The sequence below is a fragment of the Myzus persicae genome, unplaced genomic scaffold (assembly GCF_001856785.1).
Source record: "Myzus persicae strain clone G006 unplaced genomic scaffold, MPER_G0061.0, whole genome shotgun sequence".
Taxonomy (NCBI): domain Eukaryota; kingdom Metazoa; phylum Arthropoda; class Insecta; order Hemiptera; family Aphididae; genus Myzus; species Myzus persicae.
This window is the reverse complement of record NW_019103918.1, coordinates 4,816-76,904: the sequence shown is the minus strand read 5'-3', so window position 1 is coordinate 76,904 and position 72,089 is coordinate 4,816. Positions and strand designations below refer to the sequence as shown.

Sequence of the window (72,089 nt, the reverse complement as noted above, 5' to 3'; positions counted from 1 at the left end):
AAAATACCGAGTATTGAGATTTGAGACCTATAGAACGATATCTCGCTGAAATCGCTTTCAGAGAAATTGTATATGAGTTCTCAAAATCCAAGGTTCGAGTAATTTTGTTGACATTTGGAATTAGATGTAGTAGGCATTGTAAATAACGCGTAGTGAAAAACCATTTGGTGGTCTATGTGTTTATATTACTAAAACCTTCGACGACGAAGGAAATTCGGAAAATGGTTATCAATTAAAGCCAGTCGTAGTGTGACTTTTCTAATTTTTTAATGCTAAAATTCACAAGATATTATTCTCTGAATATTATTGAAATTGTATGTAATTAATTAAAATTGTATGTAATTAATTAAAATTATAGTGTTAACTGCAATGCAAATAAAAACGAAGTAATAGTGTGCCTTAAGCTGACCAGCCGTTAGACAATCGGTAACAATAAACTATAAATTATAATATATTAATATATAGTATTAAACGGTTGAATGATATAGTATGGTATTATAGCGACTGAAAACAACATGACTATTACTGCGAGTCACTATGATATTAATAATGTGCGATGTGGCCATGTGGGATAATAATATGATAAATCAATTTATTATTATGTTCTCTACGAAAGGATTTACAACATAATATAATAATTCTGGTTTACGAAATTGTTTTACAACGTCTTAACACGTCATTATTGCTGTGGCGCGTGTTGTAAAAACTTTTTATTTGTTCAATATACGAATACTATATACAACAAGTCATATTTTATGTACCTATATGTATTATTCGACACCGCACACATAATATAATATTATAATGGCATTTGGGATTAATAATTTTATATTTTATATTCGATGCATCGACCATATTAATATTATAACAAAAACTTGTAGGTACCGCACTGTGTCCGTCGCACAGAGTATTACACGCCGCCGTGGTTGTAATCTATGTTTCGATATCAGAATGTCATCTGAACAATGACCATAACATAATATATATTTTGCAAACGTCTCAATCGATATATTTATATATTATATTCGATCTCTAAACCGCGCAACATCCACTCAATCGCACGTTACACGCACTTAGAGGTACCTATATTATATGTAGGCATGGTATTTTAATTTTTTCTTCGTTCTTTTTTTCGCATTGCATATTGCGATAGGCGGAGTTATGTCGTAGCAGTAGTACCTGCGAGTATACTTTTCCAGCATTGACGGCGAAAGGACTAATAAAAGGATCATCAATCATTTCGCGATAGTCAATTCAGCGTCGTTCCGTATGGCAGAAGAAGTCTAGAGGAACGGCCGGCCGACAATGTGCCGTCGTATGTACGACGGTTATAATATGAAGTGCATTTGAATGGAACAGGTGATGCAGATGGCAGCAGTATATTATAAAAATTGTGATGCGGAAAAAAGAAAGATTACCTCGTCATCGTTCCTCTGACAAGGTGTACGCGTATGTACTATATGTATAATGTATATGGTATACCGACGGCAATATAGACATAAATTATTAGACGACTGGAGTGTTTGCGGGTTTAATGATATATTTATTATTATTTATATGTATATTCAATATACCTATATTATTTCCCGCGTGTGGGTACACCGTGTGGACTTTCGGTAACACGATTACGGTATGTGTGTTTACTTGGGAGCCGGTATCTGATAATATAACGACTTAATTATATAAATAATAATATTGGGCCCCTGCCGGCACGCCGGGACCTTTAATAATTACAATATGATTGTTTCAACACGACTCAGCATGTTTTATGGGTTTCCAAAACAGCTCACGCAACACAGAGCTGACATAAAAAAAAACAAACAGTAATACCACGCAGACTGTAAGAGCCCAGATTGATTAATTGATTTGGTATTTTATGTTGTGTTCGGTATTAACTACTTCACGTTTGAGACATATTTATTATTGTTATTATTATAATATGTTTATTTAATCTAAACCCAAAGGAAAGTAATTTTCTCTCAAATACAGGATTGCCCTAATGGTCTATTAATGTAGTTTAAACAATGATTTATGACTATAAAAGTCGATAAAAATGTTCTATTCAACCATTTAGAACTTCATTTTTCATTGTTTTCGTTTTTTTTTTAAATACATTTTTTCTGAAATTTAAAAAAAAAATAAAACGGTTTATAATTGAAAATGAGTTTTTTATTTATGAAATATTTGTAGTTATACTAATTACTCATTATATAGTAATTATAGTAATAACATAATGTAGTCTAATAATATTATAGGGATACAATTAGTGTGGAATTTTTATCAAAACGTTAAATTAAAATTTAATTAAGAACTGTTAGATATAATTCATGTGATTAAATATAGCTCATTAAAAACTTAGACATCTATGCTATCTGCATCTATTTAGAATGTTTAAATAATGATTATTTTTTATTAAATTTTGTGAAAGTATACAAGGAAAGCTTAATAATTATTATTAAACATACCTATTACCTACCTACTCTATAAGGACTATAAGTTACTGACTAAAACAGTGTGTGTGTCCCAACACAATGTATAGATATATAGTGTATTGAAAACCAAAGTGCATGAAGAACTCTGAATTCCATATATGTGTGATTAAATTTAGATAAAAACCTTTCAGCTATTAGTTATCACAATTTTTTTAATTTAGTGTCGAAACATAGTCACTAATTTACTTTTTAGATTATGGACAAAAAAATGATTTTATACCCAAGTCAAAACATATTTGTTATAAAATTTTTTTCTAATTTAAACTCACATGTATATTCAATGAACATTATATGCATATTATTATGTTCCTTTGTCCTCTATAGTTAATAATATAAGATATACCTTATTATAGATAGTATTTTAGTAAATTTAATTCTTAATTAACCTGCTTTTTGTTTTTAAACAAAAGTATGCTTACTTTTTAAAGTTAATTTTGTTCTTACATCATTATTTTCTTACGTCGCTTTAATATACTTTCGAAAATTCTATACGTGTATATATTTTATACATAGCTGTAAGTACCTACACGGCTACACTGTTTATAAGTATTATGATCTGTACATTTTGATATTGTTAAGACATAATTATACAAAACGTACATATTACAAATTAGTGTAATAGTTAATAAATAATAGTAATTAATACTTTTTGATGTAATGAAGTGTCATGGTAGTTTCGTTGTGTTATATTATTTATGACTACTGACTGCCGTCTTGTGTCAACTAGTAAAATTTGAGGTATGCCGAAAATTCCGAGTTCAAATAGCTCTTCAGCTCCCGTACAAATGCGAGAGGGGGCGAAGCAAGACGCTGCAGCTCGGTAGTATTATTATTATTATTTTTTTTTCATATCCCCGACCCGGACGGGTTATATACCTACGTATACTTTTTTATTACACATTACCCCATGGGGTGCACAATTAATAAAAACGTATTATTATTATTATTATTATTATTATTATTATTATTATTGATATAATTTGACTACATAAACGGCATATCGTATGACTTACCTGTGTGTGGGAACCCGCCGACTCCTTTTGTCGCCGCTATAATGCGCTTGTCGGCCCGTGAAATTCGTTCTCAGCGGTTCACAAAAGGACGAAGGAGTGTCACATTTTTTATTTTTATTTTTATTGACCGATTCCCTATGGCTTCTACAGAGGAATGGGTAAGAAAAGACGGTGTGGGTACCTATAGACGTTGGCAAGACGTCGTACAAGAAAAGCGAATTATTATTTATGACCGGGCAATCTTGTTGCACCTGCTGCGGTGTTGGTCGAAAGGAGGCGAACTGAGTAAAATATGGTCAGCACAGTAAATCAATTTGGTTTTTTTTATTGGTTGACAATCATGTGAAACACGGTTTTTTAATCGATTGACGGCGGTGTGCTTTAATTTTATTTCACTGGTGTACCTGCTACCTATATATACATATTATCATAACAGCAGAGATGCTAGAGACATTATTCATATTTACGAATATAATATTTAAATTGCAAATTGACAATAACATTTCCATACCACGCAACATAATATTACATTATACGATAATATCGTATAATTTTACTACATTGGTCTATTTCATTGAGATAATTTTATTGAATATTTATATAGTAATAAAATATTTTGCCAATAATAAATATTATTTTATATATGATATTATTTTAATATCCAAATTATATGTAACAATAACTTTATTGTTCATCATTTGATTCGACATCAATATTTTGAATAGAATATGCATTACATTATATTAAACTATTTTAATATAACTACTTTATAATTTAATAAAAACAGAGAGGTATTTACATTACAGACATTTAAATAATAATTATTGTTATGTAGTATTTATAATGTATTCTGTTCGTGGCATAGTATTATTATAATTTATAATCATAATTATTAACTTAGTTTTTTAATTGATTTTATAATATGATAAACATAATAGATACTTTCTAAATATACTTACCTATATAATTTATCTTGATCTATATTATTTGAAAAAAACCTTATTTTTTCAATCATTAAGAATTTCGATTATTGATTGTAAATTGATTAATATCAAACAAAAGTCTGAGTTAGTCTGAGTACACTACAATTATTATTCCAAAATTAGTCTTCGGAATGACGGTTTTCATTTTTAGCTTCTCGAGGGTCCTATATGCCACCTCTCGTTTTAGAACAACTGAACCGAAGGATAATATTTTTACACGACACCGGTGATTTATAATAATATATATTTAAATACACAATGTAATAATTTCGGTATCATATACGACAGTGATAATGTCAAATCTTCGACCTATGAGAGTTTTTAAAATCGGACGACCACACATGCTTCGTAGTTCGTGTAAACGGTTAATTCAAACGTCACACTGTGTATTTTTAAGGTGCAGTCGGCCACTTGTTATATTGTATACAGTATATATAAGTTGGAATAATATTAGATGCGCTTGTCTTTAATGGTCTTGGTATATTCCACATAATATTATGAACTTGGCACTCCACCTAATCTCCACTCGGACACATCGCATTATACGCGCACGCGTGCATACCTTTAACACGCTGAATTCAATTAAATTAAAAACCTACAAACGTTTTTCAAATTAGTTGAACATTATAATAGATATGCTGTATTAATAAAATAATAATTTTCAATATTAATAAAATGTGAAACATCACGAATTTACATATTTTAGTATAGCAACGAATTCCGTTGAGTAAAATCAAACAGTTAATAATAAATTGTCTGAGAGAAAGAATAAAATATTAATACATCATTAATATTTTATTCAAAAGTAACAAAACTGTACATGAATGGTATATTTATATAACACGTGTTAGTGAAAACAGGGTATACAAAAAAAAGTTAAGTTGTTGTGTATGTGCAAAATATGAGAGTTAAAAAATTGTAAGTTATAGGAATTTATTATCCAGCCGTCTATAGTTGCATGTCCCGCAAACAGAATTCAAAAATATTTATAGGGTACTAAGTAACAAACATAATATTATGAACTAAGTTACCAAGTTAGACTCTAGTGTACAATATTTTAGAGGGCACATGGTACCTATATGTATAATACAATATATATTTGTTTTCCACTTTTCTATAATAGTCATATAAAATATTAATAATATTTGCACAAATCAACAAAATTAACTTCATAAAAATCTACACACTTAAAATAATTGTTATACATTTATTCGATAGCTGAGTGCGAGGAATTCTTGTAGTATAAACTGGTACAGGTTTATTTATGTAATTGTGGTTAACCTAATAATAATATAACAATTATACGGGAATATTAATCAAAAAACATTTACATTTTATTACACTGCAATTTATTATAATTTAACAATAAAACTATTGATGTTACGTATAGTGTCATTGATTCGGTAACAATAAATTAGTACTAGTTTTAATTCGTATGTGTACAATTATTATGATTATATAAAAGTATATAGTGTAAAATATAATAACGCTATTGTTAAAATTACTTTACTAGGTATCTTAAGATAAAATATTATGATTGTTTTGTTTGTGTGTGTGATTATTTTTATACTTTCCAGTTAAAAATTAACAACGTTTAAATAATAAAATGTTTAATTGAGTTTCTAATTGGTCCTTACATATTACACATAATACACCTACCTACTGTATTATAAACGTTGTTATAAAAAATCATGAAATCGATGTTTGGTTTTTTAATTTTTTAAACCCGCTTTTAAAAGGACAAAATATATATACTTGTCAAATAACAAACGACATTCCTACATTATAGTTTTAATATTGGACGTTATAACATAAGACGGTAGTAATGTGTTATACCTACTCGCTGTACAAACACCCGATATTTTCAAAAGAACATTTTGAAATTCGAATGATTTATTTCACATTTTGTTGTATGTAATATATTATTATGTGTCTCGTACAATGTGTATATTATTAAAATATTAATGCACAGGCCGCGTATGTATGTATGTGTCGTGTGTTTTGTTGTACTCTGTTTAAAGAGTATTAAGTCCACAAATAAAGTAATGAATAATGATTAATTTTTCACAGCACGTTAGCACAGACAACGTGCAATATGTATATGTTATTAAAATGTATATAGCCATACATATATTATACTTATTTATTTATGATGAATAAACAATAATAATATTATAGTCTTGGTGGACTGATTATTTATAGGTAGTTAAATCGGAAGGCTACGCACCGTTTTGATTGGCTAAGCTGTATCCGCATTTAAGTAAAACCACAATAAAATGTTAACGCCCTTATTGCAATCGGTTTTTTATTTTTTTTTAAATTTATGTTACAGCTTTTAACAATCCTAATAATAACAAAAATTAATAATACAAAACCCGTGTTTTTATATATTAAGTCGTATAATATTCTTTACATCCACCACCCATGAAGTTTTTATTTATCACCAAGTTAAACAGTAATTGATTTATCATCCTATATTTTTCTGTTATTTGGATAGAAAAATCTTTTACATTTGAAAATAGTTTTAACAATATTGTTGAGTGACGGAGTCAACCCCAACGATCACCCCGTATAAGTTTTAATATTACCCAGCAGATGGTTATGACTAATGAATGAAAAGTTGTAGGTGCCTATATATTATTATGATATTAGGATTCCGATTTTAAAAAGTTTATTTTTTACCTTTCATAATACAAAAAAAAAAAATAGAATAATTTTTAAAAAAACAGGTGAAGTGATTTGAGAAAAAAGAGATGAAATAATGAAAATAGTTTTGAAAATTCAATAGAAAAAATCAGAACTAAAAGTTTTGTGACGTGGTAACGTTTAGTATTAACTAGTAACAACTATAGTAAAATTTTAACAGTTGTCTGGAGTACTGAGTAATGTAGCGTTTATTATAATACAATAACCTACTGCATAACGTTAAAATGATACAATAAGTTTTAATTAACGTACTCCAAGAGTTGTGATTTAAATAAACAATCGAATAATATTATGATTAGTTAACAACAAATTCTCGTATACCTTATTACGTGAGCTATGTGCCTAATACTGTTCATGTACTATTAACCTATTACCAACTACCAAGTACCTACTTACTTTCCTACGTATTATTATATTTCTAATTTTCCTAATACCTTTTAAACTGCAGTGCAATTTTAAACACAACAACAATGAATATTTTCTTTCTTAAAGACTTTCGTGACATTCTAAAACGTGTCATTACTTATTAATTCCAACTACGAACTAATGATGAACTAATGTTATTAATTAATAATTATTATTTAATGGTATACATACAAAATATTGCTGTATAGGCATCTGATTTTAATTTTGCCCTTCGGATATTTGACACCTTGGTGAACACATTGCAATAATATTTACTAATAGCTGTTTAATTTATTAATTATATAGTTATTACAATAGTATTATACAGGAACGATAATGATAATTTCAATTTGAAATATTAAGAAAAGTCCAAACTGTTTCCAATATGCAAAAGAAAACACGAAAATATGAAATATTTAAGGCATTCACAGGTATATGCCTAAATAATATAAAATTTATTAAAAAGCTGTTTTATTTAAATTTGTATTAAGTCGCCAACATCGTCAAAAAATAAATATCCAGTCATCGAATTCATTACAGGCGTATTGTATATTTATATAGATAGATATAACTATAATATAAGTGTACTTTAATTGGATAATTAAACCTACTGCCAAAAATATTTAAAATGGCCATATGATTTGGAGCACAACAACATAAACATGTCAAACGAGTTTAACTAATTTAATTTAATACATTGCACAGTATATTTCCTTGAAAAACTATGCACAAGCACAATATTCAAATAACACAACATCAATTAAAATGTCCACAACGCATAAGTGAAACAAGAATAAGACAATGTTCAGCTGACTGTATATTATATTGAACGTGAAATAAAACAGTTATTAGCTGAAGTATATCATTTTTTTCTATTCTGAATATTCACCGCGTCGATGTAATAATAATAATATGACCTTATCACTACAAAAACTAATTGAATAATTACACCGTGCATTATAATAAATTAAAAACAGGTAAGAAATCCTCACGAATGGCAATTTTATTTATCTCGCAGAGTTCAATAATATTACTATGTGAAAACTCATTCTATAAAAATCTGCCAACATTGATTTATCAACCAGATTATGTAGAGATTTGCAATAATTAAAATTGAAATAGGTAGAGGAACCTCCTGAACCCGATGAGGACGATGTTAATGATAATAATAATAATAATAAAATGAAAAAGACCATCAGCGTCATCAATGAGACGACTAGCCGGAGCCTATAGAATACAGATACGTATATAATATATATAGGCACATAATAGTATCGTAATAGGTCAAATTCCCATCGAGATGGTATCTGCCAGAGTTGGAAACGATTAAAACGGCCATAAAAGATATTACAAATAACCCGGGCCCCGAATTCACGTGTGTAGTATTAAATACGAAAAGCCGTTTCCCTTGGATCGTCCCCGCGTATACAGATCCGCCTGAGCGATAAACATAAATAAAATACAGATATAATAAAAACCCAGAGGAAGACGAACGCCCATAAAACATAAATGACACGAACGCGCTCCGTCGGGAGGAGACTACAATATAATAAAGACAATAGTAGTAACATCATATATACATATATATATATATATTATATAAGTATGAAGGTACCTGCAGCAGCACAAGCGACGGGACTGATCTCAATTTGTACAGCCGGTCCTAAGTATTTATATAATATATTGTATGTATGTATGTATATATATTATATTGTTGGCTGGCAGTTTATTTTTTAATTGGCCGCGCTCAGGGGGTGGCGGTAGGCACAGCACGGTTTTTCAAAAATATTTTAATCGTCTCGGGTACGTCATATTTTTACGTATAGTCACTACTACTCGTATGTGAGCACTACATTATTACCTATCTGAAAATGAAAGAGGGTCAAGCTTTTATTGCGTAGGTACTATTGTATTATATGTAATTACAGATGACCCGATTGCTGATAATATTATATTATATCGACTAACGAGCTGCGGATGTCCCTCAAAACAATTGGGAGACCTGCAGTCGAATTATGTAATATACTATTGTAACAACCGTCGATTGAAACAAAGTTTATGCCGTGGTCAAACACCGAAAAGTACCGATTTTGAGTGCGCCGTGACGTGTAGGACTATAGGAGGGTATATTTCTTTGATGTTTCACATATAGTAATCATATTCATTGCACCTGCATATTATGTAGGTACCTAAATTAATAATACAAAACGATCATAATAAATTATGATGTACACGCCGTCTATAGCATTGGGTGTCGATTTTGACAAATCAATCGTAATCATATAATATATAATATGATGGTGGATCAATCCAATTAACAATCCACCTTGATCGCATAATATTACTAATACACGCTGTTAAGCTTTTATATGGACGAATTAGGCTTACAAACTTAGTTACGTAGCTCTAGCACAATTAATATATATAATATTATATGGTAACAAGCGGAAGGGCTCTCGATTTCGAACCAATTATACAAGCCCTGCTGCAGCAGTCGAGCGATATAATATATTGTAACAACCGACGTGTTCATCCCGCCAAATACCGAAAAGTATTTTAAGTGCGTCGTGAAGCGTAGAGGGATGAGAGTACCTCTTTGATGTTTCACATAGTAATCACACTATTCGTTGCGCCTGCATAGTATGTATATACACCTGTTAAGGTACTCACATTAATCGTATAAAATGATTATTATAAATTATGATAATATACACACATGGCACACCATCGTCTCGCCGATGTCAATTTTGACTAATCAACCATAATATGATTATGGATTAATCCAATTATTATCAATTCACTTCGATCGCAATAATATATTGATACGTTGTTAGACTTTTTGTAGGGAAATTAGATTTCCAATATAAACCTGCGTAGCTCACACATAAAATATGTATGTATACAAGTTAGATGTGCACTCCATAAAATATGGCCAAATTTGTAGTAAAACAAAAATAATTATTTGATCTAATTATTTGTATTTATTATTCATTTGTGAAATAAAATTTGGATTTGAATTCTATTGTGCATCCCAAATGGGAATTTTATTTGACCATGTCATTTATGTTTATTGAACTATAAAAAAAAGTACTAAAATTCCTAGAAAACATTAAGCTTAGTTTAAATATTTATTTATTAATTTTTTATGCAATTAAGTTGTGATATTTTTAGGTCAGTTCACGCTGCAGTCGTTCGGGTAAAACAAAAATATTTTAAAACTACCTTCTATACCCAACCAGACTAAAATAGGGACTTTTGTGATTTAATTTTGGACATAGTTTTTCACTTCTATACTCTAAGAACGTCGATTAATCCGTTCGATTGGCGCACAATACGTCATAAAATCATTATTGTATTATTTCTATCGTGTAATTTAATAGAATAAAACGATCCGCGTGCCTACCTACTGCATGTTTTGCGTCCATGTACGGTGCAACGTATTTCGTATACCAACAACAACAAACGTATACCTGGCTATATTATGCGTACAATTATATTATCCGACACACGATTTGACGGTGGTTTCGTTTAAAATAATACACATAATACTATACTAAACGGTCGTGTATAAAACAGTTGTACGCTTTACATAAACTAAACATAAAGACAATTGCTGACATTTAATTAAAACGTAATCGACGAACACGCTGTTCAAGTTCTCTGGTTATATTATTATTGTCGCACTGCAGTGCATTTAATTAAACGAAGGTAGGTACACGTAAATACGACACCTGGATAAACTACGATTTCCTGCGCTGCAGTGTTGGAGGCCCGACCAATATCTTTTTATACAACAGGACGGACGCGTATTGCCACATTATGCTATTATTATTAATATTATCGTGATAATAAAATAACAATAATTTTTTTTAAATTACTGTGGGCAGCAGGCGCTGCACACGTGGTATTGAATTTCGCACACACTGCTGCAACAGACGCGTTCAATAAGTATAACGCGATTGCAGTAATGACACTTTTTTTTTACCGTCACAGTTTAAGCAGTACCCATTAATAACTATTAATCGATTTCAATATAAAATGTACATACCTACATAGGTACGTGAATATTTTATTTCTGTAATTCGAGTTTTTTTTTTCAGGCGTTATTCCGCTATGTAATAAAATTTGTTAAAATATTAATCGAGCAATAACTAATAAACGTCTGCGCATTAACTTAAATATACTTTATGCTAATTGCCAACAATAAAATATAAATACGATCAGTAACTCCGCGACGACGATAGTCGTTGGAGATAATAATATTATGGTGTACACCGATGGTTGTACATTACATTATTCGGAGAAACGTACTAGCTACTAATATAATAAGCAATAACTTACAGTCGAAATGTCCAAGATGTTAAATTATAATTCAAATAAAATAAAAATTTGACTTTAAAAAAACGCAGTAAATATTAATTTACAAAATATTTGAATAAACGCGTATTATATTATCATATCATGTCTGCAGTTTTTCTATTGACCAACGATTCCAGTGACAGCCGTAGTAAATATGCGCTGTATAATATTACAAACAAAACCGTTATAATATCGCAGGTTCAGAGCTCTGCGCAGTACCTACCTATACAGTGGTTGAGAATAAGCCACTCGGGTCGAATGAAAAACCGAAATTAACTGAACCGTTGTATGTATATAGTATATATGCGACCCTAATGGAGCTGTTACAATGTAGCACTATAATATACTACGTCTATACAATAAACAATTACCCGTAGTTACGCGTATCATATATGGGAAACAACAATATTATATATGGCACACCAGCTAAATATACAATTTACTGTGTGTAAGTACCTACTGTAGTTATAAGGGATAAGATTAATCGGTATTTAACGTCGACGTTTCGCGGGACCCCTGCCGGAGTGTTCTTTGTAAAAATAAACTTTTTTGGCTGGAAAAAAAATAATATACACAAATAAAAAACACGGGATTTCAATAAACTGTTTAAAACACGGAAGTAGCGAGTTCGAATAAATGACGTCGATTTATTTCAAAGTTTTTACAGTAACACTGCAGTAAACATGTATAGTGTTTCGGCGGTAAACAGAGTACATTATTATATTGGGGTGCGGCTTCTGTATATATCCTTCCCCCGCCACCGCCACCCGCCCAGCCTTTCCTCAACAGTCGAACGCCGAAAAACACAGAAGGATTTATGTACTACGCCACCGCCACCGCCGAACAACGGTTTACATAATATTTTAAAAATCCGAAAACACACGCGGTGCAATGCGCTTGGGGGTGCGACGAGGGAGAGGGATGAGAACGAGTTTCATTGCGAACTGCAGTTCCTCCCTCGACGGTCGACGACGACGACGTTGAATAATGAAAGAAAATGCACTTAAACAGATAACGCACTATATGCAGATACAATTACCTCGGGGCGGCTCGGACTACCTATTCAACGCGTATTAATATTATACGATTATATAGTGTTGTAATAAATGTAATACATTTATTTGTTATTATGCATCTATAGTTCTCGTAAGTGTTCGGATTCATAAAATTGCAGTGTTATCCATCATTCGCGGTGCGAAGTACAATTTTAGATTTGCTTAAAGGTACTTAAGGCATAATGCCATAATGCATATAATATGAATAACAAAACCAAATTAACTTCAGTAATAACTACAATATTGTTAAATAATGTAAGGCGATTTAAAGTATTTCAAGTATTGATAAATTGATTTAAACTAAAGACGTGCACAGGCCTTGATCGCAGGGCATGTGACTATTAAAATGTACTCCGCAAAAATATAAATGCACCTAAATAAATGTTCATATATCTATATTATGCTGCCTTATTAATATTATTTATGATAACCATTTTAATTTTATCTGCTCAGTGATGGTTCGAAATCGGTACACATTTGAATCACGTGATTTACAAAAATATTAATGGCTGATGGGTGGCAATATGGTTGGAAAAGGTAGTTTGAAAATTGTTTAAAAGTTATTTAACCACTAACAGCCTATATGAACTCATCATTTGCGGGGAACGGTGAAAAAATGTTTATGGTGAAAAAATATTAACTGTGAGTGAAGGGAAATAATTTCAAGCCGCCACTGCTTCTCTGCTTGTCGTGATTACAATACGCATACTGCTACCTATGTACAACTCGTTTTATTACTAATGGATAGGCTATACCATGCACGCAGTGTCGGGTATAATATACCTGTATAGCTGCTATACATACTCAGTAATTTTTATTTTTTATTATTATTATTAATGCGCGTAACCCGGACGGCGCGTATTTTACTCGCCGCCTACGAAGAATCGGTCAACACTGTATATAATATAATAGTATTACGTTCCTCTGCAGCGTGCCATGTGGAGCGGGTAAAAAAAAAAAAATTAAAATCTAATCGAAATACTCATAATACGCGTGTAAACGAGTACACAAGAAAGACTGTGGCCGGCGTTGATGATGGTCGGTCGTATATACCTATAATCTATATGTATATATGAATATTATATACGTCATATGTACCAGTACATACAATATATATATATATATGCGTGTGCCGAGCATATTGTACGGCAAGTAATGTATACGGTCGTCGTCGGCCGAGAGGCTAGAAAGTTTGACGGTGATAAATTCCGTCGGCTCGGTCGGTTATTAATTCGTAATAATTTAATTCCCAAACGTATACACAGCTGCAGTATAATGACGCCGTGTATTACCCCTCCGCCTATAATATTTTAATATGTTAAGCCCGCTACGAGGTATATATTATACGGAACACGACGACGCATAATGATAATAATAATAATAATAATAATAATAATATTAATAACATTATCGTATTATCATATTATTGTGACGGGCGAACTCCGCCGCCGCCGACCGAGATGTACGGTCACTGCAGCACCAGTAACCGGACCGTACTGGACATGCCTGCACACACGCACAGACGCACAAACACGCTCACAAACGCACAAACACGCGCACACAATTCATTAGGCACCGGGTCGCGCCCAGCGGGACGCCGTCCGCACGGTTTTGTCGTTTTATATTATCCGTATTAAATTATCGTTATTACCGCTTGTACACTGTCGCCGCCGCCGCTACCCACCCCTCGCTACTCCAACGTGTGGGCGCCACTTACTAAATAATAATAATATCATCCGTCGCCGCTGCCACTGCTGCGGTTGCAGCACTCCCCGCGCCGCTGCAGCCGTCCGTTCATATCCTGATATCCCTGATTCGGGTCACGGAAGCTGAGACGTTTCCAGCGAATTCAATGCACCTTGGAAATATTAGAAAAAATACGTTTTGAGCGCCATGTTTGAGTTTTTGTAGTTTTTTCCAATGTATACGCCGCCGTGACCTAGACAAGATCTGTGTGTAACAATAGCATTACCAGCGGCGTAACAACATCTCGCAGTGATGTAAGTTATACCTTTACGAAAAAATACAATTATTTATACATCTTACTCATATCTTATGTATGTTACGCTTTCCATACACTCACGGCTTGTCTAGTGGCACTTAGGTCTGTGACAGTGAGACCCAAATTCGGTTCTCGGTGAATTATTTTAAATCGTCATGACCACCACGTTTGGGTGTCACGAATATGATACTTTTATTAAATGACACCCAATATAGGTCCTCATTTATTGGTTTCTTACCATTGAATTTATTATTTTCAGATTCTGCACAGTATATTTTGATATAAATAGCGAAAACCTATAAAATGATTATTGTTTCCAAGGCATATTTAAATATAACCACAAAATATCAAAACTGATATTAAATACAGATATTTATATAAGTTGAGCTATACTATAAAGCATTAAAGCCACCTAAATATATATGAAACCATTAATATAATATATATGGCATTAAATTTTTATATAATTTCGTTCCGAGGGTTTCCTACCCTCGTTCAAATTCTCTAATGAGGTAACGTACCTTTAGTCGGCGGCCAAATGTATAACCGATTGTTAATCACTTTCTACTTTTTTCCATTACGCACACTGATCCTTCAATCATTCATCTACTGTGCTGGAACTCGTTCATACGACCCTTGAGGCAAAATAAACCACTGAACTCTAATCGCGAACGACTACTGCTGCAGCGTGAAAAAAAGATTCAATAGAGAAATTTTAATAAGCCAAATTCATATATTTATGAAAATAAATTGTATTTGAGTTGCATATACAAATATGTTTAATACAAAATGCTTAATTTTCTTAATTATAAGCTATTTTGTGAACCAATGTGTGTTTGGACGGGCCGGAACTTATATTTGGGATAAAATACGACTACCTGTATTTGGGCCGCAATCGGGCAACTCCGGGAGTCTTCACTCACACGCTCAAATCTGTCCAATAGACATTTAAATTTAAAAAAACAAATGTCATAACTTTGGTGGCTAATTATTCGTCCCAGATAACGTCAACTACTTGTGTCGTATATTTCCACAGTCCCAGTTATCTATTAATTATTAAAAGTGCATGAATGAATAATATATTTATATTATTCAGTCCGCAGTGAGTCCCTATGTATATAAATGTATAATAATGTATATAAATGTGTGTTCGATAATATTATAAGTTATAAATTATGATTTGACTACAAAATTTATAAAAATGTAAAATATATTGTCTTAGAAACCAAAAAGATTTCGAATGAAGCTAATGGAAATATTGTAACTGCAATTTCGGCCAATTAAATCGAATCGTGTTCTTTCAAAAAACAAAGGCTGCAGGGAACAATTACAAAACATTAACAACATACTGTGTAGCGATTCATCTAATATTGATTTTCATGGGTTTTATTTAAACGAATAACCAATTGCAAAATGCATCGATTACTTCAGTGAACTTAGAGCGTTCGTTTTCTGTGTATAAGGACACTTCGTCTGAAAATAGAGTCAGTTTCACAACTGAAAATCTATTTTCCTATTTTATACCTAGCTTAAGTTAATTGTTGGTCTTTTTTTTTTTGCTTTTTCCAAACAATTTCATGCTTTTTTCGTTATTGGTTGTGATTTAAAATCTGAGCCCTATTTATACGTTATAACTTATAACCGTGTTGAAGTCGAGTTTTACGCTCTACACACACTGTCGGGTGATCTAGGCCTATACATATTACATAATATATATATATATATATATTATATATTCGTTTGTACTGTTTGGGGTTTACGTGAACGACCTGAATAATAAGTTACATCATATCATAACGTCTCGACGTCCTGCACTGTGTAGTATAATATATAGGTAACAGCGGTTCTCGACCTACACGATTTGAAAACGTCCATGTGTACCACTTGACCAAATAAATAATTAGATACACAAAAAAAAATTAAACATGTACAATTATTTTTTATACTATAATAATTATCAAATAAACCAACTGATATTTAACGTGACCAATGATCCATTCCGTTTTATTAAAGGAGATTTTCTTAGAGTACCGCAGGTTGGGAAACGCTGTGTAATATCAATATAAAATAATATATTAAACACAGAAACTCTGCGACGTAAAAAAAACTCGTGGCTATAAAATCTGCAGCAGCCATCATTTTGTGGCATAATATAACGCGGGGCACGCACTTGCACATTAATATTATTATTGTAATAATAAGATGGTTGGCGCTCGTCGTATTGCGTTTAAGTCACTATGTAAGCTCGTATTCGACGGCCATTCAATTTTTATTTTACTGGCGCGTGCACGCATATAATATACGTATATTATATAGGTAGATAGGTACCTAATATTCAGGGCATCATCATCATCGCTGCGGGTACGCCGGCCGTATACGATAACTAATAATAATAATATTAATATATACGTATACACACCGCACGCCGTCCGATATAAATTATTATTTTTATATATCATCGCCGCGAAAAAAAAAAATCCTCGTGACAGATTTATGTTCAGTAATAGAATATCGCGAGCTTATCGAATAATCCGTTTAACCGCCCGCTGCCCCTGCGATCGTCGCATTATTATGTATAACACTGCGCGTAATCGGCGGCACGTGTATATAATATAATCGTGTGACGTACGCAGCCGAAACGGTAAAAAATGAGAGAGAAAAAACCGAGATCCGTAATTACATCGGTTTCGGTATATAGCAATATTTCACGTTTTTAACGACCCGATGTTGACATCGGAATTATCCCGTGAATACGAGATTAATTAAAATTGCCTTGCGCCGCAGCACCCCGCAGCAGCGCCGTACAAAGAGTTATTGAAAAAAATAAAGTCACTATATCAATATATATATGATTAAAGAGTCCAAAAACCGTCATCAATAATAATACCGTCCGATAAAAATAATAATTTTTTTTTTATCGGTTACTGATACTTACTATGTACAATGTACATGGGAACCTACAATATATACATGTTTAAGCCAGCAATGTTTATTGTTTATAGTTTATATACCTATATAGTTGCAAAAGTTTAAATTGAAAAAAAAATGACACCTATTTATCATAATTTATAATAAGTGCACATTATATAGCGTTGATTTTAAAAACCAGTATATTTTATATCATAATAGTCTAGGGTATTCATATTCGGGAAAAATCGAATTTTTTATGTTTTTAATACCAAATACATTTTTTAGGTTTCTAAACATGAGTTTAGAGCACCGCATATCCACGTTGTGCTTGACGGTCCGTTATTTACCAGTCGGTACACAGTTATAGTTGTCTGGTTATTAAAGTATTTATTTTTTTATTAGTAGTCTGTAGTTACTGTACCTCTACGCGTATAGTTACATAATTGTTTTTATTAAGATTTTACAACGATTTTATTCTAAATAAAATTATACTAGACAGTATTGAAAAATATCAATTTAAATATTTAAAATGGATTTATTACTAGCCAATATAAAAAAATAGGCACCAAAATATAATTAGGTTACCAAATTATATTTAAATTGTTTATACAATAAAATTGCAATTGACAAATTCATCAAGTATAAAAATTAAAAATAAGTTTAGAAACCGGGTATGTAGCACCTTCGCAGAGTATGAGCTTTCCTAACAATTTTATATCTTTTCATAGGAGCAAAATATTTTTAAACAAAAATCGAAATGTATACTAATTGAATAATTAGTCTTTTTTTATAATAAACTTGGATATTTATTTTTGTGGTAACGGACAAGCATAGGAAACAAGAATATAAGTAAGTACCTACAACACAATATAACAATATGGGCTATAAACTTATACCTAACTTACAATGCCCATTATTTATAATATTAAGTATTGTATAAGTATATTTTGTTTATATATTTTATGCTTTTATTATACTAATGATCAGTGCCGCAGCTATATGGAAGGCCGTCTAGGCCTTCCCCCCCCCTCCCCGAAAAAAATCCTAGCTACGCACTGCTGATAATTGATATATGTATAGAAAATCACCCATTTTGATTTGAAATTGAAAAAATCGAAATACCTTAAAAATCGCCATGGTTGAAAAAAAACGCATTTGATCTATTGCAATTCGGTGTTGTAAAACATTCCAAACTGTAGAAATGTATTTTATTTTCAGGTAATCATATTCCTATACTTGTAGAAGTCTTAAACATAGTGATCGTACCTAGTGCGGTGGAAAAACAATATTATTTTCGGCGCATATATTAACCTGAATATGTATAGGTTATAATAGGGTTTGAAAAAAGAAAATGCGTAATCGTCGGTCATTAAAAAATATTTACACGCGGTACACAAAATAAAAATAGTAATTATTATTAATGATACACGACGCAGTGGAGATACCGATTATACACTCAGAATATTATATCATAGAAACAGACGAATCGCTGGTTGTTTCTCGAGAGATATTTCGTCCAATTAGAGCGACACGCGCGATAGCAACATATTATTATCGTAATATATATAAATTGAGTAGCCGGGAAAATATAATCGTGCAATTAAGTTGATGGCGTATAATATATTATATCCGACGCCGGTACGACACGAGTAAAATGTGAATTCTCTCAGTCTCACAATGCACTTATACGATTATGTGTTTTTTTTTTATTTATACAATATGGGCTGCTGCAGTATTCTGCAGTAATTAGCTATACTGATGCGTGTTTTATTGTATATTTATATGATATCCACACAACACAATACTAAAAAATATGTACTTGCGTTTATGTTCCGTGTGACCATATCATTATAATTATCATTACATATTATATACAGAGTGATTCGTCGAGAGTATTTTAAGATTGAGGGACAATATTTCGGCAATATGCAATTTTGTTTCTGCCACCCGTCGCATTGGTTTTAGTCGTCAATGATAATTAGTATGATTGTGATTGTACGCGGATACCTGGCTATCTACGCATGCGCTCCACCCACACACATGCAATCAACGGCAACGGCACCAGCGATCAAAAATAAAAAGCATTATTTTTTGCTCAAAACAAGCTTTACGGGAAAAACTCTCACCCATCGTAGAGTGGTCAGATTTGACTATATTTTTTTTTGTTAGTTGGCGGATAATTGTCTACAGGGCTCATTGAACTTCGGTTTTCAATTTTGTTGCTTAAATCAAACATAATAAAAACAACAAAAGTTGGTCGAATTCAAAATCCTATAATATTGTTTTGAAATAAGATTTCAAAAATCCGAGGTTAATCCATCCTGTATGAGAAGAAGTGTTTCTTTTTCAAAAAAAAAACAATTATCGAAATCGTATCGTTCTACGATGAGTGATAGTTTTACTGTAAGGCGTGTTTTTAAGCAAAAAAAACAGATCACGTGTAGGCCCTTTAATTAATCAATTTTATTATTTTAGAACCTCAAATGTCTGATCTATGTTTTCTGAAAGATATTAGAAGAACATAAATGTATGTACTTTGTATTAAGTTTTCAAGCTTTTTGATTTTTTTTAAAACAATTTTAACATATTATATAAATCGAAAAAAAGTTGAAAATAGAAAATTATACGGTGTTAAGAAAATGCTATTTTAAATATTTGGTGAGATTTTCCAGTCCTATTATTTTGTTTTGGTAATGAAATGGAACAAAAAATAATATAAAATATAACTATAAATACCTTTGAGTAAATATTCCTTTTTTGTATGTTTTTTACCTTTGATGTAAATTTGCTACCCAACACCACCCTCAAAGTTGAAGACCGATACATTTTTACCGAACCAAAAGGTGATGACTGATGATGACAAAAATAAATAAATAAGTAAAAAACAACAAACCTTTATCATCGTAAAATTAACACAATCGCCGCTCGGTCAAAATCTAAAAGAATTATAATTTGAAAAAAAAGATTTTACTACTAGTATTATTTTTATTCTATTTTGTACTCCTTAAATAAAGTAAAAAAATAATTGTTTTAGGTTTCTAAACTTAGGTAAAGGACACCTTAAATTCCCGTTGTGTCCGTCCGTTAGTTACCTGCAAATTCATATATAGTTGCGATCGTTGATTTTAAAATATTTATTCATTTTCCGCAGTTACTGTACATATTAAAGATTGTTTGTGTTAACTAAGATATCTAATTACAATTGCTGGATATTAAGATATTAATTCGTATTGTATTAGTAATTAATATAATCAATATACATTCACACTATAATTACTAGCCAAACTATACTACCAAAATATTAAGGTTACCAAAAATTTTGTTAAAATTGTGTTAAACTACGTTTAGAAACCGGGAATTCATCATGCTCGCAGGGTGAGCTTTCTTAATTTGTCTACATTTTAATAGTTAAAAATGCCAAAAATCAAAATGTATGTATAATAATGCCTACTAGTACAGGACAAAAGGGGGTGGGTGAGACATTCCGCGTCAATTGGGACAGTAATCTTGTGAGTTTTTAAGAGGTGACAGGCGGTTTTGTATATTGGCCGAGGTTATAGGTATATAATTACCAATGGATAATAATTTGACGATAACTATAACTAGTATTCTAGTATTTACTACAACAAGTAAATGGAAATATGAAAATAAATGTCTCTATCGGGTTTCGAGTGGATGGAATGTTAGGCGACTATAGTCTCTAGACATTTCGAGTTGAGACAACGTATGACTGTGGGAGAGTGCTGTGTTCGGTGATTCACCCTGTATAAACATACATTCGTACCCGAGTCAAAACAATGCACGCGCATCGGAATATACATCAGCGCAATAAATAATAATAAGTCATATCGTTATAACGCCGTTAATCTACATTTTTTTTCCCGTACGAAAAACGATTCTCGGTCGTCTGCGCGCTCACGCGTCGTTTTATATAATATTTTTATTATCCCATTAGTCATCGCGTTTTATTACCGACAGATATCCGGTTGTCTCGTGTGTAATATATATATATTATATATATATAGCTACATAAGCACACACGCGTATATATTAAGTAAGTATTTGGCTGGCGTGCGTATACGCAATATTGTCAGCAAAGGAGTAGTATAAACGCCAAACTAATTGTTTGATGTCTGACGCCGTAAAATAATAACACTTATTTTATTTGCGCAGATTCCTCGAACTCTGAATATTCTGTTATTCTGTTACTGCAATACTATCATAGCCCAGGAGTATGTGTACGTATAATAATACATAATAATAGGTACACTAAGTTTTTTCGGTCCGTCGATGATGCACGAGAAGAGAGAGAGAGAAGAGAGAAATAGAGAGTGAAATAGAGAACAACATTATTACTGTCAGTTTTGTATTTTAACAATTATTTAACTTTATATTCGATCCTAAAAATGAACTAGTTGGGAAAGCTCACCTGCGAGCGTGCTGAATTCCCGTTTTAAAAACGTATTTTGATGCAACGCAATAAACTATAATTCTAAATACAATTTAAACAGAATTTTATAACCCTAATTTTTGGTAATTTATATCTATTTTAAATACTTATCAACAATCGTAGTTAAATACCTTAATAAAGACAATCGTAACTTAAACTAACTATTATATGGACAGTAAATTATTATCTCATAATATCAACAATCACATGTTTCATCATTACTATTTACTTGTTACTAACAGACCGACGAACGCAAAGAGATTAAACTTATGTTTATGAACCTAAAACGGATTTCTTAAATTTGATTATTAAATGACCATGTGACACTATATTAACACAAATTATACACCAAAAAACGCTCATTAATATAATTCCCTTATTATAATATTGTATAAAAAAAAAACTATTTTGAGTGTTGACTATCTATGTGGCGCTCGGGTAAGAGCGAGAAAACAAAATATAGAGCGCTTTAACAACATGTTTATTAGTTTATTATAATAATCTTACGACCGTTTTTTTTGTCTGGTAAAAAGAAATCACAATATTAAATTTAAAAAAAAAACAACTCCTCTCTTCAACAACAAACAACAATAACCTACGGTAACCACTATTATGTTACCTACCTCATGATATTATTAAAGGAACAATAAACACGAAACCTATACCAGAGCTCGTCAAAATAAAATTATAATATATGCATAAAAGAACATACTGCAGTCGTGAACTGCAGCAATCTCGGTGGTACCGAAATGCACTTGTGGTCAGGCAGAAGTTTTCACGGTGGACCAGTTTTCGATTTCATTATTATAGAACGCCTCATCAGCTGCAACTATACCTATATAATAGAACCGACAAGATGTGAACTCACTCGGCACAGTGGATCTCAATTGTGTGTACCGTACATGATTATGGCATGACATTAATAATAATATAAATACGGTATTATAATTATGTATTCGGAGAGATGAAGATGACACCCGTGCTCCGCAGACTGTGAACACCTTAGTGAACAGTTGTCGAACAGACTCATCGGGTTACTACAATATTATTGTTAATTACCGCAAGTAGGTATAACCTCGCATACCAGGTATACGTCCGGTCGTAGATCGTCCCGAAACCAGTTCACGTGTACGCGTCCGACACTCGGTCGATCGGTGGCCAGTAGCGCGCTCGTCTACACAAAATATTAATTGTTTTCAAGCCGGAAAAGCGGTGTAGGCATTCAATGATATTTTGGGGCCCCAAGGGCGCCAATGGTCTTCGGGGGTCAATTTCGTATCAGGGACCCCCCTCCCCCCCATCTGAACGGACCTGGGTGTAGGTGCGGGAAACGATTGTCTGACGGGAAAAAAGAAAACACCCGAGGTCGAGCTGCTGCAGTATAGTTCTGCATACGTTATTTATACACGCGTGTACGTTATATTATTATACATTATAAAAGCACATAATATTAAACCCACACGTACCCGCCGTGTATAATTGACGTGCGGCCGACCGCGCGGTTGACAATGCGGTTGACAATGCGGTGACGACTTCGACGTCGGCCCGACCGTTTCGAGATTGCCGGACGTAACAGGTAGTCGTCGCTCTCGGCACCGGAGGAGAATGATATTTTTACCCGCGGAATGTGCCGACACGTCGCGTCGTTTTCTCCAATTAACCTTGTTGCCGACTTCGTGATGGGTGTTGGTTCCGCCTGTGGGTATAAGACTCCGATATTCCGACCGCGGCCACTGCGCGATTGTGTCCGGTATAATCCTGTATACCTATAGGCACTAACCACCGAGTACATATAATATGTCAGTGGCCAATCTACGACGTGCGTGAAGTTGCCCCCCCCCCCCCACTTCAAACCACTTTGGAAAAATTGCTACTAATTTGCTATGGAGTTTTTAGAATTTGCATGGTTTTGGTTTCCCTGGAAAACAATTTGAAAAAAAATTAACTAAATCCCGACGACTTCGGACACAATCGCATTAGAGTTTAATTTTAATGACGAAATTCAAAATTATTATACAAAACGAGGTTTTCGAGGGCTGCGTTTATGTTACCCGCATTGTTTGTACACACAGAGAGCACATTGCTCTTATTGCACTGCAGCAGTAAACACGTCAAAACGGTCCCAAAAATCACAGTTCAAAATATGCATACTTTTTGTGGGGAGTGGTGTGTGAGTGTGTGTGTGTGTTTGAGGGGAAGGGGAGTACGCGTTTTTGGACCGTTTCCAGCCAAACGAGCACTTGGTGGTAACGGTTCTGATTCATCGGCCGTCAAATTTGCTATACGCTTTGCTGCTGTCGTAACCGTATATATAGTTGCTGTTGTTCGGCCCCTCTGCGGCTCGGAAAAGAACTGAAAATTTGAATTCCACCACCACCACCAGCGACGTCGTCGTTAATCATTCGGGGAGTTTCTGCAGAAACTGACCCCGCCGTGAACGGCTGCTGGAGAGCGGTCCGGGGGTTGAATTCGCTGCCACTCCTATCTTTCCCCGTGCACGCGCATATAGTATAGATCACATATTTTATATGCATGTACGCGCGTTGGGGATATTTATTATTCGAAAATAGGATATTAAGTGCCAGGACGTGTAGACGGGATGTCGGTGGGGATGTACAGGAAGTGAGCCGATAGGCGGCGGCGGCTGCAGCGGCAATCCAGGAAACTGGAACACATCTTTTTTAAACGGGTTTACACAATTCGACACTACGGCTGATAACGTTTTTTTTTCACCCCCATCCTCCTCGCGTGCTCGAAAACCGCCCTCGCGTGTTCGGCGAAAAAAATCGGGTTGTACGTATATTTTAATAACGGAAGCGATAGTGATTCGAGCTTTAAATATACTCTCATATGGCGCGAGCAAAATAAAAAAAAAAAAAATAAACGACAACAATATGGCACGATTCCAATGGGGAAAAAAATCCCATTGAATTAAAGAACGGATTAAAACGTTATCAGTAGGTACTTGATATACTGATGTTATTAATAAACAGAGGGAAAATGTGTGTTACAAAGATTAACGGATGTTTTTTTTTTTTGTTTTGGACGTTCGAATAATAATGACTATTAGACTGAAATTTATTAAAAGTGACAAAAATATTATACACCCGAGTATATTCATGCGCGGTAATAATAATATTGTAATCTGGTATTACATCATTTGAAAGCTTTAATAAAAAAATACACAAAAACTACCCTAATAATAAAATGAAACTTAATTTCCCCAAAATACATACGTCAGCGGCTATCTATAATAATTTATATTCTGATAATAAATTATAAAGTGCAGTTTTTGTATTTCATTTTGTACTTTTCACATTTATTATATTAATGTATTAATGCTACCTATATAAATACCAATTACCAACAATACTTGGATTTATCTCAATACTACCAATGAAGTAGTTAATGGGTGCGGGAGGGGGGCAACCGCCCCCACCATATCCATTGCTAACAAATATACCTATAATAAATGTTGAACAAAATTTCAAATTGGGGCAAACATTTTAAAATACGCTTGGTCCTCTACCCCCCCCCCCCTTGATAAAATTTCTAGTCACACTTTTGCTAATGCTATGAAGTATAAGTTATTGGCAACATTATTATTTACCAATCAATGTATGAAATGTATATAGTAAAGAAAATGTTACACCTTATAATAGATTTGACTTTTGAATTTATGCGGGAATCGAAAGATCCCAACGCCCTTCCGCATTCAAAGAATTTATCGTTTTTGTTGTCAACTCGTACAAAAATAATAAAAGTATAGACCTTTAAACACACAATGATTTATACAAAATAATAATACTGCAACTCAATCGAGTTATTATTTTATTAATATAATAATATATATAATAAATAATAGCATAATGTATATTATAAAATAAATCAAACGCATTTATAAAGTGTTACAATACATAGGTGCGTATATTATGATCAAAACGTTTACATACAATGAGAAACAAAAAAGAAGTGCCACACACGCTGCATTTTTTTTATAAATATATTAATAAATAATAATAAGAAGAATAATAATTGCATACGGGTTTTCTATTGCGAATATACTTTGAACGTGCGACTCACTATATGGCCATTGATAAAATATAACCATAGAAAGTGTATAAAATATATTAACTGCGTATAAATTATGTACACATTTTTACCCAACTCCCCGATATATTATTATTAAAAAAAAAAAAAACAGTGACAATTATGGTCGGAAACTATCGTTACTTATGAATGAAGTTATTTTGTGGTTATTGCGACACGCGAGGGGGAGCACCGCCATAATAATAATATAACAATATAATATATAAGATACAAAATGTGGCAGTTTATCTTTTCAATTGTTGCCATTATTGTGTAGCGAGGAGAATACGAGAGTAGGCACAGTATTTTATTAGACAGCTCGGCGTATATTCTTGCGGCCGTAAGTGTCCAATAACGTTTATTGAATATGAAATGATAAATATTCAATTGGCTGCGACTATGGATTTTTTTTATCCTGCTCAACGAACCCCTCGGGTGGTTATTAAAATGAGCAAATATTAACTCTTTAGTAAAACATGATATTATAAGTCATTATTGGCTCGCTCGTATGAGATATAGTTGATTGCAGGTTTCGTTTATTTTTCAACAAAAATAAAGACAAAATTAGCCCAAGTAGAAATAGTGTACATAAAAAAGTTTAAAAAGTCAAAAACTACTAGTTCGAATATTTATCCATACATAGGTGCATGGGGCCAATCGACATTTTCAAAAAAATCACTCACTTGATTGTATTCAAGGAGCAGAAAAAAAAATGATTTTTACTATTTGAAAAAGAGAAAAATTGTATATTGGCACAATTAGACGTTCCTCAAGTAGGCGGTATAAAAATCTGTGTATTTTATGTCTCATGAAGTATACTATGAAAAATGTCGGTAATCAGAATTTGAATAATAATGTACAATCTAATCGATAAAAAAAAGGAATGACGGTGAATCCGTCCTCTATATACCTATGCGTATGAACCCGATTTATTTGTATAAGACTCATAAAGTCATAACCGTTGAAGTGTCGTACCGATTTTTCACTATACAGCTTATATTACGGCACATTATATCATTATTATTTCTACGATAATGGACTTATAATACATCCGCATACGATACGTCTTGCAAACGAGAAAAATTTCACCGATATTGCCTATATACAATATTATAATAGTCGTTGTCGTAGTGAACTAGTGAAATATTGTTTTCGCCTTGTTCGACTATAACATTACGTATAATAATAATGTTATTGCGCCGCGTGTACGGATATCGTGGGCAGAAGGCATAAATTACATGGCATAATAATAATAATAATTATTATTATTAAATGGAATATACTTTCCGGAGATGTTTATAACTCATAAAATAGGAGCCAAAGTTTTATCTTAATTGATTTATTCGAATATTAAACCGATAAATGTCATCTCGTATATTATAATATCTATACAACACATATACAACACGAATAGAATTGTTGCAATTTTTATGCTGTTTTTTACTTGTTACGAGTATTGTCAGTATCATAAACGCGTTATTAATTATTAGGTAGGTAGTCAGTGGAGGATATAATATACCTACTATGATGGCCAACAAAGACGAAAAGTTATTTTCTCCTTCTATTCAACAAGTTTTTAAATAAATATAAAGAAATATACCATGGGCTAGTCGGTTCAGTATTTTTATTGTATAATTAGAGTGTTCGCAGGTAGTAACTAATTTAATAATATAATATATGTATTATTATAATGACGTGTTGTTTGTGCCAGACGACATTTGAGATAGGACAATGACTAATAGTTTACTCGCCTGTATATATTTAACATAATTTGAAATTCGTGTGTTGAAAGCGAGTTTATAGCATTTCCTTGGAACATTAAATCCAATTGCCACTGAAATCTCCACAAAACACGGCGGTCGTAAAACCAAAACTCGTTTAGATAACAACCGTGTAAAGAACACCCATGCGAGCACTAAATACCGTTGCTCTGTTCATTTATACGGCGTTGGAAAACCACCCAGGCCCGGAGACAATTAAAATTCTGGTCCAAATCGACGAGCAGATCGCGCAGTCCACCGCAGACGTCGTCGGGAGAACAGTGATTATATACTATAAACCTATACCCAGCAACCACTTATTATGCGCACAGTCGGGTAGGCACCTATGCCCATTATATACTTATACACATTGTCACCGGCAAACGGTGAGTTTTGGGAAACGCTGTAGTCGAAAAGGGTTACTTGAATTACCTATTTTTTTTTTTTTATAAAAAAAAAACTACACCTATACAGACCTGAAAACCGGTAGTTGTTATAATATTATAACGATAAGCGTGTGTATATTTGTTTTGCCTGTACCACTCGGTATATAAACGCGAGTTACGCGCCGTGTACTGCGACCTGCAGAAGGGTAAGCAGGATTTCAGTTCGGTTACGGTTTACCAGCTAACAGTAATCGCAGACCCGTGGTCCATCCCCGTGTGCGTCATTATTTTTCGATAAACGGTTTTTATATTATAATTGGTTGATTAATAACAAATTATAGGATTGGTCACGAATTTAGTTTACGTTTAGAGTATTTAACCTGGCCGTCTACAGAGCTTCTTCGAGCCGTAATATATACCACGTGGTTATATAACCGAAGCTATATGACGATTGCGGTAGACTTTTAACAAGGTTCTTATAAATCTTTCGAAAAAAAAACTGAAGCTATGATGGTTATCGATGTTAGTGCCATTTTACAATTTATTTGATATCTATTAAAAAATTACTAGCAATTAATCTATACTCCGTGCATTAATTGCGGTAGTAAATAAGATTTTCTTGTAGAAGGGAGAAATTTCAGGGGGGGGGGTGTTAGAACCCATGAACACTTCACTGGCTGCAACTGATGCAAATATCACCAAGAGTTGAGTATAACTATATGTTTAAGAAATGCACGGTAATTATTAATCCGTCAAAACAATAAACTCAATATATTGCGTTTCTTCCGTTGAATTGGGTCCACACAGCCGACTGCATAATACCAAATCTGCACTATAGAATAATACATTACACTTTGTGGCTGATGACATTTACAGTTATTTCGCACCTAGAGGACGATACGACTTTGTTTGTACCAATAATGATGGATCATCAAAAATCTATTATGAACAATTTAATTTCGTATTACTGTTAACTAATCGCAACGGTTCTAACTTGAAAGCTGCGGAAACTATAAAGCTAATCGAAAATCATCAGAAAATCGATGAGACTTCATAGGACAATCGTATCACGTCGTATAAATGACTTGCAGCCCCACAGTGTATTTTCAAGACGTCCTTCGCCTGCTCCTGCAGAAACAACTCAATGAAGTCCTCTAGAAACCCACGTATAGACGCTAAATACAGCGATGTCTTTGATTTGAACATTATAATCTATACATTTAGGGTAAACATAATGACTCAATGTATCCAAGTACACTGACGTAAGAAAACAAAATAAAACAATGATATTAATATAGTATAATGGTATGCACTAGTTGAATTCAAAGTAAAGTACTACATTTAAAACATATAAAAATATACTTATAAATACGTTAACATAAATTGTTTATACATTCTGCATAGACACATATATTTTATTATTATTGAATATAATATTACTAATAGTGATAGTATCCATGTAATTAGTTATAATTTATTCCACGAGCATGCTTATCTCAACTGCTGTGTTATTGAATTGTAAATTTCTTTTCGAAGGCAACTGCAACATTATAAACTTTACAAAAAAGCACCATACCGTTCGTAGAAAAAATATCGGGTTTACCAAACTCGCTCACAAAACTACGTAAACGGCTTCCTGCTGTTGAATTAATTTTTGGCATTTTGTACAGTTGAGATCGGTAGAACCGCATGGGTACGTATCGAATTCACTACTAAAGCTACTATTGTATACCTAAATAGTTATGGGTTCGTTCGATATTTAATCTTATCGGATAAATCGACAATTAATTATATTACTTTTTCAATATCAATGTACTTTAGTAGTTAATTGCCTATTGGTATTTATTGGGATTACCTTTACAACACATATTAAAAAAGCTTAGATTAAACAAAATTAGTTTAAATACACAATATGAACGTAATATTTGTAATATTACGTAAAAATAACCTTAAAAATGCAATAAAATGCATTTAACACAAAAAATACAAAAAAATGCAAAATAAAAAATACATATTTTAAATTGTTATATTACGAAACAAATTTAGTTTTTGGTTAGAATTGTATAACACTTAGAGAAAAAAAATGCAAAAGTCACCAAAATCCTAGCTCTAGTTATAAACTATAGGCAACATTAAATATTAAATTGCTTAAAATTAATACTGTTAAATAATATGACAAAATATATAAGCTACAATAATATTTAGGTTCTATAAAATGTATAGAAGACATTTAAAATAATTGTCGGATTAAAAAGTCGTCAACGAATTTTGGACTCAAAAAAGTATGGACGACCGCTTGCGATGTAGGCCGAAGAGAACAGGATATATGTGCTCTTCATATAATCAGCCATATATCCGGATTTTAGGTTTTGTACCGTGGTATAGCCGGTATGAGTTCTTCCTATTGAAATAAGACGATTCGTGTGTGCAGTATCGTGTAATTTTGAACTCATATTGTATTATAACATAAGTGTACCTACCTCTGTGCAATAATAATATTATTTGCAGTGTCACAGAAATCGACTGGACGACAACTACATACCTATACTTGAACGGCGCGCTGCGTACGTATTATTATACTTTTGCATCACGCATATATAACATTATATTGTCAGACACACGACGGTAGTACGGTACATATATATAGCATATACGTATATGTAATATGTACGTACAATATAATACACTCGCACATATGTATATAATGTGTATATATATATATACAAGTATACTTGCAGGCTCTTTACGCGAACACGCTAATTTCCGTTCGCGACGCACAATATGTGTATGTGAACAGCTCCGGCATCACGAGTTCCGGTCGTTTCTACTCGGCAGATTAAGATTATATTATTACGTATGCAAACGCCATCGCCGCACACGCAATAATACATACAGATACTGTGTGCATATATATATATATATATGTGTGTACACACACACGCCCACGCGGGGGACCGGAAGTGCGAAACTATATACCTCCGCCCCGACTGCACTTCCGATCGGCCGCGCGTATATATATGCGATATTATATAATATGATATAAACACACACATATATGTTATTATTACAATATTGTTATATTGGGTATACGTTATACACCACGTATACGTACATTTATATGCGTGTGGGTGTGTGGGTGTGCGCGTGTGTGCGCGCATCAGCAGCAGCCCAGGGGTGGTTTTCCGGGTGCGAATTCGCCGTTTGTGCATCTGAAAACGTCACGATATTGCCCGAGAATATGACAGGAAATGAGGCTTTGAGTGAGCATGACTGCTGCTGCTGCTACTTTTGTAAGGGTTCGAAAACCCTACCCCCTAGATGTGGCAGTAAAAAGCTGTACATATATATATATATGTATTATATACGACGTGTGTGTGTGTGTGTGTGTGTGTGTAGGTACGCGTCTAAATTATAATACACACCACCGCCGGGGCATTCGCGTCACGATTCGCCTCCCCGTTTTGATATTGCAGCGCAGTTTACTCTCTCTCTCTTTCCTCTTCTTATATTCGTAAACTGCTAGTCGAGTTTAAATAATATTACATAATTTACATAATTATTATCATCAACTATCAAAGACGGTTTTCGCTCTCGCGACGAATAAGTATACACACAAGCTCATGACCCACACGGCCTAACACGCAGAATTTCCTCCATTAAACTCTCGACTTTCGACCGCGAAATTCTCTAAACAGTCTAAACGACGATAGATATAAAATTATATTCCATGTTTAAAACAATATCTCAATGATATAATATTCTGAACGATTTAAATCAAGAATATGATTAGACATGCTCATCAACGGAATGGTTTTCATTTTTACTTCAATTTAAATAATCGAAAACCGTGCCTGTACTGATACAACTGAACACAGTGCAAAACAATACGACACAAATATTAAATTAGGTGCGCAAATTTAAATTTATAATATTTTAATACAGTCCATCGGGACTAATATTATTATACATTCGCCTTGGGTTATAAAATATAATCTAATACAATGATTATTGTATAAAAACTAATATCAAACTTCGCCGACAAAAAAAAGACAATTTTTCACACCCAAAATCAATTGTTGTGTCCTATACGAATTCACTGGCTTGTATACCCTACGCGGGATATTACACCCTGCGTCAAGTCAAACACCCTACTTTACCATTATCTCTTCATCCGGCTCACTGACTCTCTTATTTCAACCATCAAATTATTTTAGATTAAGAGTTTAGTGCATTATGTTTTGATAAACTGCGGAAGATGAACATTTCAAAGATGTATATTATTAGATTGCATAATAATATTATATTATACAGGCGCACAGCCATATCGGATTGCGCATGGAGGACGGACTACGGGGGAGGGGGGGACCTCCATACTAATTATTCACTGCTATTCAAATTAAACGTTGAATTCGAGAATATAATAATATTCAAGTACAACGATATCCTCGCCCATAATGAGCAACATCAGTAATTATTACAAATCATTACAATGAACGGCAGTATACGGGTGTTTGGATAATCATTATGATAATATTACGTAATCAAAAAATGTGAATGTTGTGAATTAAAAAAATAAAATTTGCTATCATAATATAGTTTGAACGAAATAAATGTACCTACAGTACCATATAGTGTAATCTTGTAATAAATCAATAAAATATGTATACTGCTGTAATTAATGAGTATAAAGATCAACTACAAAAAAATAAAGCTACTTGTTTTTTAACACCAATTAATTTAATGTCAGATAAAAATGTTTAATATTTCGTATTGATTAATACAAATTTAAAACTATAATATAATATTATCAAAACAAAATACACCAATGTGTCTGTGTAAAATAGTACAGTCTGTTAAAACCTAAAATGTTAAATGAAAAATGTAATACAATTTAATACAATTATTTAGAAAGTTTAAAAATTAAGGTATAATTTTTAAGTATTAGCCAATATTTAACTGTCATAATAGGTTGGTATTTATTATACAAAATACGAAAGTAGAATACAAACAAGCAAATTAAACGACCAATTAATACTAAATAATTGAAAGTGCCTAATAGATTATAAAGTATAATAGACGCGATTAGTATACAATTTAATATTCAAGTCGTTAGTATTCGGACAATAATTATTATTGTTATTTATTTTCGTAGCGTTCAAGTGTCGGTTGTATATTTTTTTTTATGATTTTCTTTAAGAAGCTACAGCCAATGACATCTATCGGGAAAAAATATTTGAGGCACTGGACGATAAATATCCGCTAGATCGCGCCACGTTACTTGTGCTTATATTTTACCTCTTAAAATATCTACGCTACTCGGCGACATAATATATTAATTATGTATTACTATACATAATACATTTAAATAGGTAAATAACTTAATAAAGATTGAAACATAGTTAACTCAAGTTAAGAAAACGATTAAGTAAATTATTTTTCAGAATAAATTATACTTAAAATGAAATTGAAACATTTGTCGAGGCCCACGGGTGCGTTATTTTACGTCACTAAATTGTTTTAAACTTGTCCATTCAATTTCTAGCAAAAAGAAATCTGAACAAGAGACACGATATTTTGTGTTTGGCACGCGTCCTTCTTCTCTCGACTCTCGGTAGAATTTAATAGTTTCATGGTGTATTAGGTATATTGGTAAATGGTAATAACCTATTGAATACATCTGAAAGCATTATAAATAATTGAGCATCCGCAAAACGATCCCGAGCACAGCTTACACTATTCACAATAACATTTATGCGACTATATTTCAACAATTTCAAATTTCTTGTAAAAATAATCAAAGATGAAAGATAAATTTATTGTATTAAGTACCTACCTAGGAAATGAATATGAAATTGTTTCGCATTTTTACTTTTTATTTAAAATCTACGTATTAAGTAGGCACAAAGTACATAAGTAGTTTCTATCAACATAAACTAAAATGACATGAGATCACGTGATGAGAGAAAATATCCAAATCAACAGATATAAGCAGTCGTACATGAAGTAATAATGCCGTTAATGGTGAGCTATCCAGTTATCTGAATTACCCGAAAATACCTATTGAGTATCAATAATGATTAGGTTAAAAGGTCTCCGCAGGACAGAAATTGGTGCTACGGATTTTATCGGATAGAATGAGAGAGGATAAATTTCGTATCAGAGGATTTTAATGATGATGTAAAGTTTTTTATGGAATCGTCTGTAGAATTTGGATGCTTGATCAGGAATAGTCATTGTGGAGGGTTCGATTACTATACCGTACACCACGGAGCATTGGTTATTGTTCTTCGAGGGATATTGACTGGAAAGACTGTATAATTTTTATATATGAGTTTTTGGATGATCCCCAATATTGGATTCTATAAGAAGTCAAAGGGAGGAAGAGAGGTTGTTTATATTAAACATTAATATATACTTTTTTTTTACAGGGGTAGTTTTTGTTTTGAAATGCGTAACGTACAGCTAATTGATTGAAGTCCATCCGATTTAGCGATTTTCTTTTCGTTTTTAATGCGAGTTTCCCAATAAATCGTATTTACATACCATGACATTTTAAGGATTGTTCAGATGGTACTCGTCTGTTTTTCATATAAACCTAATATGAATATTAAAAATAAATAAATACTGTGATCGATTACTTAACCATGGTTATGACTGCTCAGTGCTCACCGTGATAAAAAAAAGTCACATTAAAGCACGATATTACTATATTGGCTCATATCAATTAATTTAACATTATATTATATAGGTACTTAAACGAGCAAAATAAAACAAAGGATAATAGGTATGCATGTAAGGTTCTGTATGACTGTATATTAATAATTGAGGTTTGTTTCATACGTATAGTTAAGCTTAAGTTAGTCTTGGATTAATTAATTCCAATTGTCACGAACGCACCCGCATTACTATGGGCACTTGCTTGACAACAATTCGTACCTATTCAAATGCAATAAAATAGAACAAGCTTAGCTGGAAGTATTATACATATACATGCAAATACGAACAAGAAAATATATTTCCTGGAACAATAACTGCTGCTAAACATTTCCCTTTTAGGTAACCGAACATACCCGATAGAATATGAATACTTTTTTTCACAGATAATATAAGCAGTGCCTATTACTATTGTACAATCATATAATTCGATTGTTTAATATACAATTTGTTAGTAATAAGTAATAACGCACTAATTTTAATTTTAAATTAATATGCAGAAATCAGAAAATGTATTACCTATTTGAACATTGTTATGTACCTAGTAGCAATTCCTGCAACGACCATAATGTCATACTCTGTTCGTACGGTTGCGTATAAAATAATGTTTTATGAATTATTAATAAGTAATAACAATATGTACTGATGTTTAATTGCTATAGGTACATCGTACATTATGCACGGAAGGTACACACTACACACTAAAAATAACTACATCTAATCTCAATATCATTAGGTAGATATCCGTCAATAAGTCCGAAAACAACTTTCATTGATCGACCAATACAGGTACTGCGACGGAAATAACAAATAATAATTAGCATAATATTATAGCTGATAATAAGGTGATTTCATATATCTATATTTTATATACTGTGCCCGGTCTGTGCGAATATAATCATAAGCCATCATCAAAATGCAACAACAAAATTTCAACAACTTTAATATGTATTATATTATACTCGTGTATAAATTGACTGCGAGTCATAAAAAAAATTACATACAACAGAAATAGAACAGCTAGTAAAACAAACATAATTATATTTTATAAAAAAAAAAATAAGTACCTACCTATGGTGGCTAGTTTATATACTGTTATGTAATGAGCAATAATTTAATGTAGCTGCCTACCTATATAGGTAGTAAATAATAATAATAATGTAGTAAGAGCGTAGATTATTGAAAGACGAACGGTCTATACATTTTGTTAAACTATTTAATTTTACTGACGTAATAATCTCATTTCAGATGTCTGTTATTCATAAACCATAGGTGATATGCAATTTTTAAAAACAATATTATTAAATAAGATTAATTTACCAATAATACCGGCATTTTTAAATCAAACAGTGGAATAATACTATAAGTTCATAATTAACATTTGTATGGCATAGTAATATATTAATATGTTAAAATTATATTGTATTTAAATATATATTTCACCCGCAGTAATATTGTGTGTCCATTTTCCGATAGTTTCATAATTTTACGAGTTGCTCAGCTTTCATTTTAAAGTTTATATAATGGTTTATTTAGAAGTAGGTCCGAAGCAAGAGAAATTGTAATAATAAAAATATAATTATGTATGATATTAAGTTAGCTAATGACCTAGGTTGCAGTCGAAGCAAACATTTATAATTTAAAAGCCAGTAAAAAAAAATTAAGTTAGTTTTTATAACTTAACTATATTTTCATTCATGGGTTTGGGAAAAAATTCTGATTCACATATTATTTAATATTATCTATTTTTCATTTGGTGGTAAGGTTATAGGTTAGGCCGAACGTCCTATTTGAAATTATACAGCTTGGCATAACTGTCCAACACACGTCGTTAGAAGGATAATGATGTATACTTGACGACTTTAAAAAGGAATCGTTTCCTCAATAAAACTCAGTATTTTGATTTAAAACATAATTATAGCAGCCGAATCTCAAACACTACTCGTGTCAATCAGTCTATAGTGATTTGTATTGTTTTTCGCTCGTATAAGAGACAAACATTTATACAGAGGTTCTGCAACGCTGCTGTAGGAAAAAGTAGTTTCTTTAATTTAGAACTCAATTGTAGCATGAATTAGCATGTCCAATTTTACGATTTACAGGTGTAGCTGGAACCTCAAAAATCACCGAGCTATGTGATTTTCATAAAAACTGTTCGCAAACGGTCTACGTATTTGAATTTTGAACATCGTCCGGAGGTTTTTGAACCGCGATTTCCGGAAAATCATCAACCGTAGGCGTGACGTTATGAGTTCAAAATTCATCGCGGGATGTTTAAAAAATGGGGGGGGGGCTCCAAGCACCTCCAAAAATGTCCGACAAGTGTAGATCGTACGGACATTGCATACATGTTTCGAAAAGCTCTCGTTGTCGCGACGTCTGCAGCGACTTCACACCCCCGCAGGTTGGGTCAACCCGATATCTATCACGTCGTGTCAAATTATATAATTGTGCGTTTTCGTAAACACTATAGCCCTTATTTACGTACAGTGCATACCGATATACATATATTTTATATTATTGGCCCGTCGCTTTCCTGGTACGTATCACGTGACACCCGCCGCATTTGGGTGACGTGCGCATGTTTATATATGTACAGCGCCCGTATATATAGATATATATTTATAACCAATAATATATATATATATATATACAATTTTTTTTTTTGTATTCACCCTGTACGTGCGTCTGGGTGTGGAAAACGCTAGCCTACATATACATATATAGCACACGCGCGCGACCGAGACTTTTTACCTCGACGCGATGACGGCGTTATTACGTCGGGACAGACAAGACACGTCAAAACACACTTATACACGGGGCGAACTCGTTGAAATATGACATAATATTATAGTACATGACCTATATATGCGTGCATATATTATGTGGCGCTTGTCATATTACGTACATGTGTACAGAATACGTATTGCGTACACACACATATACACACATATGCATATAGTGAGCACACGATATGGCCCCGAGACGACCGGCGGCAGTGTGCGTATATAGGTATAATATATAAGGGTACATGGGGTATAGGTGCCTGCTGCCTAAATAATATATTACTATATACCGCGCGATGTAGGCCACGGGACTCGGGAGAGAGAGAGAGAGAGAGAGATGTTTTTCGTCGGGCAGGACGATATGACTGGAAACCCGTGTTCGGGTATACACGGCTAGCGCACACGTGTGGCGAATGTATAATGCGAACGGGACCACACCGTCGGTTTTACGCGAGTATACGATATCGTTTTTCCATCGGTACCCAGATATTGCATAACGTATATGCGACCTTTGGACGGCATTGCATACCCATTTATATTACAATAATAACGTTACGCTCATGGCAAATAATAAATAACGCAGTGATTATGATATATATATATACAGGGTGATTCGCCGACCATCGTGCTCGCCCCCGTTTTTCCATTAATTTCTTTTAATTTATTCAAACTCTGATTCATATGTCATTTTTAAATATACCTACTCATGGCGATATTTTCAAACCTTGAGATTTTTTTTGTACTATAATACTCAAGGAGTGTTCTGTGGAGATACATACGTCTGTTTTTCAAATAATAACTATCTACTATGAATTATAAACTATAAAGTAGATATTTTTCTGAAATTTTCGACGCATCAAAATCAAAATTCGCAAGAGTAGTTTTTGAGTTATTTAACATTGTGTTCTAGGGGTAAAAGTACCAAAGTAATGAGTTTATAAGATATGGGGTCTATGGCGATGTGAAAATTGTGGTCATTAATATTGATTTATCGGTATTAAATAAATTAATAATTTAATAAAAATGGACCAGGTATAATAAATACTAGATCTAATTGTACGTCTATTTTATATTTATGTAAAACCAGTTTTAAGGACTATTATCCTTAATAGTTAATACAGACATTTTAACAACTAAGAAACTATACTCATTCGAATTATGAATGTGGTACATTATCCACTAATTAATTTACAGTAAAAAAGGGGGTTCTCATTTAAAAAACAAAAGTTTATATCACCACAATTAACTCCTTAGTCCTTAAAAAGTACAAAAAAATTCAAGAATTTTAAAATATGGCCTTTGAGTATATTTTAAAAAATTCCAAAAAGCAGAATTTGAATAGATTCATTATTAAAGGAAAAATGGGGGTGAGAATGCTATTCACCAAATCGCCCTGTATATATTTGTCATAGTTAACATGTCTATATGGATTATGTCGACCGAGTGTGCGATGATATATACTGATTTATTCTGTGGTAGTAATACGATATATTATTCGAAATCGGACCGTTTATTCGATATTTTTGGGTTTCGACGTACCTTTATCGAATATTTTCGGAATTTTCGCACGCGGCCAACATGTTGCTATATAGTTGTGCGGGGTTTAGAGTAGAGAAGACCCCAAAAGTGAGTGACTGCAACCCAAGTCGTATGTCGATTTTTGAAAACGAGAATTGGAAAAATCTCAATCAGAATTGTGAAAAATCATTTCTTAGTGCGCCAATACGTGATGGTACGAAAGTACCATGACAATTTAAAGTCTCTATAGCCATGATATAGTTTAGGGCCTAGTTTAGGCTCTATGTTGATCAGTCAGTCAGTTAGTGGCACGTTCGATTATAGATGAGAAAAAACGACAAAAAATTGATTGATAAACGGCGCATGGGTTATATAGACGTGAAATACTCTAAGAGTATAAGTCGATAAAAAAAAAGCAAAATTATATTTTTTTAATAGAAAAATCAAAACTTGACCAATGTTGGAAAATTAATGTTAAATATAGGCCACAGGGACGTACAATACATCTATTGAAATATTAAAAATTGAATATTTTATTTGAGATTCACCTGTTGCAACGGTGAAAGCGCATGACAGGGTAATAAAGTGCATAATATTGATGGATTTTTTATAATAATTTTTATCAAACAAATTAATTATTGTGGAAACAACTATTAATATTTAATACATTATTAATAATCCACGATCATACATGGTGTTATTAATAAAAGTTTTCCACAACATTACTAAATAATATACATACAAATGCACTATTATAATAGGTAGATACAACAATAGGTACCTATTCCGTTATAATATTGATATAAGAAAAAAAATATGGATGACGTGGGTCGTAGTCTTTTTATTGCTCTCAATATTTTAATGCCGTATGCCAGTTTCGTGGCACAAATTTCTAAAAAAATAAATAAGATTATTGGTACCTGAAGAAAACGTGTTGTATTTAAAAGATTAGTTTCAAGTTATATACCTATATAGGTACTCCATTCATATATAGTAGACGGACCTAATAATAAACAATTGTGTGATTTAGTTATTTGTTACTACTTACTATGTATGTATAATATTTGTAACTGTACAGGAAATTGTTCGATTACCGTTATATGCATTAGGTGTGCACCTATAGCTGGGTTGAATCTTCTATGCTCAATAATAATCATTATTATACACTTTACAACAACACTCGGTAGGAACATTTTTCTTTTTTTTTAAGAATTAACCCTCGGCCACAAAGGGTATTGGGTGGTTTTGGTTTTTAGTAGGTTTCTGAACTGTAGGGGAGGTTACGGTTGGTTTGGAACACGTGTATGTGCGGCAAGGACTTGTCACTTAGAACCCGGGTGGTCACCCATCGGGGAACTAGTGGCACCGGCCGGTGCTGGCTCTCGCATCACGATTTGTGACTAAAGCCAGACACAGCGCCACACCAAGAACATTTTGTTTCTTACACGTGTATAGTGTACACAATAATATGTAACTGCAGCTCAGACACATTACACATAATATAGAAACAATAATTAAAAATAACATTATCTTACAAGTTTTAAACGCAGGTATACTTATACAATAGATACAGGTGAATTCAATGGCCCATATTGTCGAGGGTCTGGTATCAATAAAAAAAAAGATCCAGGTGATAACCGAATAATTTAATATGTCTGTAGTCGTCCAAAAGTTTCACACAGACATTCATGCACGACATACGTATTATCTATACATATATATAACAGACAAATAACAATATTGTATCATGACGTTATAAATCGTAATTGAAAAAAAAGTATCCATTTATCTAGATACCATATAGACGGCTAGATGAGTTTGTCGAATTATTTTTCATTTTATTTACTGTGAGATTCTAGTCGATTTGTACACCGTGTCATGCAATATATAATATAATATTTTAAGTGGTCCTCTCCTATCGTGTAAGACGCATATCTCCATTAATGACAATTATTATTTGATTTATCAAAAATGTTATTTCTTTTATTGGTCATTATTCATAGCTTAAAAAATAATACGAAATTATTATACTCGATAGCTGATGACTGCGATACGTGCAGCTTTTATTATTTTGTGAATATCAAACCACCCGGACCGATCACTGCAGTATTACTTGACTGATGTGTGACGGTTAAAAGGTTATTTCAGAAGTTTCACACTAGCATATTTTAACATTTGACATAGGTATCTACACGTTCGCGGCTTGAAAAGTCAACGTTAATCGTTTTTATCATCTAACAATAAAATTAATTCCTGTAACCATATATGTATATGCGAGTACACTAACATAATATATTGCAGAGACATCAATAGAAACAACGTTCTATAAACTAATCAAATATTTTGCTAGCTCTAATGCTCAATATTCTTTTACACTTAATTCGAAACATAATCGTAAAATTCGAGTGATTTATATGCGATCGTTAATTACATATTGTATATGTGTGTTATACGCGTTAGATGATTTTGTCACTATTATAAAACACCATAAACGGATAACCACAACAAAAGTAATAAAGTCAATTTTATGGAGTAGGGCGAAACCCTAAATAATATATCACTCATTAGCAATGAAATATAAACTAAAACATAACTTAATCTCTTTGTCGGTTGATACGACTCTATTATAACACATTGAACAACATCGAGTAATTAATAATTATTCGGTGTGATCAGATTTTGATAACCGGGACACGGCGTCACATAAAACTACGCAGGAATCATAACTTAACCAAATGCTGCGTATACTATTATTTCCTAGGACTTATATGAGCCAAGCTCGTGTTCTATAGTAGTCCGCATACATCACATAATATATACCTACCTAATGGTTTTCGACGATTGAATATTTCACAAACTATATAATGCAGTGTGTATACATTAAAATTGTTTTAAAATTCAAATTAATAGGTGCCACATCGCAACTAAAATTTCAAATACACTGTTCAGTTGAACGGTATTTTAGTGTTTTACTTTATAATTGTATAATATTGTATATATTATTATATTATTATACATATATGTATAGATAGAATGATTCACCAAGCACGCTCGCCCTTGAACGATACAGTTATTAAAAATCTGATTTTAGAAATGTTTTGATATACAGTCAAAACTCTTTATAACGAATCTGAAGGGACCAAGAGATTTCTTTCGTTATAGAGAGTTTTCGTAATATATAGGGTTTAAAAAAAACAAAATTTTAATTATTTATGTATAAAGGTATGTATGTATGTACTATTATATATCAAACACATCATTATTTTTACAAATAATGAAAGAATGTAATCGTTCTTGGAAATTTCTGCATTATTGTCGATTATTTTTATAGTTTATATATGTAATAGATACGATAACACGTAAATTGTATTATGAAACATAAAATATTGTTTCGTTATTGAGAGTGACTGATACGTTATAGAGAATGAATTGTCTAATGGGTTACTCGTATATAGCAAACCAACCATTAATATGTAATGTTTACGTTATATAGAGTTTTTCGTTGTAAAGAGTTTCGTTGTAAAGAGTTTTCACTGTACCTATACTTATTATAAAAACGATATTTTCAAATCCTCGAGAATGGGGATGAGCGCGCTTGGTGGATCACCCTGTATATAGCTTTACTTTTTATTAAACAATTTCGAGTTAGCGCGCCATTATAAATATTTATGGTTTTGAGTTGTACTGTTGCATGGGTATATTTTTTTTTACGAGGAAGGTAAATCGATGATATATACCGCGATTGACGCGAAACCCGTTACCTAGAAACTCGCCGATTATTAAAGTCGTACACATAAGTACCTCCTCCTCCTATAATAATAATATGTGTTTATATATTATGTTCATTGTTCACATAATTCGAAAAATGCACTCAATTCGGTCACGTCTTTTTATCGGTGGCACATTGCACGGATCAAACGCCTATGATACTAATAATACGACGAGCGGTACAATATATCTTACATACATCATATATGGAGCACACCAATTAACTCGGTGTTTATAGCACAGGTGATCCAACGACAGATTTAGTAATGTCAGCCATGTGGCCAACGTCATCGGATTTCCCACGGACACACGCGACAACTTATATGCGTGTACCGTGTTCGTGGGAACACGGTGTATTATAGTCTTTTTTAAAAGCCTCGTTTTGGGGGTACATTATTTGATTTACGCGGTCTTGGCGGCAACGGTTTATATTTTTCAAATATTACACTGTAATATATCACGACTCGGTGTCCGTATAATATAATATTAATATTATGTCTCGGCGGGCACAAAAACAATGCCCACTTTACGCCTTGTTTACAACCGTTATGACATTTTTTTTCACCGCAACTCTCTCGTTCCTTCAGACGGTAATTAAAAATAAATCAACGGCGTGATGATAGTACAAGTGAGGTAGGTATACAAACCCTCCGGTTATATGCCACCCAAACACCCAATGCATGACAGTGTGAGGCGTATATTTTCACGCGGATGCAAAATAATCAATAATTATAATAGTTTATAATTGAGCAAAAATTGCAGTGTTTCAAGTAAGTATCGTGTGTAAAAATAATTGAACGGCAGCATAGCTATCGCATTTACGAAACATTAAAATAATATGGGAATGTGGGATCGATATTTTTTAGACCAAAACCGTTTGATATCATTTTAAGGATTTCCAGGATGGTCTGCAGATATATACGTATGTAACATATTTATATAGATATGTAATATGTATAATGTACATGCTGTATAAGTAATCGTAGTATACATATATGTGACCTTAAAACAGTGGTTCTTAACCTTTTCGAATGACGGAACACTTAACATTTCATAATATTTTCGCGGAACACAGCCGTAAAATAAATTAGTAATATATACATTTTTGAGTTGTTGATACATTAAACAATGCATGTATAGCTTAAAACATTTTGCGTACATGTTAGTGTTGTCACTAAAAAATAATAAAGAAAGTTTAAAAAAAATTTAAAAATTTGAAATGAAATACTTTGTAAGAGATATTTGAGCCTGATGACTTTTACAGATATATTCAATATCCGGCCGTATGTACTAGGTATGTAGGATATTGCTACTCTCGTTTCCTCTTCTATATTTGTCAGCCTTTTCCGTTTCTTTGTCTTGATATTCGTCAATGTTGAAAATCCAAGCTCACACAAGTAAGATGTTGAAAATTATAATTAAATTGAAATTGCAATTTCAGAAATTGTTTTAAACTCGGTTTGAACGGAAATCCCAAATTCTCCTACTATTATTTTCGAAAATTGTATTTTGAGAGATCGATCTGTTGTAAGCGTTATGAATTTTTCCTCTTCTACTAACGCAAATTCATAACTTGCAGACGTGTTCGTTAGGTTAGGTCATGATGGTAGAAAATGGATTTCGTATCCATTCATACTTTCAATATTCAAGTCAGGAAACTATTTCGTGATTTTTTCTTTTAATAATGCTAAATGTTCTGTTATAATATAAATTATTTCATTGTTATTTTTAACTGAAGGAAACATGCAGTCTACTTTTTTTCCTGAATAAAAATTGTATTATTTAAACCGATAAACTATACAGTATATTGTTATGCACGTCTTATACTTTTGTGTTTTGGAAGTCCATAAAAGTCAAAATGTTAAGACAGTGAAACTAAACATTTTTTAGGGGGAGGGACACTTATACAAAGTCCACGAAACACCTGTTAACCTCGGTTAAGAACCACTGCCCTAAACGCTACACACCTACTACGGAATTTATACAATTATACAATACTATAACTGTCTATACAACTATAGCTATATCTATATTATATTAGATATACATAATAACATTATGTGTATATATATATATACAATGTTATAGATGTATCGTTAGTAAAACAATAGTTATACTCACGTTTTTTAATGATAATTCTTAAAATGAAATAAGTGGTGCCTATAGTAATATTATAACCGCTACCAACTCATTTTGAAAATAAGTAATAACTTAAGATATTAAATACAATATATTTTCAAAATAATTTAAATCAAATATAAAATGTATTATATTTTTAAAATATTTTAAAATATATGTTTTTCTCATGACAAATAAAATATATTTTTTAAATGTCATCAATCGTCGTCATACAAGATGCTATGTGGACACATACCATGTATGTTATCACTTGGAAATTAATTATCTTACCGATTATAAGCTTGTTGGGTAAAATATGTTACTGAAGAAAAATAAAAATGCTACACTAACTATTTTATCGCCAATTTACTGTACTCTACATTTGAGATTCACGAGCACTTTATAATATTTTATTCACATTAAATATTATTTAAATTTCAAATACCCACTTACAATATATAAAAAAATATTATTTATTTTATTTTGCATTCCTATAAATTGAATGCCCCCATTGATTTAATATTTCAATAAGTGAATAGTTAAATCATAAAAATTAAACTTGACGAAAAACTGAAAACTAAAACAATATTATTTAATCATACATAAAGCATAATACATAATATTATGTATTCCTCTCCTAATAATAGATAACGATAGGTTTCTGTCTAAATCTGGATAAAAATAAAAAAATTGACGGGGGACTGCATTAGGGACTGGTTCCGGCTTTCAGCTCCACTCATAATCTAAAATAAAAAATACTAAACAATTCAGGATCAAAAATAGTATGAAATAATTTTCAGGAACTATTTATATAATTTTTAAATCTAACCTGTATACGATGAAAATAAAACCACACTAACAGCAAACAGAAGCATATATTAAACACTAAAGCTCTAATATTGAACATAATATATTATGTATTATTATACAGGATGAATCACCAAACACATTCTAACTCCATTTCATTCTGTATATTAATGCATTTATTTGAATTCTAATTTATAAGTATGCCTTAAGACTATATTTTCAAAATTAACAAGTTTTTTTATAACATATAAAGAGTGTCCGGCGGTGAAACAATCTGCTCTTTTTTAGATAATCCTCTTTTTATCACAAATAATATATAATCAAATAATTTTATTGAAAATATTGATACATTGAAATCAAAATTCTTTCAAGTGTGAGTTATTAAACTTCACGGACCTAACCTATTCTGGATTAGAGTCTTTATAGTAATATATAGAGTTAAGAAGTTGATGGCCTAAAAAACACCCAAAAAAACCTTAAAAAAATGCAAAAATCCCTAAAAAAGTGCAAAAATGCCCTAAAAACTTTAAAAAAATTAACTTAAAAATGATCTAAAAAACTAATTAACTAAGTGAAAAAAATGTATTTATAAATATTAATTTTTATTGGAGATATGGGTGTGATAATGGGAGCAATAGTAATTTAAAATATGAATTATAAATTATAATATTAATAAACATTAGTATACATTTACATTTTAAGCATTATATAAAATTATTAAAAATAAATTAAACTTGGGTTAACACTTGCTCTAATCTAATATTTGAGAAATATACCCCATATTGTACAAAAACTAGGGAAAATGACCTAAAAGATGAAAAAAATGACGTTAAAAAACAAAAAAAATGCATTTATAGCTAAAAATGCCTAAAAATGAAAAAAAAAATTAGAATATTATTAAGGGAGCATGAAACAAATTTTTAGCTATTATAGCATAGGATAGAATGAATGGAAAAAAATGCAAAAGTTATCAACATCCTAACTCTAACTGATATACATAAAATATAAGATGGATTAATATTATTACTAATAAATCCATCACTTACTATAGTTATTAGTAGGTAATGACTTATACTTATACTTTACACCTATACTTGAACAATTTACTCTTAAAATATTATACAATTTTATCACATTTTCATAATTACTACAGTCATTGTAAATTAACCTTTGCATATACTGTTCATTATACATCCAACTCCGTAACTAATTACAATAAAAAAGGTGGTTCTGATTTGAATAAATAAGCTTGTGTCATCACTGTAGGTCTACATGCATTACTCCCTAAATCGCAAACAAAATCTAAGTATATGAAAATATGGATCAAAAGTATGTATACCTACTGTAGTTTCAAAAGTCAACATTTTAATAAAATACAAATAATACAATACATTAATTTTAAAAGAATAAATTAATAATCCATATATATATTATTGATAAAAGGTTTGTGTGTGTAGCAACCAAACCTAACCTGTGTAACAATTCACGGCCAAGTTTATGGCACAAATGGTTATGACATTTGGTTCATGGGTAATCCTATACCCGAGATTGTGGACCTCAATCTTACAAACGCGTTGTAACGCAAATGCACGCACAGCAGAACACGCTTAATTCCGTCAGTCTAAAATTTTGAATGAATGAGTATAGTATAGAACTTGATAGTAAGAACATTATCTGTGTTCCTATGCTTTTTTTAACTATAGTTCAATTTTTAAGTGAGCCATGAGCATTTTTAATGCACGATATATGATATACGCATGAATTGCAAAAAAAATTATATGATACCAGGATCAAATTTAATAATATTAATATTCGACGAAAACCAAGCAAATCCGTTACGCCCACTCTTATTGCGACAAGCCTGATTAAAATATGGTCTTGTTTTTTTAAATTTGAAAAAAAAACAAATTTCATTATAATAAATACATTCGCCTCGGAATAGGTCGTACACACATGCTGCACATCTCATGAAAATAGTGGCACCGATAACATGCCTAACATGCGGCTATCCAAGTTCAATCAAACACATTATGACAGAAAGCTACGGAGACACGCGAGAGACCCGAAAAAAATTGTACATACCCGAACACATTCACGACCCACTGCCGGGGCACCAACGAAGATTCCATTAAAAAAAAAATGTTATTATTTATGAAACATAATATTGAACTGTACGGCTTAGTCCGAGCCGACAAAGGTGTAGGGCCAGCCAAACACCAATGGCCTCTGTTATAGGGACTTTAATTCTAGTAAAATAAATAAACAAATACATTATTGATATTATTGTTCAATGATTAATGTCTTATAATATTATAATTATATGTACAGAACGTTTTTGATGTACGCTTATGGAATATCAATAACGGACATCGGCGGACGATTCGCTTGATGTTCGATGTTATAAATTTAACTCGTCGGAACGTGAAATGGTATTTATTTAACATGCCGTATGCGCACGCGTAAAATATAAAATATACGTACACAAAATATATATTATTATACGTCGTGTTTATAAGTCGGTTATTAGATAATAATAGTCAATCATCGTTCGTAACATTGGTATCTTTATATACGCAACGCTCGTTATTTATTATTATTTTTTTTTTTTTCGTCTTTTTTTCCTAAAGATTATACATAATGACGGTTATTATTAAGCTTTTATTATACCCGGATCCATGTGGCGTTTCGTATTTATAAACTTTAGAAAAATTAATAACGTGTAAGTTCGTAGGGGCCGATGGTCGGGTGCAGATAACCCCGCCGCCGCCGCCGCCACCACCACCAACACAGCCGACGACCGCGTGCGTGGTATATCATACGCGTACAATATTATTATTATTATTATTATTATTATAGTACGTAGGCGCCAGAATATATTATTATTTACCGACCAAACGGCCATCTGTTTTAGATACCGTGCCCGGCGTTGACAATCCGTTCCGTTGCGGACACCTTACGTATTATATATTATTATTATTTCCAATACAAATTCCAGACCCCGAGACACGCCGAAATTCACCGTCGAACACAATATTTAAAATAAACAAGAAGGTGGTGGCGGACTCGGCGTGGTCGTCCTTTATGCGGGGACTGCGATGTCTTCCATACTATGAGTACAGTTTATAGTTGTGACTTATTAACGTAATAGTTATAACTCGTCGGGCGCGAGTGAAATTATATGTACATAAACGATTTGACAACAATATATTATTGTGTGTACGCGTATTATATACTATAAGACTGCTGCAGTATGTGATGGTCACACCTCACGACTATACAGCTAGTCATCTGTGTTATATCAGTTGTCTATGTAAATAATATAATGTAATAATGTTGTATTTAATTTTGACGAATTTTATTTCAATAGATTTTTTTACCATACCGTCATTATTTCATATATTTTGACACACATTCTACCCAACCCCATTCGAAATATCATATAAGTTTGTGCATACTATAATATTCTTATTGCCTTCCAAAATATGGATATATAGGTGTACACTGTATAGATATTGTTCAGTCTTATTATAGTAAACAAAGCGGTTTTTATTTTAGGTCTAGATAGAACTCCGGGTACGGATCTAAAAATCTCAAACAATAGGAGGGTAGATTTTTTTCAAAATGTATATTAAATGAATGGGGGCTAAAGGTCCCCTCTTCCGGATCCGCGACTGCAAAACTTCGTAACAAAATTAGTGTGAATAATGTAATCGTGTTAGATATTTAGAATTAAATACCAATGTATAGTAAAATTAAAAAACATCTATTTTAGGTATAATTTACCATCGGGAGTCAAGGAGACTGCAAATACACACTAGCCAAACTCTAAGGAAAGTAGTTTTCAGAGAGCAGGATGAAAGTTGTATTTTGTGTTGTCAATAAATGATGTTGCGATTGGGGACAAGTCATGTCCAAACAGTTCAGCCTACACATGTGGGTGTTAAAAAATGTAATAAAATAAAAAAAGGTATACATCATATTGAAATATTATACATTTATATTTTGATACACTGTATCTACTAAAACGGTGGTCAAGTGTATACTTATATAGATATACGATCATAAATTATTTATAATTCAGAGGTTCTCAAACTTTTTTTTCACGTAGGTACCAGTGTACCGCTCATCGTGTGTATTATGATTTATGGTCTATGGATCAGTCACGTACCACAAATAACAATTAGCAATGTAGCCTTCCGCAGTGCCGCAGTTTCACGCAGTGCTCGAATTGGAAAAATTAAAAGAAAGGGAACTCCCGACTTGAAAAAATTGATCCGACCCCCGTCTTAATAATTTTCCTTAAAACGGGTGCTCTCAAAATAAAAAAAAAAATGAAGAGGAGCTCCGTCCCCTTGAGTTCCGCCTCAATTCGATCGCCGCCTACCAGCTTGATAGCAGTTTGAAAATATAAATATTATATATTTTATGCACTGTACAAATTCCTAGTTATTACGGCGTTGCCCATGACAAATAAAACACGGGTATATTGACTCATTCTTAAATGGAATCTGCGCTCATTTTTAACTCAGATATTTGAGTTGTCTTCAACAAATATTACAAATGGTATAGTTTGCCGCAGATCTGAAAACAGTTCAACACACCACTGACCATATGGTAACCCTATATAGTCAAAAAAATTGTATTCGTTATACGTGAGTCAAAAATTTCCTGTGCATTCCTTCCAAATGCAAAATTTTAAAAATTGTCTCTGAGGAGCACATTTTTGGGTACATTTTCGGATAGCCTGTATACTATCAAATGTTTGAAACAAAACCTGTTATCGAAAACCGGGGGAGGAACTGGTGTTGGTAATTGGTATTGCTTCTTTCCCGGTCCCCGTCGTTTATTGTGTGCAACAAAAACAAAGTAGATATTACACCAATATCATACTAGGATGCGGCCCTCCCCCGCTAACAAGTGGACTTTCCCTGTCACTAGGTATGTGTCCACCCGGGAGCGGAGCTCGGTGGGATTACATTAAAACAAAAATCACTTGGGGAGTCGTTGGTCACTGTTGTCGGTTACGCGGTCCGCCGCCCTGGAATCACAATTTTAGAAACACTAGTGCGATAGACTTATTGGCTATGGATCCCATACTCACACACACATACAAACATTGCTTTAGATAGTTGGATTGAGTAAATTTTAATCGTATTGTACATGTGGAGGTGAGAAAAATCGATAATTTAATCGCAGGAAAGCAATCGTAATATACCTAATCTATATACTGTAAAACAAAAACGGCTTTATAAAAATGTTTTACGTCGCTTGCAGCTGTAGTTATAATTATAACTTATAATATTATATTTATTGTGTGACAAGCACCGTCTACTGTCCCCGCACATGCCCCACTCACCAAAATAACACATCAGTATACGGTCAACGTTTTATTGACATCACGAGTAATAACAATATACCACAATATCATAATGATATGAATAATATGATTAATATTATGATATCATCATGGACCGTCCTCGCTCGGACGTCTGCGCGCGCATATCTACATCGACGAAGACAGTACATATAGACGATAATATAATATACAACATCGACCGATTTACGCATATATATTACGATAATAATAATAATAATAATAATAATAATAATAAAGCGTGTTGTACAGATATTGTTTTTCGAGACGACCACTATATAGACGGGCCATGTGCTCGGCGCGCCGGGTCCACCGAGCTGCTCTCGGATTGGACGAGATTCGGCGGGCTTGGGCGGGGACCCCCGCGGGTGCACCCCGGCAGAGCTCTGGTGCAGGGGCGGAGGCTGCGGTGCATCGCCGGCACGCGGAGACGACGAGCGCGCCGCCGCAACCGGCAACAGTGATCGAGGAGACACGACGCCGCGGGGACGGACTGCAGCAGAGCCATGCACACGACGAACGCTGCACTACTTACCGGTTGCACCGCCACCATGGACCAGTTCGCCGCCGACGGATACCTGCAGCCGCAGCATCAGTACGCCGCAGCCGCCGCCACCGCATCCGTCGCCGCCGACTACCACTGCGGCAGCAATCCCTCCGAGTGCGAACCGGCCGCCGCCGCAGCGTACCCGCATCACCACCATCACGTGCACCACTCGGCCAAGGACGGCGGCGAGTACTTCGCGGAACCTTATTACTACGACACGGCCGCGGCCACCGGTTATTGCGGCGGATACGGTGGGCCGTACGACGCTTACAGCGACCACAACTGGTCGTCGCCGCCACAGGAATATAGTTCGTCGTCCGGCGCCGGCGGGGTCGTCGACGTGTCGCAACCGTACTGGACGCCGCCGGACGTCGGCGGACCGCTGCAACTGACGCCACTGACGCTACAGCCGCCGCCACCGCCGCCGCCGCCACCTACACTGTTGGTCCCGGAACTGATCGGTTTCAGCGACGTCGACGACTTCCGGTCAGCCGAACACGGTTTACTGCAGTTTCAGCCCGGTCGAGGGGCTACCGATCAAACCGCCTGCATCAATACGGCCACCACCGCTGACCAATTCTTCAGTAAGTATATGCGCGTCCACATACACCTACACCGTAAGCGCTACTGGAGGGAGCTTTGCCCTCTCAAATATAATATATATTGAATAGACAAGAGAAAATATGTTTTCCTCGATGAGACATAAAATTGGCTAAAAACGAGTAGGTGTGCTGCAATAAGGCTGTTTCTCAAATTTGGCAAATACCTACTTAGATTTGTTAAAAACATATAATCATTTAAGGGTTGCCTAGCTGTGACAATACGCCAATACCAACTACTTTGTTTTCCAATGAGAATCAACTTTTTTATTTAAAACCATTAAGTTGATTTTATAAATTTATAAATCTAAATAAAAATACAAAAATATGGTCCTGAATATATTTCAAAATTCCAATAAACAGTAGGTAGGTCGTCTCGTCGTAGGTATTTGAATACAGAATTAATATATTTTATTATTAAAGGAAAAATTGTCCACGCTTGATGAATCATACTGGATAACTATTATATATTTATATGTATAAATGTATATTTATTACAAGCTATTTGCAAAAATACCAACTTAGTAGAGCCATATAGTGTATAATATGTATAATTTATATTTTATTATAGTGTTGTGGTTAAGCAGGGGTAAAGTGGGGCGACGCAGGAGAACTCAGTCCCCCCACCTTTGACGGCGGTTTAAAAGAGTCCCCTTTAACAAATTAGGATTTTAAACACAAGACATTATTCATAAAATTATATATGGAATGCTTAAAACTATATGGAGACATCTCTGGAATTTGTTTCCACTTTAAACCCTGTGGTTAAGTATCCACACCGATTAATAAGGAAATAATATGACTTATGAAGGCTACAGCAGCACCCCAACAATTTGGTCCTAGTTGCTGCGTTTATTATGACTTTATTCTTATACAATATACATTAGAATAAATAAATAGCTAGAAATAATAGATAAGCATAACATATACAAAAATATGAAAAATCATGTTATTCATAACACACACATATATATAATTCATAATAACATATATACCTATGAAATTAAAAGCTGCAGTACAACCATACTAAAGCTTATAAAACGAAATATAATATGTAGGTAACTACATACTTTTGTACTTAACTCAAACGCATATAATATAGAATTTCTTCTTAGTTAAGAATTAATATTAATATTATCCTGCTGGAGCCTGATAAATCATCTATTGTACAGTAGTTACCGTGCATAATACGTATATAATTATATATTAATTATAATACCTATACGGCTATACCTATGTCATGCTAACTGTATGTTGCTATTCATTTTGTTTTCTAATAAACAAGATGTATTTATTTTTACATTTTCGTATCTGCAGTCTTCTACATACATACTATAAATCAAGTTTTATAATATTGTTCAAACCAAGAAAAAAAATAGGTACTGATTTGTGGTTAATATAGGTACACATTTTTTAAGACTTTTAAGAAGCACCTATTTAAAAATAAATATTTGAGGCCCTGAAAACAACATTTTTATAAACAATTCTACGTGATTCTAATTTTAAACGTTAATAATAAAAATTAATTCTATATTTAAGATTTTTGATAATAATATGGGTAATTAAAAATAAAAATTGTAAAATATTTATTTTAAGTTCATCAAACCCGAGAAAAAATGAATTTTATCAGAACAAAATAATCAGTTTTTTATGAAACATTGATCGAACATAAAAAATTAACCAAATTACCATATACCTAGGTAGATTATATGATATTTAATTTTGATTAGAAGTGAATAAAAACATGATCTAATTTATACTGGGTGATTCACTGATTCATCAAGCACTCAAGCAGGCTCACTCTTTAACTCCTTTTCTTTTTTACAATAAATATTTTTAAATTTTTAAATAATTTTTATAGATAAGCATTAGATTGTAGGTGACGATGTCCTGTAGCGAAACGAATTTTTTTTATTCAAATGAGAATCTCCCCCTTTTAGAGAAACTTGTTATACTTATTATGTTCATTATATATTAAGGTTACTATCATTGGTTATAAAATATAAATACTAATATTTAAAAAACAAAATAATGGTTCTATTTTAATAATAACTAAAGTTGGTTGGATATTTGATAAATATAAACAAACATTTCAAGGTAGGTAAGTACTATGAAATACTGTATTCATATCAAAATTGCGATCTCGTGATATGCTTTAATTTTGTTGTGGCCGTAGCTGAAACCTAGTTAACTAAATGTTTTAATGTTGTAGTGTATACAATTTTTAATTAAACTAGAAAAGTTAAAAAGACACCTAGGTATTTAATGTACCGTGCATGTTTAATTTTCAACTTATAAATAAGCACCAAAAAACGTCAAACAATTCTTTTAGAGAAGTAGCATAGGTATTTAGGATTATTCTTTGAGGAGTTGACAAGCCAAAAGTAGCAAATCATTAATCAAACTGGTGATAGAAGATATTACACATTTTAAAATGTTGTTTATTTTAGCCTTAATGAGAATACTTTTCTTTGACATATTGATTCGTTTTCTGAAATGTACCTATTATATTTACATAACTAATTAAAATGTATTTAATCTAATATTATTTTTATTTTTGTTATAGAATCAACAATAAATAATAAACCTGCAATAATAAACAGATGTGACCAAAAAAAATCTATGGGTAAATCATCAACGAGCCAAAGACAAAGAGCAAAACGAAAACCTAGAGTACTATTTTCTCAGGTAGATAAAATTTCGCATACATATTTTTATATTATTAATACACTTGCACCAGTACAAGCTGCAAAGGCACAATTTTGAAAAGAGCTTGAGGGTAATTAGCACCCTTATAATGTATTCCATTTGTAAACTAACTGAAAAAGTAAGGAGCTCCAGCACACCCAAGTTTTCATAGAAACTGAGCTGAAAAAGGTGGCCTATACATAATATATTACTTTGTATACAACAGATCAATACCTATATTAACTAAATAGTCAAATTTATAACAAACTATTTTTAAAATGTTAACAGATATCAACTGGATACACAAAATGTATAATTTGCTATCATTTTATATAATATAAAAATACCTAAAAGTATTTTATTGTATTATTATATTGGCACATGTAAATATCATTAATTTTAGATTTTAACATAAACCTATTAATCTAGAATCTAGATGAATATTGTTGGTTTCAAATAAACACCATATATTTTTAATGGATTAAATTTTTTTGTGGAATTTTTCTTAAATATCTATCTAAATATTTCTATAAGTTATTTTATTTTTACATTTTTTTAGATTCTAAAGAAAAAATGTATAATAGGTACCTTACAACTGTCGATCATAATTTAGATCTTTATAAATAAGTCTATAACATTTCTTATAAGGATTTAAAAATGGCAAACATTCTTATACCTTTTATGAATAACTTAAATATTTAAATTGCACTTATATTCTATAATTAACTAACAATATTCTTATTTGATTATTTCTTTAGGATGTAATATCAGAACTGGAACATCGGTTCAATCAACAGCGATATTTATCGGCCACAGAGCGAGAAGCAATGGCATTAAGACTAAGATTAACTCCAACCCAAGTAAAAATTTGGTTTCAAAATCGGCGATATAAAAGCAAAAAGTTAATAACAGCGGACTGTACAATACCAGATAACAATAAAAAGCCTCCCAGAAGACAATTTCCAGTAATTAAGCATTGCTATACAGAGTTAACAAGTTTGATCACAAATAATAATCATAACTTCAATCACAGCAACAAATATTTTAACATTTAACCATATTTTTGGCAGTCATTATAAAAGTACAATCAATAAATAATTAATAAGTTAAAATTAGTTTGTTTTAAGTATAATATTGTTAACAGTATTACTATGAATTTTATAGAATAACATCGGTAATATGTATGATTAATAGATTAATCATTATCCTATTCAAAATTTTAAAATTAATATACACTTTTTAAAATGTTTCTTACACTAGTCTAGTAGTATACCTATACAGTTCAAATAATTAAATAATAATTTATTAATGTATAAATCAAATGTATATATTGACATATTATAATATAATTCTTACCAAAGATTCATCATGCACATAAATACATAATTTTGTTTGTTTTTTTTAATTTGTAAACAATTTATTACCTATGCTTAGACTAGATTTTATTGGATGTTTAATTTTATATTGTTTACCTACTAATTACTAGGTAGGTACTAAAAATATTATAACTTTTAGTAATTATATGTATCTATTATTAAAATTTATTTTAAACTGAAAATGTATTACCTACATAAATAAAAAAAATGTATTTAGTTAAAATTTGTTTAAAAATAAGTTAGCATTATAACATTTACACTGAGTGTTTATTACATTTAGGTTTCTTACCCTGAGCAGCCTAAAACAAGACTTTGATGTTTTAATTGACTTTTCTCAATCCTATGCCCTATAATACATTCATTTAGAAGTTTTCAAAATATTTACATGTAATAGTGTTCATCACTTTCGTTAGTATTGTCATAACAAGATGTATTAAAAATAGGTACATAACATTACCTACCGCTACTATCTAACCTAAATAAATATAAGCATAAATACTCTGTTGTTTATCATTAATATAAATTACTCAAATTAAATTAACAAAAATATACTACTTAGAAAATAAAATATTAAGCCAATTCTATGCAATTGTTTAATCACTTAAATCTGTTATTGAATATATGTACATAGTTAACATTATTGAACTGTTAACAAAATAAAATAACAATTATAAAGAAGATTTAAATTTTCCATTTAGCACAACACAAATGATTGATAAATATTGTATTATTATATTTTATCAACAAATCACAAGATGCAGCCATATAAATGATTACACAAATACTACAGCTGTGTATGAATAATAAACGAGTTACTTTTTGACATAATAACCAATAGCTATAAATTATGATATTTGATATAATAAATCATATCTACAATGACTTGTTGTTCACTTGTTAGCTTAAAACTTCATATAATAAAATCAGTGAAATAATTATCATTTCCATTTAATTAGGTATCGAACAAATAAAATGTTATAAATACTAATAAAAAAAAAAATTATGGAAAAACAGAAATTTAAATTTAGCACCGATGGGGCAAAACTAAACAAACAAATAATAAGAAAATATTTGAATGCTAAAAAAAACCTTGATAAATTAAATGTCGGTAAAAGTTAATGAAATTCTCATTTTTAATTACATTCATGGATTTTAGATGAGGTAAAAAAAATACCAAATTTTAATCTGTTTGATTCAAAGTAACAATGGAGGCATACATTTCAATTAGTCTAATGAAACAAAATTGCTATATAATAATATTATATTTTGAGTATCAAATTGTATTGAACTATGCACTTCCCAATTTATGAAAAAACATGAAGTTAAAGCTCTGTATTAGTATGGGCTCGTTTACAGTATCTAGTTTAAACAAACACATTATATTGATAAGGAAATGTTTTTTTTTTTAACGTAGCCATCAGTCTTTGACGTCAGATGATCTAAATCAGATTTAATACACACATTTTTGCTAATTGGTTATAGTAAATATTTCATTTATTTATTGTTGTTGGATTTAGTTACATATAAATGGAAATAAATATAAGTTGAAAAAAAAAGTTTGAAATCAGAGTAATAATCATTTTTACACATTATCAAACAGATAGGAAGATACCTCCTCTTAATGCTAATACCAAATGTAATACAGATCCTCCTTGAACTTTGTAATCCTGAGCAGTCTTTTCATCATTCCTAAAAGCAGAAATTATTAGTTACAGCTAAAATAAACTATGTGAAAATCGGTCTTACATTTGTTTCCCAGAAAAAATCAATCTCTGTTGCTGAGGTGGAATGCCCTCTTTTTCTTCAACTCTTTCTTTAATTCTTTCCACTCTATCTGTGGGTTCTATATCGATTTCAATCTACAACGACAAATCAAAAACATATTATAACAAAGTATAAACAATAATATACCAATGGGTATATATTAAGTGTACTACTCACCTCTTTTCCTGTTAGAGTCTTGACTTTGATCAACATTGTGTAATTTATGTAAATATGTGTTTTTTTTTATTAAATTTAGAGTGTTTTTTAAGCAAAAATGTGCTTAAATCTGTGTTAAAATCTTGCAAAGAGAAAGAAGTGAGTAAAATGACATTAAACGAAGTGATAAACCGACCACTAAATCTAGTACCCACACGTGATAACAGAGTGATACGGTTACAGGATGACAATGGAAATAATCAGCAGTAGCTGCAAACCGGTGAAAATTACTTTACCAACATCATGTCGTATGAAACTAATATTATTTTTTAAAAAAAACCCGCCAACATTTAAAAAAAGCTGTAATTCATAATTTACTTTCAGATTTAAATTTTAATTGAAAAAAGCTCATACATAACTCATTATAATAATATGTACTGTAATTATTATTCGTAAACATATCCCAAAAAGGACAAGGGTGTTTGGGGTCTGTAGATAATATGGCAACGACATAAAAAAAAAAATAAATAAATAAATGTCTGTATGACGTATGACAATCTATATTCATTTTTAAAATGTTTATGATCTGTTTTCTATACCAAAATAACTTATGTCGTATATCTGCAATATTGAATCGTATTGAGCTAATGATTTCGATATGTTTGTAAATCTTATAATAATTATATTTAAAAGTAAGATTATATAATAATTATAAACTTATAAACATACACAACTGTAAGTCACGACATTTAAAGCAAAGGCTCTGAATCAATGCATTCGCGTGTTTTCGTTCTAATTAGTTCTTAGTTCTTTTAAGAAACAAAAGTTCGGTCTACCATGACATCTTCCCCTAAACGTTCGTCAAACTGTCGAAGCACGAGGGTAGCAACTATAGCAGGGATGGATTCTTGCTCGAGCCTCTATATTGTACTTTTAATCTGCACTCAGTACCATCACATTTTTTTAATGTACAGTCGTGTACACTGTACTTATTTGTTGTATTGATTATTATTATATTATACTTCAAATTTCGATGGGTATAATAACGATGTGGAGGTAGAGCGAACCTCTTAAGTGAAATTAAAATAAAATATAACTTATAGTGTCTTACTGTTTTCCAATTATCTGTTGATGCCGATCGTGATTAACCTCCGAAGAATTTTTATATTGTGAAAGTCAGCGGTAAAAATTATTTCAGTTACTTCATTTCCGATGACAATTTATTTTTTGGTCATTGTTGTCAATTACTTCAATGTTTGTCAATGAATTGAGATATTATCTAAGCAATAAATAATATATAATTACTAAATTACCTACCAATAGTTTATGTTTACAACTGCAATATAAAACAGAAAAAATAGAAACGTCATCTTGACAAAGCTTTATTTAAAATATTTTCTAAATAATCAATAGGAAGTGCGATCACTGGATGGTTACCTACTTCCCTCACTCTTTTCATGTAATAATTGCTTGTAGCACATATTATTATTATTCCCTTGGGCGTAGATTGTATATTTCTTATAAAAATTAAAATTAAAAAAAAATTAATATTTTCTAATATTGTTAAAAAATAATAATTATTAAGCATAGGTACGTATTTTTTAATGTTTAGAATTTTTAAGTGTACCTACCTACGTTTTGGCATGTGCAACAATATCTTTAATGTGTTAAATTCACAGCCCTGATATAATATTTGTCAATCGTGAGTCATGCAATTTTGGGTGGGTTGTATACTTATTAGTTATTACTTATTGTACTGCAGTAAGTTGCACTGGCCGTGTGCAAAACTTCCTTGTTAGGTACCTAAACTAAATTACAATCAATTCCGCCCAACATGAACAGGTTATCTGATCATAAGATTGCCACTATAGACATGGAACTATTACTTTAATAGTATATCCGAGGTAAATGGGTAGATCGCAGAATATAGGTCAGTTAAATATTGTCTCTCAAAGTCACAGACAAAGCAAACTGTAAATATTAAGCAAGTTCGCAACCTTGATCTAGCAAAACGTTGCGAATATAATACCACTGTAATGGTCCACTGTCAGTGTACAAGATCTTTGACAGGCGTACGTCTAATAAAAATAAAGTATTTCATTCTCTAACTGTATTATTTAGTATTTACTCTTTGTTCGTACAACGGAGGCACAGAGTGTGTAACCATTATCAACATTTTAGAAAGTAATTTGACTATGACAAAATGCAGTGATATGTGATAACGTGAGATATTTTTCAAGTTTTTGACCATCAACAAGTGATAAAACAACAGTCAAATGCTGATGATGTACAAAAATTGTTAAGTAATGCGTATTGTATTTGATTTCACAATGTTTGTGGTTCGTGAGTGACGACGGTTTTAGAAACTAATCTGTGTTACACATTTTCAATAGTGATTTTAACATGCTGGGATTGAAGAAAACAGAATGTCCGCTGGTTCATTGATTGTAGTACTATCACTTAAACGATTATTACTCATCATTGATGAACGATTCCGGACCGCTTAGTCCATTCGACAATGGATGTTTATCCTATTACTTTGATAATCTGTCGATCAGTGACCGCGAAACTATTGCAGAAGATGTCAGCTATACTATCGATTCAGATGACAGTAGTTGTTCTAGGACAGCATGTTCATCCATATTTGGCTCTGGTCCCGACGAGTTGGAATCAGAAACAGTTTTGTTTTCATCATGCAGTGGCAGCATCACAAAATCCAATGAATGTCTAATTGACATAGATACATCAATTGATTCCACTAGCCAAAATCATGGGTAACTTACCTATAAATGTATAACTTAAGCTAGTAGTGATGTATTAAAACAATTGTCAATCAGTATAATTGTATTTAAAATTAATATAATAAATTCATATTATTTGTATTATTTGGTTTAGGAAAACATCTGAATGCTGTTTAGTGACAATTGGAAAATCTATCCAAAAAGTAAAATAAAACAATGGTCATAGATTATATATTTAGGTAATTCTCATTTATTTTGTTTTAGAATAACTATATCGGAGTTAAATCTTTTGATCGTATAAGTACCAGAACAATCGACAATGAAGATAAAATAGCTGGTAGTACTGCTCTAATTTTAAATTGCAGACCAACTCAAATCCCCGCCAAACTACCTAAGGAGCAATTAGAACACGAGAGACTATATGAGGAAATTTTACAAAATGCAAAGAAAAAAGGTAATTTTAAGCATATTATTATGTTATAGGTAGTTAACATTTTGCGAAAGCAATGCAAAAACAGTTCCTGCGGTATTGTCGATTTCAAACTGTAAAAAAAGGTAGTTAACATTTAAAAGTAACACAACATATTTGAATTCCACAGAGTCTGAGAAAGCAAAAAAACATAAAGAACATATAAAGCAAAAATTGATAAACGAAGAACGATTAGCAAATGTTACAAAAATATGGACTCAAGAAATAATTCCAAATTGGCATAAAATGTAATATACATATTGTATATAATTTTTTTTTTTTAAATAGGATATTAATTAAAAATCTGTAGCTTGTGTAAAATAACCAAATGGGATAAATACAAAAACAATGATTTTAAATTACATGACATGATTAAAAAGAGGAGGGAGACTATCTATTATAGAACTATAGATCCATTATAAAATGCTATCCAGAGCATGATAAAATAGCATGTACTTTTATTGTACAAGAAAATTTACCCATTTATTTTTAATAGGTGTCGGACAAAGAGATGTCGTGATCTTTGGTGGAATGGTTTGCCCTCGAGTGTACGAGGTAAAGTTTGGTGTTTAGCTATCGGCAATGACTTGCTAATCAATGAAGAATTATATAAAAGTTGTGTTTCAAACTCATTTAACAAATTTAAAGACTCAGAAGCTACTATGGATTGCCTGGAATACATACATTTAGATATAACGCGTACATTTCCTCACTTGGGGATTTTCCAAAAAGTAAATAACTATTTATTTAGTCATTTTAATTTTGATAAATAATGTTTTACAAATATAGCATACAATTCTCAGATAAGCAAAAGTACCTGAAACCATTTCAAAATTATAAATATTTAGATATGTAGTCCGGTAGTCGTATAATCTCTTTGACTGTACAATGCACACTAATCTTGCTAAGATTCTTTTGAACAACAGTAAATACATAAAATATTCATACATTGTGTAATTGTTGTTCATAATTCACAATAAGAGTATTGTGCAGACATTGTAAACATAGCCATAGGTATGGCTTCATGTTTGACTTATTTTTCTGAATGACAATTTACAAAATAAATTATGACAACTAAAATTCCCATAAAATAGCAATGTATGTACTATACTACTATGTATGCAAACGATTAATATTATTTTAATTCAACACATAATTCTATTGAATGTTTAATACCAAATTTTTGTTGAAGATTACTTCCCTGGCATTATAATTTTAAAAAATTATACTATATGCTGAACATTTTGCTAAAAAAAAAAATTGTTTAAGCTTTAATTTTTATTGTTAGTTACTAGTTATATTGTTTTGACCAAAGTAATTCAAAGCTTCAACTACCGTCAATGTTCTTCAATACAGAAGTACTAATACCAGTGTTTGTAGTACTTCTAGCAAATTTTTAACATTTTGATCCACATCTTGACTCATATAGCTAATATTTTTTTACCATTTTTTTTTGTTTAGGGTGGACCATATTTTGACGTATTGAAAAGGATTCTTAGTGCCTATGTTTGTCTCCGGCCTGATATTGGTTATATTCAGGGAATGTGTTTTATAGCTGCCATTTTACTTTTAAATATGGAAGAACTTGAAACATTTATTTGCCTTGTCAATTTAATGGAATCTCCATGCTTGAATGCATTTTACACCGTAAACCAACGTTTGGTTAGTATGATTATAATAAACCATACCTATTTTAAATCTGTTCCTTAATGTGATTATTATTGTTATAGATGACTTCTTATTTTTCTACATATAATGATCTACTTAAACATAATTTAAATAGACTCAATACACATTTTAATCTCATTGGTCTAACTTCTGAAATGTACCTGGTTGATTGGATATATTCAGTTTTTGCAAAATCAATGAACTTAGAATTGGCATCTATTATTTGGGACAATTTTTTAAGAGATAATGATCAATTCTTATTTCGAGCTGCACTAGGTAAGCACTAGTTAAGCTTACATAATAATTCAAAACAATATTTTTTAAAAAATATTTTTACCCATTGCATCAAATATAATATTCAAGACAAATTGAATTGATAAACAAATTTATTTGGAGAAAAAAAATATCTTAATCTAGAGAATAAAAGATATATATATTTATTTTGTTAATTGTTAAAAATATATTTAGGTATTTTACGCAGTAATGAGTCTCAATTAATGCAAATGGATTCTATAACGTGCGCTCAATACTTAACAAAGTTACCAGAAAGTTTTACATCAAACGCTTTATTGAAATCAACTAAAGCTATTCGTATGTCTATTGGAAAACAATCATTTAACTCCTTACTCGTTTACAACCAAGCAAAATGTACCCAAAACGCTTAAGTCTAAAAGTTTTGATATATATATTGTTGTTATTGCTCATTTATATTAAGAAATAATTATATTATATATTTATTCAATTGTTACACTAATGACATATAATATCATAACTTTTAAAAATATTTCTCTAAGTACAGATTTGTACAATTTATTTATCACAATAATAATTTGGTGTATACGCCATGCAAGATATTAATCGATAATAAGAATTTGTCATTTTTATCTGCAATATCACTTGTTAACATACAACACTATGTTAGTTTTAAACATTCAAACAAAATGTATTAAAGTATAGGAACACAATTTTTAAAAAGTGGCCTGATCGATCTCAAGTAGACATTAAAACAAATTCAAATCAGTTTAAAGAAGTCTCATCGCTTTATCAGGTCCGTCGATATGATTCACAAAAAATTAGTACATTTTGGTTGAAATAATTGTCGGCTATCACAATAAATTTTAAGTAATTGTATTTAATACATCATTTTTTTAATTATGAAACTAATTATATAATTGATGTGGATTGCCTATATTAGTTTAATTTATCACCGGGCCACACCAAGTATTACAGCTAGTATTAAATTAATTTATTATGGATCAGTAACGATTATTTTTATTAATATTTAAATACATTAGTACCAAACAGTTATTTGAAGTAGAAATTTTTATATTCAGTATTTACCAAAGTTTAAAACTAGTTTTGAATTTTAGAACATTGTATCCATGACCTATAACTAATGTCTAGAAACTTAGTTGATTTGTTTTACCTGTTAGTCAGTATTCAATTTAACTCATTGGGTGAGTAATTATATGACTAAAGTTTTGTCATTAGTGTAACATAATTATTTTAACTTAATATAGTAAGTTTAATATAATCCATCACATGTGTTAATCATACATACATATCCAAAATAAAATATTAAACATGAATCTCTTTTATACCAATAACTGTTATATTATATTTATTTTATTGTTAATTACATAATTATACAACTATTAATTAGTCTTACTTTTTACATGACAGTATTCAAAGTTTCAAAATATTATTTATTGATTTTTTTTTTACATAGATTTATTACAATTTAATTTAAATGTGATATGATATTTTTATTTAAATAATGTTATGTTTGACAATAAATGTGAAAAGTTTCGACTTTAAAAACTATATACTGACTGTTTGTCGTTAGCAATTAATTTCTATACACCCTAATTTTAAGTTATTATTTAATTGTTTCTATTTAGCACTAATTTAAATTGTGAGGTATGTAAAGAATTTATTCCTTTTATAGTGTGAATTCTATTTATTAACTAGGATATTTGATACAGGACAGGAGTCTAAGAGTGTCCCTATATAGTTCGAGTAAAAATTTGTAAAATCTTATAAAAAATGTCATCAAACTGGTAACTTTGATACTAAAAAGATGAACATTTTTTTCTTTTGGTTGCTGTCTATTAGAAACATAGTCAACATTTTATAAGGGATTTCAAAGAAAAACATGAATTATTTATAAGGGATTCTCTCGTCCATTTATTTGCAAAAATCATATTAAGTGAAAAAAAAATTAAATGTAATGACAATAACAAAAAAAAGTAACTCTTGGCTTTCACCTAATACAGTGTTTAATCAAAATTCCACCTATAATCTATGTACATTAGATAATATCAATATTTAAAGTTGAACAATTTAAAGACAAAGTTGTTCTGATGTGGTCAATAATCATAATAATAATAATAATTATAAGCACCATCACCACCATCATCATCATAATCATTATAGTAGTATACCAAATGCAGGGGATAGAAGTCAAAGTCGTTGTACTTAACGTAGACGTAGCCATCACGGCTCACTGTCGTGTCAGCTGTGCCAGGTGGTACAATCAATTTATATCCCTCATTCCATTTGGGGTTAACCTCTTGCATTTTAGACATGAGCACGGAGCATATCATAATAACTCGCTTATCTGCAACCAGTAACAAGAACAAAAAAATGTAATAATCACATTGTTGTAGGTAGAGCTATGCAACTGAGATCAAGACTGGACCAAAAATTAAAATTATTTATTAGAGGGGGGGGGGGGTCATTAAATTTACATAACATTATATTAAATAATAAATACTATGAGAAAAATCAAAAATGTCTGACACATTAAATACACATAATATTAGTTTACATTTTACAGAAATAAAGAATCAACCAACCATTTGAAAAAGTCTGTATAATAAAAGGAATATGACACTTTTAGAATTCTTTAATAGTATAATCTATTATAATTCATAAATGATTAAAAACAAATACAAATTAAAAGTACTTTTTCTGATTGTTTGATAATTTTTAAATTTTGACCCTCAAAGTTCCAACCAGATCAAATTTGCTACCAGGAACCACACTCAAAGTTAAGGCATTTTTCAACCCTTAAAGGTCACATCAGCAATACATCATGGCAAAACCAATACTTCCAACGCTTCACTGGAAAACTAAAAGGTCGTAGACGGTGATGACAAAAAAAATCGACAGAGGGGCGGAAATCAAAATAACATAATATTATATCAGTTAGGCAAATAAATTCATTTCCATTCAGCAGTCACCGTTGTCAGATCAAATTCTGTACACATCTGAACTATTTGATAACGAATAGTATTTAGATGGCGCTCTGAAACATCTCTGTGTGGTACTATGGTAGGGGATGGACGGGGGTGGGCACTAGACATAGTAAATCGTAAGTATCTGTTGATAATTACCTTCACCTGTGGAATCGTCGGCATATTTGTCAGCGTACTCGGCATCGTCACTAAATGACACACCGCATCCGTATCTGGAACGCCGAGTGCGACGCCAGTCGAGTCCGCTCTTCAGCGACTCCAGGGCCCTGGACTCAGTTGTCACGTGGTATAACTAACATTCATCTACACCGATCACCCCACCTTGGTCCAACTGCATTTCCTCTTTTCGCAATAAATACATGCCATACATCTGCGGGGCGTTGACCTTCTCTATCCATTCGAGCACTGAAATGTTGAACGCAAATGTCATACAATATTACAATGATAAGAATTCAGTTCCCGATCACACCAATGATTATTGGTGCATACGTTAAGTCTTAAACTTGGGAGTGTTAAAATGTTTTACCCCAAAGTGGGCGGTGGGGGGTTGACCCCCTCACCACCTAAACAGTTATACACACTGGGCATAAATTAATCTCATTTCAAATAAAATTTTTAATTACTACATTCAAAAACATTAAAGCAGTGAGCCTGATATTTAATAAAGAATACTTCTTTGACCGATGTATTAAAACAAATTATTACAATGACTATTGCATTCTTAAGTAGACAATAGTTAATTAATTTGAATTGTTGGCGGGCGTATAACCACCAATGAGCCGGAAAAGCTGGTTTTAAAAGTTTAAATACTTTTGACAATGAATATACCAAAACTGCTGAAAATGTATAGGGCTGCTTTGGGGTTCTGCAAAATGGCAGAATAAAATAAATATAGTGAGTAGGTAATCATTTAAAATCATACAAAGCTATTCATGCAATCATTCGTAAATATTTATTTAGATGAGAATAAATAATAATCAAGCTAATAAATGAATGTTATTAAAAGGGTTGAAGTGCGTGTGTGTCTATGGAGAAATATTTCCAAACAATCTATAAAAAGGCCGTGGCAACCGCATGACGGGTTGTTTCCACTTTACCCAAGTGCGTAACATAGCAAAATTTTCGATCAGCGGATCACATTTAGATTCGTTGGATTAAAAATTCGTGAATTGACCTCTTAAAAATTGAAAGATAAGATTATTGTCCAAGACATCTCATATTATGCTTCTTCTTCTCATTTTTTTTTTAATTTTTAAAGAAAGGTATGAGTAGATTAACTATAAAAAGTACAAAAAATTAACAATTTTAAAATACCTACACATAGCTCGCTTCTAGATTGAGCGGTTCTGATCCACGTCCTCCGTCCGAAACATCGTCATGGTCTCAATAAGAGGACACGTTGATTTTAGAAAAAATAAAATTGAATAACATAATCGCCGAACGAGAAGTTGTTGGTTCGGCTGACAAGTTTATTTGTATTTTCTACGTGAATAAACGAGTCTTCACTACTAGCGGCACGGAGGGACATATTATAACCCGTCATGCCATCAACAGATAAGGACAGTAAAACACCATATTTTTATTATTTATTATCGTCAATGTCAGACGCTTTATCTTCCATAAAAACAAGGCATGGAGAATGGGCTAAAAGTCATGGTTACATACTTACATACACGATTAAAGAATAACGATATTTATTTCTTTTGGGAACATACTAACGTCTAGCGCTATATTAACTTATAATCACTGTGAAGACTATGTATCATCTCATACACTATTATCAGTGGTGGATTTAACGGTCGTTTGGTCGTCGAAAAGTTCCGAATGGCTAAAATTATGTATACGGTCATACGGTACGAACCTCAGCCGTAATTCATCTTAAATTACATAAAGCCTTAAATAAAGCGATCGGGGAACTCACTCACACTAGTATAGTCAGTCACACGCCACTCACGATGGATAGGTATAATATATTATTGTCTAAATCCGACACTGACTATTATGCACTCGGCATGGCCGCATGGGCATAATGTAATTATGATGCGTTTAATAACGCTAACGAAAAAATGACAATAATATGATGAACTCACGTCGGGAAATGTATCGTAGACTTCGCGTTTGATCCGCCGGATTTCTTTGAACTTCAGGCCGCTGTCGAGCAGGGGATGGGCGCATTGACAGTCCGGCGAGACCTTGTGTCGCCGTTGCAAAAGGGCCATGGCGTGGGTGGTGAAGTCTGACGAAAGGGTCGGTGTCATCCCGAAAGATCGCGCAGTCTTCGCCATTGCTTAGAAGCGTCGCGGGGCTGTCGAAAGGTTTGCTATTCAATGAGGAACCAAATTATAAATCAAACAACACCAACAATGTTAATATATTGTTAAAATTTAAAAAAAAACACGTAATTATAAAATATAACAATATAATATCATAGATACCGTTGAACAATACACACCGAAGCAGAATTATGGGCGATCTACACCCTTCCTATAAGATACTGTATTTTAAAATGATTAAAAATAATAATATTATAAGCGTTTAAGTGACTACCGTTCACTGAGTAGTGAGTGGTCTACGTATTGCCTAAAACGGATTACGAGTGAATCGTGAATGTGTTCCGACAACCGGTTTCGGGTTTTCCGAGGACTGAGGAACGACTGAAATACTGCATCACTGTACTACTGTACTACTGACTGACCAACGGGATTTACGAGTTTTTGATATCGAATTATTGTTTATTTTTAGCATTGTAAATTGTTATTAAATATTAATGTCAACTTACTGATGGTGGTAAATACTAAATTATAACTACAAAGATAATAATAGTTTACACTTTAGTTATTTGCCTGGCACGTTTCTTCATCACATTCTTTCCACAGAAAGTCAAAAATAATAATCACAAATCGAATAAAATCAACATAAACCTGGTCGTGTCACGCACGTTGCAAGCCCATCACTAGCGGCGGTCTCGTCCACGTCAAGTTCTGCAAATAATCTATGCATATAAAATCCAAATACCACTTAGTCACTGATGACTGATCGCTGTAACTCAAAAACTACTTACTACGCTACGTAACAAACTTGAAATTTGGAATAGAGGTTCTTCTCATATTTTCACGGCGCAATGAGAAAAATTTTTCAAAAATGTTCCGTTTCAGTGGAGTAATTAACAATTATAATTATTCATCGCCAATGCGTATTGTGCAGCACGGCTTGGGCTCATGGCGGCCCGCGGGTTTCCAGCTACCTGCACCTACCCTTTTTGTCCGTCGTGTAGATAAGAATACGTAATATTGTTTATGTTACCCGTGGGTCGGAGAGAGAAAACAAACAATGCACTGACATGCTCTTAATATAGTAAGTTTAATTTAATCCATTACATGTGTTAATCATACATATCCAAAATAAAATATTGAACATGAATCTTTTTTATACCAATAACTGTTATATTTATTATATTGTTAATTACATTATTTTATAACTATTAATAAGTCTTACTTTTTACATGATAGTGTTCAATGTTTTAAAATATTATTTATTGATTTTTTTACATATATTTATTACAATTTAATTTAAATGTGATATGCTATTTTAATTTAAAATATGTTATGTATGATAATAAATGTAAAAAGTTTCGACTTTAAAAACTATATACTGACTACGTCTTTGTTAACAATTAATTTCTAAATACCCTAATTTGAAGTTATCATTTCATTGTTTTATTTAACATTAATTTAAATTCTGAGGTATGTAAAAAATCTATTCCTTAATCCTTTTATACTGTGAATGTACACAATGTGATGTTAACAATTTGTAAAAACTTATTAACAATTTCACTGGGAACAATCATAGTAAATATATAAAACCACCAAAACCAATAACAAGTCATCGAATTTGAAAACCAACTCCAAGTTGAGTTATATTTGTCTAAAACACGGTAACAATTTTGTTCTTTTGGTTGCTGTTTCTTCAGAACATAATCAACATTTTATTTTGTAGATCAAAGAAAAACATGAATTATTAATAGGGAATCTTGTCCATTTATTTGCAAATAAATATCATATATAAATTTAAAAAAAAAGAATTATATGTAATAACAATAACAAAAATAGGTGATTCCTGCCTCCTGGCTTTCACCTTTCACCTATAATGATGTTCAAAAAAACTTTATTTGCAGGTATATTGTTAATGAAAACATTGCCAATTTGGAAATGCATATGGCCATTGTCTGACTGATAGGTGTAGTAGACCAAATGTAGGGGATAGAAGTCAAAGTCATTGTATTTGGCTTGCAAAAGCTAGCTGGCTAGTAATAAACGTCACCTGGGAGATTTTCAACTCTATCGGTCTCGGTGTTTGGAGGTATTTGAAATTTAGTTATTATAAGCAATTCTGAGTTCAAATAGACCGCAAGAATCAAATATGGCCATTAACCAAAATAAATGCCATACTATTCGAAATCCTAGAAGGAATAGTTACATGCATAATAAACGGCGATTATGACGACTGCACAGAAGACGACGACGACGACGACGACGACAATCTCATAACATCTGAGGAAACTCTTCTGTCTGCCATGGTTGGTACACCCAGTCGAAAGTCTGTTCCGACGGGGTGGAATGCATTTTCCAGGTGTTGTTGCCGGGTCCAACCAACCGACCAGTTTCCAAAACTGTTAAGCACTTGCATTCCTGATTTTCGTCATCCAATACGGCTTCCTTCGCCTCGTCGGCGAGCGGCCCATCCACGAAAGTTGAAGTGGTATCGTCGAGCTCCAACTTCGGGAATGGCGCGTCACCACTCGTCGATGCATCAAGGTCCAAAAATAATGGCTTCACGGCTCTTACAACGTTCTGTTCGTAGTCCTTCTGAACTGCGTCGTCCAGGGGTGTGTCCTCGGTAGTAGAATCTACTTCCGGTTCCTGCAACTCGGGAGACTGCGCTTCGCCGCTAAACGATGTATTATAATTTTTAACAATATAAAAATGATAATTTATTATAATGAAAAATCAACTGTAATAATGCAAAATATAAGAACTTGAACTATCCGACGAGGAGAACTCTGGAGAATTCACAATGTACTGAATTTCATTAAATTGCTGCGGTTAATGATTTGCATTTAAATGATA

General features: G+C 32.1%; 3 protein-coding genes and 1 pseudogene across 3 annotated transcripts; 2 read left to right on the top strand and 2 right to left on the bottom strand.

Annotated features, from left to right (window-relative positions):
* The first annotated feature begins 52,146 nt into the window (after positions 1-52,146).
* LOC111036320 (muscle-specific homeobox protein tinman-like) lies at positions 52,147-56,801 on the top strand. The gene is made up of 3 exons (XM_022318315.1): positions 52,147-52,826; positions 55,408-55,529; positions 56,288-56,801. The coding sequence occupies exons 1-3, from the start codon at positions 52,202-52,204 to the stop codon at positions 56,582-56,584; spliced, it is 1,044 nt and encodes a 347-aa protein (XP_022174007.1). The 5' UTR covers positions 52,147-52,201; the 3' UTR covers positions 56,585-56,801.
* A 1,466-nt stretch (positions 56,802-58,267) lies between these two features.
* On the bottom strand, positions 58,268-59,044 carry LOC111036321 (NEDD8). The gene is made up of 3 exons (XM_022318316.1): positions 58,847-59,044; positions 58,652-58,764; positions 58,268-58,594 (listed from the first exon to the last, which is right to left on the bottom strand). The coding sequence occupies exons 1-3, from the start codon at positions 58,880-58,882 to the stop codon at positions 58,498-58,500; spliced, it is 246 nt and encodes an 81-aa protein (XP_022174008.1). The 5' UTR covers positions 58,883-59,044; the 3' UTR covers positions 58,268-58,497.
* Positions 59,045-60,883: 1,839 nt separating this feature from the next.
* On the top strand, positions 60,884-65,154 carry LOC111036314 (TBC1 domain family member 12-like). Its single transcript, XM_022318309.1, has 9 exons — positions 60,884-61,128; positions 61,219-61,599; positions 61,721-61,769; positions 61,831-62,020; positions 62,166-62,283; positions 62,532-62,766; positions 63,497-63,697; positions 63,766-63,979; positions 64,172-65,154. The coding sequence occupies exons 2-9, from the start codon at positions 61,310-61,312 to the stop codon at positions 64,366-64,368; spliced, it is 1,494 nt and encodes a 497-aa protein (XP_022174001.1). The 5' UTR covers positions 60,884-61,128; positions 61,219-61,309; the 3' UTR covers positions 64,369-65,154.
* A 116-nt stretch (positions 65,155-65,270) lies between these two features.
* On the bottom strand, positions 65,271-70,458 carry LOC111036315 (annotated as a pseudogene).
* Between the last annotated feature and the right edge of the window lie 1,631 nt (positions 70,459-72,089).

Excerpts from the sequence above, each read along its gene's own strand:
- LOC111036320 (XM_022318315.1), top strand. The coding sequence starts at position 52,202 with ATGCACACGACGAACGCTGCACTACTTACCGGTTGCACCGCCACCATG. Across the intron at positions 52,827-55,407 it reads CACCGCTGACCAATTCTTCA|AATCAACAATAAATAATAAA; the intron begins GTAAGTATATGC and ends TTTTTGTTATAG. Across the intron at positions 55,530-56,287 it reads CTAGAGTACTATTTTCTCAG|GATGTAATATCAGAACTGGA; the intron begins GTAGATAAAATT and ends TTATTTCTTTAG.
- LOC111036321 (XM_022318316.1), bottom strand. The coding sequence starts at position 58,882 with ATGTTGATCAAAGTCAAGACTCTAACAGGAAAAGAG. Across the intron at positions 58,765-58,846 it reads AGACTCTAACAGGAAAAGAG|ATTGAAATCGATATAGAACC; the intron begins GTGAGTAGTACA and ends TTGTCGTTGTAG. Across the intron at positions 58,595-58,651 it reads ATTTTTTCTGGGAAACAAAT|GAATGATGAAAAGACTGCTC; the intron begins GTAAGACCGATT and ends TTCTGCTTTTAG.
- LOC111036314 (XM_022318309.1), top strand. The coding sequence starts at position 61,310 with ATGAACGATTCCGGACCGCTTAGTCCATTCGACAATGGATGTTTATCC. Across the intron at positions 62,021-62,165 it reads ACAAAATGCAAAGAAAAAAG|AGTCTGAGAAAGCAAAAAAA; the intron begins GTAATTTTAAGC and ends TGAATTCCACAG. Across the intron at positions 62,284-62,531 it reads ATTCCAAATTGGCATAAAAT|GTGTCGGACAAAGAGATGTC; the intron begins GTAATATACATA and ends TATTTTTAATAG.